This window comes from Ambystoma mexicanum, chromosome 2p (assembly GCF_040938575.1).
Source record: "Ambystoma mexicanum isolate Mex_15411 chromosome 2p, UKY_AmexF1_1, whole genome shotgun sequence".
Taxonomy (NCBI): domain Eukaryota; kingdom Metazoa; phylum Chordata; class Amphibia; order Caudata; family Ambystomatidae; genus Ambystoma; species Ambystoma mexicanum.
Window position 1 is genome coordinate 733,116,916 of NC_090923.1, and position 72,089 is coordinate 733,189,004.

Consider the following 72,089-nt stretch of genomic DNA (forward strand, 5'->3'; position numbering starts at 1 on the left):
GATTTTTTTCAGGAATAGACTCTTAACGTCAGATCAACTCCCTTTTTCCCTGATGTTGGGGAAAGCCTTGCTGGAATTGCAGCACTTTATAACAAAAGAAAATGTCAAAACATTTGGAGAAATAAAAATAGAGTTTTGTCATCTTATTTTGAATGCGAACAACAAATGTATTCAATATATTTGATTGTGTAATGCAGTATGTAACGATATATATGCATAATTGTCTTCTCTTTTTTCTTTGCTGGTTCATTTTTTGTTGTCTTTTTCTTTCTCTTTTATTGAAAAAAAATCAGCAAAAGGTTTGTTAAAAAAATAAATTGTAAAATTCAAAACTCCCCTTTGAATTCAGAATATTTAAACTTTGTTCCCTAAAAGAGAAAGACAACGGGCCTCATTAGAAGTCTGGTGGTATCCCACCAGTAAATCTGGTGGGATACCACCAGACGGCATTACCGTTACGGACACTTGGTCTGCCGGAATTAGCAGCAGCTTTCAAGTGCCCGTAACTACTGGAATGCCCCATTACATGGAGCCCCATAGGACTTCATAGGGGGTGGGTGGGTATTACTGGCACGTTAATAGAACACTGAAAAACATGTAATGAGGGCCAGTCATTCCCATGTTGGATATTGGGTCTAGCCAGGGAGTTGAAAGGGCTCACTGGGAGTACCAACACTTGGATTAGAGGTATCCTCAAGGGGTGATCCTACTTCCATGAAGATGAAGCTCACTGGTGTCAGAGAGTGTGCTTCTCTGATTGTCAAGTACCTTAGTGCAGGAACCCAGTGTGAGTAGTCTGGGAATCCCCTGTAAACCTCCTCTGGGACCAACATCTAGTAGCATGGGGTGGCCCGTGGCCCCTTGGATCCCTCCTCTGTCGGTCTCCACGATTAGGTATCGACTTTGCCTCATAGCCCAACAAATGGTTATGTTGGTATGCCAGAAGTGAGCACCATAAACTAGTGGTTAACAATATCCCAAAGGGTGAATAAATAAGACCACAATGAAATTGCACTGACTGCACCGTTTATGGACAAGAGAACCCGATGTATGCACTAAAAAGCAATTGAAAGGACACATCTTACAACATTTGAGGTATCAAAACAATGACGCTAGCTAGACAATGGCAGCGCATTGTACAAAAGAACAACAGGACCACAAATGTAATTTACTTCAATTCATTTTTTTTTTTATCTCCTAAAGGAGGAGACGAGGTAAAACAATTAAAGCAATCTAATTGCTGCTGGACATGCAAAATGAGAAACTCCTCAGAAGATCTAAATGTGGACTCAAAGAAGAATGGCTTTCAATAAGAGTTGTCATTTGGGGAGGAGCAGGGGCGCTGACCAATCAGGAGGAGCGATACCTAGGTGTAAACAAGCACTGACGCCACATTACTATATGTCTGTTAATAGTCTTCTGTTCATAATGAGCTAAATTTAATTCAATCATAATTGCAAATGTTTGCAATTAATTTTCCTGAATTGCAGTTTGGATCAATTATATACTAGCGATAAGTTAACTTACTAAATACAAACGTGTTGCTTTGAAGGAAAATAGCTGTTCTAGTATTATTTACATTTTATGAATGACAACATAAAAATAAATCCAAAATGGCCCATAGTTTGGGCATGCACCACAGTTGATTTTACATAGTCCTTTCTCTGTCTCCATATCTCTCTCTCACCCTCCCCCCTCTCTCCCTCTCTTCAGTAACTAGCAAGTAGTGCATGCTTACTGTGATGATAGTAGCCATCGATCCAGTTTTTATAACTGCCGCTGAAGTTCTCTGCAATGTTGCATTTTTCTAACAGCAGTTCATATTGGGCTTGAATTAAAAAGCGTTTTTCAATGGGATTTTCCCATTACAAAAACGCTTTTATGAATCAGACCCATACCTGCACGTTGTCTATCATTTAAAGAGCGCCATCTGGTTGAGGGGCCATTTTCTTCAATATGACACACAGCACCTCCATGTCCCTTACCTTATCGCAGCACTTACCTTTTAGAGCTTGTCGCTACAGGAACTCATCTTTTCCTAAGTGTTGTACGTGGACAAAAGGGACACTGCCACTTTAAGAGCAGCTACGAAGAAAGAGCGGGAAGAAAGAGGAAAGGGAGGGGGCTGGAGGGGAGAGCAGCAGTTGGTGTTTGGGAGTGAATAAAGACAGTTCACAGCAGCAGTGGCTCCGTGTCATTCTTGAGGTCTGTGTATGAGCGAATGATCGGAGTACAACACTAAGCATTTTGTCTTTTGGCTCCACCCCCTACACTAGAGATATAACCTCCTATTTACCCATCATCCTCATTTTCTTTACTTATTCTGGTTCAGGAAACACTTACATGGTATCCCAGGATTCCTTCCTGTATGAGTTACGGGGGCAAAAGTTCCGGCCCCTCCCCTACTCTTCTCTCCCTGCAGGGCTCGGTGCAGAAGCAAGCTGGAGGATGCCTGCTATTCCCCTGCAGGGCAAGGGTTCCGGGTAGAAGTTGCACGCAGAGTGGGTGGTTGGAAGATTCTTCCTACTCAGGCCTGCAGATGTTGTCACCATGATGCCAGGCCGCAGGATCCCCAGAAGGGTGGAAGGATCTGGCAATATGGCACGCCCCAGACAGTGGTTAACCTTGTGTTGGTCATCTCTCCCGGTACAGGTTCCTGTACCGGGGAGGCAGTTAAGGAGGAAGGCGTGTCTCTGGGGAACGGGAGGCTGCTCCTCCATTTTTGCAGGCAAGATTGAAGTCCAGGCACAATTTTCCTTGGTATAGGGACTCCGTGCTGGCGTTGATAAAGCATAATAAAAATAAAAAAATAGATGAAGGAACTTTTTAAGTTGCACACCTTCCGGGGAGGGTTGCTAGGCAATCTTCCAGTGGGTAGAAGCACAGCACCATGAGTAAGCAATCCGAGAAGGGGAAGCATCTGAGGTGACTGAAGAATTCTCCTCCAAAGGCAGACCTCACAAGAGAAAAAAGGCCCAGAATACGTAGAAGAGAAAGAGAGTCTCCAAACAGGAATGAAAGGACTTCCTGGTAGAGATACTGGAGGAACAGAGGGCATCCACAACAAAGGGAAGGGGGAAAAGGAAAACGCCCTCTCTCCTTCAACCTCTTCTTCCTCCTCCTCTTGCCCCACTTCTCCATTCTCCTCTTCACCTACTTCTATGTCCTCCCAAGAAGAAGGGGCCACAGGAAGGTATCTGGATAGGAATGATGTGGACCTCGTCTTACAACATATACATGAAATCATGGGCTTCTCACAGCAGCCAAATTCTCCTTTATCGATTGACGGCAAGCTAAGACAGTATTAGCATATCCCAAAGACAGGCCTTCCTATGATTCCAGCCATCTAGAATAAGATTTTAAGAAAATGGAAGGACTTGGAATGTATCGCCATACCCAGGTTCATGGCTACACTGTACCCTCTTAAAGGAGAAGAGGACAAACTACCAGTCAGCATTGAGGTTGATGAGATCCTCGCTAGCCTGGTAGGCAGGTCTGCAATGTCTGCAGAAGTGGCAGCAATCAGAGACTGAGTTGAAAAAAAGGTTGGCGGTGCCCGGAAAGAATCCTACTCAGGACCCAGATCGCCCTAAGGGCAAATACTTCTGGATTTTATGCCGTAGAAACAGTGCTGACGGTATTCTGAGAGCTGAAGAAACCTTTCAACGATGGGTCTGACTGCATCACCATCCTGTCTGCAATGCAGAAACAGGTGCACTTTATGTTGGACCTGTTCTATGATGGTGTGAGGGGTACAGCGATGACCAAAGGCTCCACAGTTTCTGGACATTGTCACATTCATCTGCAAGATTGGGATCCAGAAGGATTCCAAACAGCCATAGCTATGAAGCTACCTTTTGAAGGAGCCAAATGATTTGGGGACTTGCTAGAAGAGAAAGTGCATATCATATTCAAGGCAGACAAGCACATGGACAAATTAAGAAAGAATAGTACCTCAGACAAGACTCGACAGGTTTTCAAGAAGACCCCTGAATCAAGAGGAGTTTATAAGAGACTTAGATTTCAGAGGGCCTTCAGTAAGACGAGGTCTGCTTCTAAGAGTCAGAAGCCGTGACCGTTACAAATGGCCAGTCAGAGGGAGACTGGTTAATTTTCAAGGTGTGGCACCAGTTATTCTCAGACGTCTGGGCCAAGAAGACAATGCAGCTGGGCTATCGGATTGCATTCTTATTCCTTCTCTAGCTCTCACAAATAGTTCAAACCTCAGTATCAAGAGACATAGCAAAGAAAACTGCCATGCGATTGGTAATCAAGGAATTGCTGGCGAAGAAGCCGGTCATCAAAGTCTCGAAGTCACAGAAGGGATGCAGCTCCTGCTCGCAGATGATCCTTCTCCCAAACCCCAATGGCACATATCATCTCACCATAGGGCTGAACGTTCTAAAAGAGTTTGTCAGGTGTAACAAATCCACTTCCGGGGTACCCGTTGTCCATGGGTGAATATTCATTTCTAAACCATCAATCAGCTCCACACCTCTAATAAACCAGAAGGGATCCGAACAGATTGGAATAACACGTAAATCATAAACCTCCTTGTCCAATTTTAGTTATATGGACAGAACGGCAGGCTTATCTTGGAAAGTTTGTGGATCGGTGGTCAGTTACAACACAGCAAAAATACAATTATTACCCATTGATAAAAATGACTGTCCAGCCAAGCTTGTATCAAAAATATCTAGTTTATTCATATCACAACAGACAGTTCTGGCAACACTACAAAATACAACCCACGCTGTAAAGGAATGCAGAGGACAGACAGTTTCAAAGAAAGAAAAGGGATGCACTCTGGATACTGAGAGGAGGGTAGTCAGTATGGTTAATAATCACAACAGTTTATGGTTACTTGGTTTCAGCATTAAGGGAGCAATGGGTCTTAAAATGTCTCTAGGGGCCTTCTGGGAAGTACCAGGGGGACAGAAACACAATGTACCTTGTGCTGTAGGTGTTCTTGGTGCTCGACGGGGTCGAGTCGGCTTCAGGGAACTTTGCAGGCTTTTGTGACAGAGCTCAAGATGGGAGTTAGCTGCGGGCGGCAAGACGATTCGGTGAGCAAAGCTGGAAGAACGGCTGCAGGCTGGCATACACAGTGGCTCGGTTCAGGAATTGTTGTCAGTGATCAGTGGTTCTGAAGCACTGGTCAAGACATCTCAGATGTTTTTAAGTGACTGCTGCTCGACAATGGTCAATGTTGCAGTTGGTTGGAGCTCGAAAAACCCGGCTTGCTCGAAAATGTCCTTTAAGATGTACAGCGGTAGATGCTTTTCAAGGCACTTCTCCCAGGGGGCTTGTGTTCCCATCTTCAATGGGCTTGTATCATCCATTAAGGCGGATGGCCCAAGACTAAGGAGTGTGTTTCAGGCAGCTGCCTTGTCCTTGATTTCGGATTCAGAGACCGTCTGGCACTTCCTACCTCCGGAGCTTGCTTGCAGAGCCTAGCAGGGCAAGCTGTGTGCTGGCTGGGTACCGGTTCCGGAACGTCTAGGGGGGGCCGCTGGATTCAGTATATCCTTCTGTTTCCTGGGAGATATTTTGGGGCGAGATCTTGCTTCCTTCTTTGGAGGTCCTGGCCTTCCTTCACTGGTGGAAGATGTAAGGCAGACTGTACCTTTAGCCAGGATCCAAAGATGAGGTCTTCTTTCTTCTCCTTGCAAAGTCTTCAGATGATTTGCCAAAAGAGGGGTTCAGCCCTCTTTTAAAGCCAAGTGGGCCACAGTGATTGGTGTAGGCTAGCCTACCACAATGAACCTATCCTGGAGTCCCTACCAACAATCTCCTGTATGCATGAGGTCATAACCAGAGTGCTTTGCAACAGGAAAGTAAAGGGGTGAAACCTTGTGATACTAAGTCCCAGTCATCCTCCTGTCTGTTACGGATCAAAGAGTCTCTCTGGTTAATGGATCTCTCTGTGGTTTCTGATTAAAGTGGCAGGTCTCCCTTGAAGCTGCAGCGTGACCAGACTCTTTTGCTCCTGCAACCCACATTTTTGTACCTTTTGAATGGGGTCCCCCTTGACTTTCATCGTTACTGAGGGCAGGAGCTGGCTTCAGGTTGACACAGTTGCATATGAAAAGTTAATGGGGTTTCCTGTCTCCTTTGTTAACCTCTGCATCCAGGCCCCATGTGCGCCTGTTTGAATTACCATCTAATCGGTATGCCATACGCTGCCACAAGCTGCAGCGCCCAACAAAAGAGCAGGGCGGGTCCATGGAGCCTTTGTTAGTTAATCAGGCTGGCCATGGCAGGGCGAAGGTTGAACCTACCCGTTTCTGGAGATGACATAGTGTACTCCTGGCTGTCATATCCCCATTAAATATAACAGGATGGACTGTTCCTGTAGGCTATGTCCACCCAAAGTACATTGGTCTCTGTGTTTGTCGTCGTATGAACATAGGAAAATGTGTGTGGATTAGCCCCACACATTTTCCTGAGGTTGGTCGACCAACATTCAATTTAATTAAACATTTCACAAAAGTCCAGGTGAGCACAAACACACCGCATGGTTGGTTGTATTCCTCACATCAGGGCTCCTGCTTTCAAGATGGAGACATTATACAAAATCATCCTGGCTATTCAGAAAGGGGACTGGAGGACATACCTCTGTCTTCAGAATGTGTATTAACACATTCCAATTCTCAGGATCCACCAGAAATACCCGAGGTTCATGATGGGATTGAACCATTACCCGTTCGGAGTCCTACCATTCAATCAGCCCTCAGGGTCTTTACCAAGCTCTTGGCCACCATAGGAGCCACACACCATCTAGAGGAAAATCCAGGTCTACCCCTATCTAGATGATTGATTGGTCAAAGCACCATTGAGGACATTGATGATTCGACATCTACATAGAGTTCTCTAACCCTGTCCAAATAGGGGTTTCTGATAAAGAAGGACAAATCACACCCAGTCCTGACAAGAGACCTACAAGTTATAGGAGCACAGTTCTGAAGGGAAAGCTTGCCTCCCACGGACAGAGCACTCAGGTTGATTCCCCTTCTCATGGCAGTATTAAAAAGGAACAGTGTATCGGCCAGGATACTGCTGACACTTGAGACAACCTAGTTCACCAGGAAAGTGGACACACCAGGATCTTCACGGTTCCTCCAACGGGAAGGAACTAGTAGTGAGTGGAAGACTCTTAAGGGTCTTCCAAGAGGTTGTGAGAAATTGATCAGTGATAATAATGACAGAAAATTCCATAGCCTTGTCCTACATAAACCATCAGGGGGACAAAAAGGTGAAGAGCTTACATCTCTTAGCTACAAAATATATCTATGAGTAGAAAAAAACCTGATATCACAGGAGGCAGTTCACAGACAGGGTGTGGGAAACGGGACTGCGGACAGACTCAGCAGACAGTTCCCGGGGATGAGTGAAATACCATTGAAGAGTCAGGTCTTTTTAGAGACCTGTAAGAGATTTGGGACCACTTGGTTAGACCTTTACACCTCCCCTCAGAATTCCCAGACACCCACATTTCATTTCACAGTTCCACTTTCCAGGAGCCTGTTGGGTGGATGCAATGTTGTCATATTGACCCGGGAGTTACTCGACTCCTTCCCCTCTATTTCTCTCATAGCAAGAGTGCTCCGGAGGATCAAAGACAGCAAGGCGCCTGTAATCTTGGTATTCCCCTTCTGGCCCAGATGGGGATGGTTTCCGGCCCGATGGAGATGCAATTGTCACCAAGGTATAATCCCCAAATGGCCATCCCCCTTTAGGGATCCCCAGATCCTCAGCAATTGCCATCTAATTCAATGGTGGGTATGGAAGTTGAGAAGAGGGGTCTCCAACATCTAGGCTTATCAGATCAAGTGGCCGGACTCTGCACTGGGCCAGTTGATCTTCCATCCACAAGGCATCCAATCAACACTGGGCATTTTGAGGCCTGTTGCGGGAGGAACATTCTTCCAGCATTGAAGTGCATGCTCCCAGACATCCTCCATTTTCTACAGGAGGGTATTAAATGGGATTGGGCGTCTCTTCCCTGGAGACAGAATGGTCTGCCATTAAGGCATTTAGTGAACATTGGTCCGCAAAGGCTGAGGGAGATATTTTACTATCGAAATTCCTTAAGAGGTTTACCATTTCAAGATCTATGACTTGGGGGATCCTCCTTGGGACCTACCCATGGTACTGGAGAGGCCACGGAAAGTACCCTTTGAACCCCTAAAGTCACTTGATTTACAACTGATTACCCTTATGGTCACCTTCCTAATTGCCATCACTTCAGCCTGATGATTAGGGACAATCAGTACTTTACTCTGCCTTCCTACATTCCTGAGAGTTAGGGAGGACGAGATTGTCCTCAAGTGTGAGCTCATATTTCTCCCCAAGGTGGTGTCCAAATGTATTATATCCTAGGAGGGTGTGCTCCCAGCCTTTTTCCCGAACGCTCCCTCTCAAGAGGAACTAGATTGGCATTGCCTGGATGTCAGTAGGGCTGTCCTACAGTATCTCTGATGCACCGACTGCTTCAGACCGGCTGATAGCTTTCTGGTGACCATTGGGCCTGGTCCTGCTGCCAAAAGGCCTCCAAAGTGACTATTAGAAGGTGCATTAAGGAGGTCATTTTGATGCCTACTGTCTGAAGTGTTCACAGCAAGGGGTCCAATCCAGGGAAGATCTTCTAGGGATGTGGCTTTTTCTTTGACCAGCGCTCTGGGGTCAGCTCTTCAGGAAATCTGTAGAGAAGCCACTTGGGCTAGTCCCAATGCCTTCATTCGACATTACACTCTCAATGTGGATGATTCTGGGTTCACTTTGTTTGGTGTGGGTGTGCTAAATTCATGAACTCACTAATGAAAGGATGGGTTTGCTGGAGTTTTGTTTGAATAAAATTTGGTGAATGGTGCCCTTCAAGCAGACTGTGTCATAGTGGTTTGTTGTGTACCCCTTCCCAATAGATGTTGCTGTTGGAATTCTCAAAAGGAAATACTGTGGCATGGAATAGGCACATGGAGGTAATGGTCGGATTACTTAACAGTAACTTAATTACTCCTAGTCCTCGACACAGTACCGACATCCTTCCCAACCCTCCCAGGTGTTGAAGGTGGTACATCACTCGGATGATACGGATGATTCAGCTATGATGCTGAAAATGATGGGTAAGTAGAAGGTTATACCTCTAGTCTAAGGGCAGAGCCAAAAAGAGAAAAAGCTGAGGAAAAGGAGAGTTCATGAGGAGACAAGCTCTCAAAGATAAGTACTACCACGAGGAAGAGTAAGACTAGGAGTAATGAAGATCACCAGTAAGTAATCCTACCATTACCATTTACAAAATGGTGCCTAGATGAGGCATGCATTACAGTCAGCCTTGCATTCTCTATTCACTCTTTAGTAACAGATCAGTTAGGAAGTAATCTTGATCAAGATGGCAGCTGCTTCCATTAGATGTCTATTGCGGTCACGTGACAGCATGACTTCGCATTCATCATTTCTGTCTACTCAGCTCGGATGTAGTGATAGGATGAGTTGAAACCTCATGATTTCCAGAGCTCATTTGTGTAGAAGAATGATGCGCATGAATGAAAGGAAACCACCCTAAGTATTGCCGGGATCTGATAGCATGCCCGCGTCTCATCTGCTAGAGATGCATACTAAATGACAGGCTATTAGGGCCAGGATATGCTCGAGGAGAGGAGCGGGTAGTGGGGTCGCTGCTGCCGACTGTGCAAAATTATAGTTGAAACTCCGCCACAAATGTATGCTGCACGCTCGGCAACAATGAAGTTTAGAGAACAGACGTTGAACCGCTATGTTAATAAAATATAATACCAGGAGTCGAATGACTTTTGGCAGGTTATCGTGTTAGGCACCCAAATTTCACTGATCATCTCAGTGCTACGCTTCTAGAACAGAGTAATCGCTGTATGGAAATGAAAATAATGAGTAAATGAAATTATATTATTTGAAGGTGTAGACATGCCAACTCTTGCTTTCATTGATTATGATGAAATCTACTTAAGATTGTTTTTTTCTTCTTTATCTTACCTGGAATGAGATACCGCTTTTTTTTTGTCTAAGTCCTAATGCAGTTGGAGAGTATGTTGAATGGATAAGAATGAATGCTTTTCTAATGTATAACAATGTATAATTATGTAAAAATGAAAAGCTTATTTTTTTGTAATTTATTTATTTACAAGCTTGTCGGAGCCCCTCTACTGAAGACGAACATGGTTCAAATAACCTGTTCTATGGAATTTATTCCTCTTAGGAGGGTTTATACCCACATTTTACCTCACTGTAACCTTTACAGAGAAGACATTTACATGTGCATATCTGTTCCTACCCACTTAGGAAGCACTGCACTAAAATGCTGGCCAATTCTCCTCTGAACAAAAGTATCATCACCAGCCCCAGACAGGTGTTTTGGCTTTGTTGGGCCTCCTCAGTGAGGTGAAGCTGAACCTCTCTAAAGCACAGTAAGAAAGGGGTCCTTTCTGGATTACCATTAGTTATTTTGGATGAAACCTCAAGCATTACAAAATTTACAAGAGTGTGGGAGTCCCCCTACTGAGGACGAAGATGGTTCCAATAACCTATGGAATGTCTTCTGCCCAGGACTGTCTGCAACCACGTTTTAGCTCACTGTACACCCTGTAAAGAGGAGAACTACCTATTTGCATATTAGTCTGGTCCCACCCACATGGGGTCGTACAGCAAGATGATGGGGACAAGATGAATAGAATCACTCAGACGCCAATCAGCTCTATGGCTGTCAATGGCAGTAGTCGAAACAGCCTGACCAAATGTAAACACCCCTGTAGGAGTAATCACACTGCCTCCATCACAGGACAAATCACCTGATATGGGTTGTCTAGGACATGTGCCATCAGAGACGATGGCACATCGTCATGTGCACACGTTGGACAGTCATCATAAAGTAGAGGAGTATTGAAGCCATACAACGCCATGCCACTCCCCATCCATGGATTGACCATGTACACAGTCCCCATCAGTGCCTCCTCCCCACCAACATGGGAACAAAGAACACGCACAAGAATAAATGCACACCCACACACACCTTATGCTCTATAATGCAAAAAAAACTTTAATGGTGGACATGAAGAAACAAAGGCAAGATGGGAAATTAAGTGAGGGATTGGTGGTTAGAGACGTGGAGATGAATAACATTTTGAAGAAACCTAACATATTATGCAGATATATGAATGGAACAATATATACAACTAAAATATTTAGACTTGTAGTCAGGGGTCAAAATAAGACATACAAATGTTACCAGCACAAACACAGGGAACAGATGTTTGATGGACGAATTAGGAAACATCAAAACATAATTACAACACACCCTCTGACTCCTCGCCATCATTGTCTCACCCCACGAACACCGCCTTGTTTTCTTCCTTCACCTCAGAAAGTAGGGCCACTTCTTTGACAGGGTTGACGAGGAGGAGAATGAGGCACCCACCATCGTTGCCCGCAGGACCTTCCTGGTGGAAGGGGGAGTCAAAGGGAGCAAGAGTGCAGGGGAAGTGTGAGGTGAAGGGACTGTTGGTGGAATCAACAAATGTTGCTGAATGCCACGAACAGCTGCTTTCATCTGCCACAACTCGCCTTACCCCTGCAATCTCCTCCCTGAGACCCCTCACTCCTCCCTCACAGCCTCAGACTCTCTCTCTCCTGCTTCCCTCACCACCCTTGCAACCTACTTCAAGCCAACCCTGATGGCCTAGTTGGTTGCCCGCAGGAACCACTGCAACTGTTGGTAGAAATCCTGACTGTCACCTCCAGGCGGTGGGACCTGTGCCTGGTGGCATTAGGTTGGTCCCCCGAAGGTGGCGTGACTGCGGTTGCTGGGGTGGGCACGGTTGCCTGCATAGGTGGTTGACCTATGGCTAGTACAGGTGGTCCGGGTGGTGGAATGTGCTGTTATGGCCCCTCTCCTGCAGATTTTTCCAAACCCAAAGTAGGACCCTTGCAGGGCAAGAGATGGGGAACACTCCCTGTGCACCAGTGCTGGCCCAACATCCAGAAGGGAGGCAAGACTTACAAGGGAACAAGGCAGCAATATGGCTCAGGATGGGGAGCTGGCCTCCTGCAACTGGCCAGGGGCGAGGGACACTGGGAGGGAGGCAGGTGGAGCATGTGGAGGCACATGAGCCACAGCAGACAAAGCTACAGCAGTACCTTGGGGCCTTCATGGCCCTGTAGACTGTGCTTGCAGCCGCTCCGGTGCCTCCACATGCTCTACCTGACCCAGCACCCCAGCACCTCCCCCATTCTCTGTCTGAACCTCCTGTGAGCAGTTGCAGGTCTGGCATGCCTTCACGGGTTACACAGGCATCATCTTGGGCCATCGGTTCACTAGGAATGGAGGCCTCAAGAGAGTAGAATGGAACACATCAAGCAATGCACACAGCATGAGACACATCACTGACATTTGACTGACACATGCTGCCTACAGATGCAACAGACACAGCAGACATTTGCAATTTGAGATCCCACGGCAACTCTCTCTGGTGATACAGATGTAGAAATCATGCACGAGGCAAACACATTCAGAGAATGCTGGACATTACCAACAACAAACATCTGTCTGTAAGGAACGACCGTAGGGCGATGCCCGTCATTCCAGGACACACATGTCCCTCCCTCTGAAACCTCGGCCATGTCCATCTATTCTTTGTGCAGGTGTTCATCAGTACCCATCTGAACCGTGTGGAACATCTATGCCGCTCCTCAAGACGATGGCACATCACTATTGACCCAAGATGTGTCAACGCAGCTGAATAAGTGTCGTGTCCTGGGGCCTAGTGGGTCAGGTCTAATGCCATGGTGAATTTATTACGCTGCACCCCAAATGGACAACTCACTGCACATGTCTGATATCATGTGACATGCACTTTCAACACGCCATATGCACACACGGGCATTAATGCTTGTGAGCAGACATGGACACATTCAGCGTATTGGGACGGACGGATATGGGCCACAGTTCAGGGCATGGCAAGCCATTTGTTATGGGCAAGTACGTCTGCAGTGACAGTGGACTGTGCCAGTCACCGTGCACGTATCACTGACATGCCACATTTCCGTGCATGCCAACCCAGACATGTACATGCACCTTGAGTCCACCCAAGCACTGATTGTAGGCCAAGGCATGTCCGCATCTGGCAATGCTGCCAAGATTTACTACCATTCAAATTACCTGTACTCCCTGGACACATGCAGGCCATCTGCTACAGTACCAATGTACCCACTGTCAGTGAAGGGAACCCTGCTCACCAAAATTCTAAGATGTATGCACACATATTGTGAACACACATTACGCCTGTTCACCAGCACCAAACCCTCCCCGTATGATGGGCACAATGCAGTGCCATGCTATGAGCATCAGCTCTATGCTGTCCTGGAGGACTAGCCATAGCAGACTTACTATCCATGGGCTGCAGCCTTCTGGTGTGCATGACCCTCCGGTAGTCCTCCAGGCTGATATTGTGGAGTAACCAGAGTTCTAGAGGGCTAAGGCAGGTCCTCAGCATGGGCTTTGATGGATCTTCTGGCCCCACCTCAAGGAACGTCCTGGTCTTCTTGGCAGTGACCTTCTTCACCTCCTTGGCGTTGCACTGGTAGACCTCAAGCGAGCTGATATGCTTCACTGTCCTGGCCCAGGACTTGGCCCGTGCTGTCACCTAAGTGTGCATCGAGCTGCAGCTGCTGAGGTGCTCATACTTACTGAGCACCTCTGCCCCTAGGAGCTCCATCTCCTGTTGGGTGAATTTGGGATTCTGCAACCCAGGGGATGAAGAGGAGTCATTCCTGGCAGGTGGAAAGTTGCCTTGTGGTGCAGTGGGGGTCGTGGTGGCTGGTGCCATCTGCTCAGTGGGAGAAGGCATTGATGGCAGTGAGGCAGGACCCCCCCTCCTCCCTATGTGGCTTCAGTACCCACATGACTGGAGCTTCCCCTCCTCCCCTTCTTCATCGTCTGGAGTCGGGGCACTTCATGAGCTAGAGGGTTGTGTTATTGTATATGGCTAAAACAAATATCAACCTTCTACAAAAATAAAGTACATTGATTACATGTATATATTAAAACCCTGCCATTAAAATTAAAACAAATTAATTCTATGTTTTCTCGAAATTCAACCTTAAATGTCCACATTATTTCCCACATAATTCATAACACTGCGATTTCAACATTGCAATGGTTAAAGTATAAAAGTTGACTGTGATTAATTCGTCCTTCTGAAAGCTAACACTGAGCTAGGTGTTTAGACAACTCATACCCTGGTCAGCAGCTCTACCCCCCACAATCCAAAATATGAAGACTTTTAAGAAAACCCAGTACAGCCGCAGCTACAGAGGTGGGATACCCTCCCAACAGACGTTGCCACCTATTTTCATTATCAATGAACTCCAAGCTGTAAATCGAAAGTCTAAAATATAAAGTGTGTTTATAGTACAATGCAAGACCAAATAATGTCAAATGTTTCAGACTTTCACTCACGTTCTTACTACAGCAAAAGTGAAAAAACGCAAGAGCCTTAGGAAGCAACCCTCTTCAAGTTTAAATTTCTCTGGTTGGGAAAAGGTTAACCCTAAATCTCATAAACTCTTTGCGTGCACAATTTTTGGGAAAAAGCTTCCAATATGTTGCCAATATGCCCAATTTTGTATGCTCCAATTACTAATGTGCTAATAACTCATATTTATGAAAAGTCTCTATGGTGTAACTGCAGTCGATCCGATAAAGAGCCAACTTGATTTTACAAGGATAAGATATAAAATCTTCTATTGCAAAACCGGAGTCTATCAATATTTTAACACAAAGTTCTACAAACAAGTTCACTGTTCTCCCTTTTTTTTGTTTAACTAAAACCTGAACGTCACAAAGTAGCAACTGCTTAGGCAGTTCCAGAATTTTACGGAAGAGCAATAGATATTTCCATCTAGCTCTGTACACTATAGATTTCAGTCCTAATTCATATCCAATCACTGGCATGGGTCTGCAATTTGGGAGTCTTAATACCCTTCACCAAATCAGCTCCTCAAGATCAATTTGTCTAGAATCCAGGCTGCATAATGTCCATGATTAGTAATCACCCATACCTTTAAGTCCTGACAAAATGGACTAGGATTATACCATGATTTTGACATTAAATCTTTTTAATTTTTATATTCAACGCTCAATAAAACATTGTTACAACAACTTGCTTTAAAACACTTCATGTAACCCAAGATTATGACCCACATGGTGGGTATAACACCAATCTAATGGGAAAAATATACCACAAGACTTTTTTACAACATTAAAAATTCACAAACACATAACAATTAACATCCGCTAGACATTTAAACAATGTGTCGATTATCAACATATCCCGACATGTTTCAGTTCTTCAGGCTTTCAAATGCTAGAACTTTCTTCAGGGGAGAACCTTATTTCATATGTTTTCACCACCATGTGATCCTGAGTCAACAAGAATAATAATCCACGTGAGGAATCACCTAAAAATGACACCCAAACAACAAGCATCAGACAGTGAGCCATAAGATTATCAGTATCAAAAAAGCCCATCTGGACATCACAAGTACTGCCCAAAAAGGCTCACCAGGTAAGGCCAAAAGCTTGGTCTTCCCCTTAAAACTACAAGCTACTGTACCTCTATAAGTGGTGGTCAGTAGCGTTGGGGACACAGTCCCATCAGATAGCAACAAACTTCTTATATCAAGTTTTTCTCAGTCACTGGGCACTTCAAGTAGCCCTTCTGGATATACGACCTGCATTTTGAGTTAAAACAAACATCACACTTAATGACTACCACCGCTGCACCTACTAGTACAACACACCAATAGGAAGAAACCACACCATGTGTTACTACAATGCCACCTCAAGAACTTGTGACACCACATATTTACACCAACTTAATAGAATCACCCATGTGTCTTCCATCACCTTAAGTCATCCACATATATCACCTCTAGTCTGTTAGACTTTACTCCGGGGCCCAGCTCTTAGAGGCACCACACAGGAAACCGCCATTGTGTGCAGTATAGCTTTAGTACTACAAATGGAGGAAAACAAGAAAAAACACAGTCTCCAGTCACACGTTGTCCACATTGGAAAACCTTTGTTGTCCAAATCAGTAATATAGAGTCTAGTGCGTTCAGAAAACACCCCTTACCTGGCAAACAGGCCCTCAGGTCGCTTAATTCCTCGGGTCCTGCTCGTGAGTAATGTGTTGTGTCCAAATCCACATCTAAGTATCACGGCAAGCTCGCTTCACCATCGTAATGCTTCGCGTGACTAATGTCCGTAAACTACGTTACGTTCATGTGCGGAAACGAAGTACAGACACTAAGGTAGGACTCATAGGAGCTCACTTAGAGAGCAAGCGGCACAAAAAAGGGACTAAAACTGTCCACACTATCTCTTGCCCTGGCGAAAGCCTTACAAAACTAAGACAAGAATAGATTTGCAGGGACATAGATATAGGGATGTAACAAAATATATCAGATTAATCGTATATATATACGATTAATCTGATATATTTTGTTACATCCCTATATCTATGTCCCTGCAAGTCTATTCTTGTCTGTCTGCCTGGCAACTAAAGTAGAATGTTCAACTTGCATGTTTTTCAAACTCACAGTAGATTTTGACATCTGAAACTGCCAACTTTATGCTTGACTTTATTTTTTGAGGTACTATATATGAACAGACATGGCCCTCTCTCTTGGGTACATCAGTATTGTTATCCAGTCGTTCGGCAGGATCGCTCCCACATCCCTTTCCTACTTGGACTTCAAACTCACTACTTTAGGTATAGCGAAGGAGTTAATAACATTGTACATCACAGAGGTGATCTTGACATCTATTCGGTCTAATACTAGGTTTCTCGCTATGGGAGTGCAGTCTGCCATGTTACTCAGATCAGGGAGGTGACACTGTAGTGCATGACTTAACTGAGCATGTCGGTACCCCTCTGTATCGGGGAGGTTCAATTTAGCAACTAGGTCATCGAGGGGTACAAGCTTCCCTTCCGTGATCACTTCACCCACTTTTGTTATCCCTGCTGCTATCCAGCTCTGCCATTTTGGTAGCTTATCCAACTCGGATAGGTTCTTGTTTTCCCATAGTGGTTGCGCTGGGGTGATTTTTCCTCCCCAATAAATGTATTTGTGTGTATCTGCCCAGATTATCGTCAGATGGGACGACATAGTTCTGGGGGTATTAGTGTTGGTTTTCTGATATAGGGACTCCAGTGGGGCTGTTTTCGCCCCTCTTATGGTGTCGAGTCTAATGTGGGGCAGCGCTGTATCTTCATGTAGCATGTAATTTATTACTGCCATTTGGCTTGCCCAATAGTATGTCTTCAGGCGTGGTAGCCCAATGCCCCCCTCCCAAATAGGACGCTGAAGGGTTTGGAGTGCTAGCCTCGGGCGTCCATTCCTAAGGATCCTGTCAATCCTGTGAAACTCACGTGTGGGGACGTGTAGTGTGGCATTTTGAAGGATGTACACGAATCGTGGCAAGGTCATCATCTTGAATAGCGCTGCTCTCCCTAGTAGGGTCAACAGTAGGGCAATCCAATGTTTGGCATCTTCTGTAAATTGGTCTATAATTGGATGGATATTTTTAGCCATGTATTTATTCAGGTCTGATGTGATCTGCACCCCCAGGTATCGAAAGTGGCTCCCTTCAACATGAAAAGGGCAGTTTGGCGGAACAGCATCTTTCACTCCTTTAATTGGGAATAATATAGATTTCGACCAGTTTACCCCCAGACCACTGAAAGATTCATATCTTTCCTGCAGGTGCGTTACTACTGGACAGTTGATTGCAGTGTCAGACAGGTATAGGAGCAGGTCATCTGCGTATAACGAGATCTTATCCTCCCAATCATCTGTCCATCGAAATCTGTTCCACGTCTGCATGTCCCTTAATAATATAGCTAGAGGCTGTATTGCCAGTGCAAAGAGCATTGCAGACAGGGGGCAGCCTTGTCTCATCCCTTTGCCTAGTTTAAAGGGTTTAGATGGCCACCCATTCACCCTGGTCTCGGCCTCGGGGGAATTATATAGTAATTGTACCCATCCCATAAATTGTTCCCCAAAGCCCATTCGGTGCATTATTTCCCACAGTGCTTCCCAGTAGACCGAAACGAAAGCTTTTACGCCAACAGGGCTAGGGGACCTTGGAGAGCAGGGATTCTTTCTAGTGCCGAGTGCAGCCTATGTATGTTCATGCGTGTGGATCTTTTGGGCATGAAGCCACATTGATCTGGATGTATCAGTGACATGATGACTTTCTGTAGTCGATTCGCCAGTACCTTTGCTAAAATGTTTGTTTCGCTGTTTATTAGTGAGATTGGTCTATATGAACTACATTTATCTGGGGGTGTGTCGGGTTTAGGTATCGCAAATATGGTGGCTTTCCTCGGGTCTTTTGGTAGTTGGTCTAGTGCCTCCGAATGTGTATATACGCACAGAAGGTGCAGCACGATCTCGCTTGATTCTCTTCTCTTCCATATCTCCACCGGGAAGCCATTTGGTCCTGGTGTTTTCCCGGACTGAAGCTGCGATATGGCCAGCACCAGCTCTTCTTCTGTGATATTCGTTTCAAGCAGGTCTTTTTGTTCAACAGTCAATTTTGGCAGGCTAATCTCTTCTAGCACGTGGGTGTTAGCGGGGGTCTCAGGAGACTTGTAAAGTTCAGCGTAGTAAGCTGTGAAACCTTCCACAATATCTTCGTCGATTAACAAGGGCTTTGCATTACCAGGTTTAATAATTCTAACTTGCCTATGTCCCTCATCTCTGTGTTCCAGCCACGCCAGCATTTTACCTGCCTTGTCGCCAGTCTCATAGACTCTGGCACACATTGCTCTGTGTGCTTGCTTGGCGTTATCTAGGGCTATAGTGTGCATTTTCTTTTGGGCAAGCATTAATGCGCAGTTGGTCTCGGGCAGGTCCAGTGCCAGGTGCACTTGTTCTGCCTGTTCCACTTGCACCTCTGCTTCCTTCACCTTTTCTAAGTGTGTCTTTCTATGTGCTGCTGTCCAGGCAAGGGTCTCTCCTCGCAGCACCGGTTTGTACGCCTCCCATAGTACCCCTGGGTCATCAACTGATCCTGTGTTCAGTTCGAAATAGGTTTTTGTTGTTTATGGATGTGTTCTACAAATTCCAGAAAGCCCAGATAGTAATTGTTAAGTGGCCAAGAGGGCGCAGAAGCGGCCTTGTCATAGTCAATTCCATTAGCAGGGGAGAATGGTCAGAGATTCCGCGTGGGAGAAGGGTCGCACTGGTCGCTCTATGTATATCTGTTGATGGCAAGAAGAAGTAGTCCAACCTTGAGAGGGAGGCGTGAACTCCTGAGTGGAATGAGTATTCTCGAGCCGCAGGATGGAGATCACACCACACATCTCTCAATCCTAATGCCTCGGTGAAGGTAGCTAGTTTTGTGTGAGTATCAGGGTTTCTGCCCCTCAGGTGTGTGCGGTCCATTCCTATGTTCATGACCTCATTGAAATCACCCCCCAGGATCAGTATGTCTGAGGTGAGAATCAAAGGGGTAACATCCTCTATGAATGCAGACATCAATGCAAGTGGTGAGTAGACAGCTAATATTGCTATGGTTTGGTTCCACAGTGTTCCGGTTACATAGACATATCTACCCCCCATGCCCATGAGAGTGTGAAAGAGAGCTTTTTGTGAACCAATAGGAGCACCCCTCTTGAGCCCGTGGTGAAACTAGCATGCAGAGCCGTACTGTAGTTGGTACGCTTAAATAGAGTACAAGTTGTGCCTGCCAGATGGGTCTCAGTAAGTAACACCACATCTGGGGAGTGGCTATTTAGAACTTGGGTGACAAGCCTCTGCTTAATCCCACTACCTAGCCCATTAACGTTCCATGTCAGGAATCGCAGAGTTCGCACATCACTGCCAGATGTCGCCATGAGAAGTGGCTATTATTGAATATCGTGTGTGACGTTTTGGGGAGGTGCTCGTACTGCTGCCTCGGAATGTAATGCATTTGTGTAGAAATATGGGCCTCATTACAAGGTTGGAGGTAGCCATGGCGCTATTAGCGCCATGGCTGCCTCCATACTCGTTCCGACTCCGCCCTGGTGAATGGAGCAATTACCGGTCCATTCCAAGGTTGGCGGGAGCGGTAATTCCCCATTCACCAGGGCCATTCCCCATTTCCATTTGAGCCCCCAGAGGGCTCAATGGGAATGGGGAAGGCGCTAATAACGGTACCGCAAATTGCGGTACCGTTATTAGCTTTAGAGTCCCTTTGCGGGTCCCGTCCTTAACGCCTGAAAAAAACAGGCGTTAAGGAAGGACCCGCAAAGGGAACTCGTAGTAGGGTGGTAAGGGATTACCGGCACCGGTGCCCTTACCGGTGCCTGTAATCCCTTACCGCCCACCTCGTAATGAGGCCCTATGTGTGTTGTGTATCCTCGACCCGTGGAAAACCATAATAGATAACTTCCCCAGCCCCTCCCTATGGTTCACCCAACTTGAGGCATCTGTCGCCCGAACCAGAAAATAAACAGACCATCAAACAACCAAGCTCCTGCTGGTCTCCGCTATATTAACATTCAAACAACCTAACCTACCACAGACAGCTGGCTGCTACTTAGCAAGCTGTCAGATGAACAATTGAGGATGCCCATTTCTGGGCCGCCAGCTTTCGTTATAGCAACATGTTACCTTAGTGCCTCACAGCTTATAAAAACAAGAGCATGTCCTAGCTGTTTCTTGCTGAGTTCAAAGTAACCTTCAGAGCCAGACATTCACAGTTCAATCATTGTCGATCTGAAGTATCTCATCTGGCATCGGATGTGGTTGCACCGGTGGCGCCGTTTCCGGGTGTGGTGCATTTCTGCCATTGTCGTGTTCCCTCTGTGGCCTCCAATCACCTTCCAAGTGTCTTTCCACCCAATTCCACGCTTCTTTGGGATCTGTGAAATGCACAGTTGTGCCATTATCATAGATTTTCAGATGTGCAGAAAATAGGAGTCCATATTTGACGAGCAGGGATTGCAGGCGTCTCTTGAGTGGGTCGAAGGATTGTCTTGATTTCTGTACTTCCCTCGTGAAATCCAGGAAAAATGCAAATTTTGAACCGTTGTATGTCACAGTCCCCTTCGTTCTAGCCATTTGAGGCAGAGCGTTGCGGTCTCTATAATTTAAGAGCTTGACAATGACTGTACGTGCCGGTGCTCAGGGTATCTGTCTGCCAGTTGGCACCAGATGGGCCCGCTCTATTGAAAAGAATGTTGAGAATGTTTTGGGAGCAAGAAGGTCTGAGAGCCAATGCTCTATAATCAGTTCCATACTTGGGACCCTCTGACTTTTCCGGTAGACCGAGGATTTGGATGTTATTGCACCTCCATCTGCCTTCCCCCTCTTCCAAACCGTTCCTCTAATGTTCTGAGGCGCTCTAGTACTCCAGTCATTTGTTGTCCTACATTGCGTAGGCCATCCTCCATCTCTGATATGCAGTTCTCAGCCTCTCCCGTGCGGGAGGTAAGCTTCTGTAGGTCATGTCGCAGAAGGGACACCTCAGTACTTATGGTGTCCAGAGGGGAGATGTTGCAGATGTTGTGTATTGCTCCATCTTGCTCTGCGTAGTGAGTTTCTTCATCTTGTCCTTGCCCATGTTGGCGTACACAATCCCTACAGAATAATTAGTGTCTTTTGTATTGTGGGTGACGTATATATTTCACAGGACTATGATCCTGTTCAACCTCTATGGGTCAGGTCTTGTGCTTAGTGCGTACATTGGGCAGTGCTATGGCACCAATGGGTGTTCCTTCCACTTATCAGAGGGCGCACTGGCCACCCGTGTCTCTTTATTCCCAGAAGCGTCCCAAGATAGGGCTTTTGTGTAAATTTGCGATCATTAGGAGTTGTCACCTGGTCGAGTCTACCCAGGATTTTAGTGGGATGTCTTGAAAAGAGGAGCATTCATGCGCAGACCAGCACCCAATGTCATCCAGAACGGGCCCCCCGGGAGTCTCACACACTTTCCCCTTTGTTGGGTTGTTCCTGGTGACTCTTGGAGAACTGCACAGTTCATATAGTGTGGCTCAGTTAGGGGATTGTTGCATTCAGAGGTCTTCCATGAATGTATTCAGCCTTTTTCATTTGCGGTTATATCGAGGGTCTACTCTATTCCAGGGTCAGAGTAGTGGTGCTATAAGGCCATCCTGAGCATAGCTACCACAAGCTGTTAATACTCACTCCAGCACATGTCTGCCCCAATAAAGATGTATTGCTAGTGCGGGATACTTCGGTATGGATAGGTGCGTGGGCCTGCCGCGATCCCCCACTATATTACAACAGCCTCTTGTTGTTGCCTAGCTTTCTGGAGGTGCTTTTTACTGGCGCTTGAATGGAACTTGGAATCGTAGTTACGCAGTAGTTAATATAACGAGCTGCCAGACAAATACCACACTTTTGGTGCAGTGACAAGTGACCCTTGGGAATTTCAGCTTTTATGTGTTGCAGCCAGCGTAGTAGCTTACCGCTTGTCAGGTTGGGTGTCGGTTCAACATTCCTTGGGCGCGGCGTCGCTGATTATGAGCACTTGCCTGTGAGTATGAATTATCCATTCTTTATCTCCTCGGTTGTGCCCGGATGTTGTCTGGGATTGCAGGTCCGATCGTTCCCACGAGCCTCTACCACTGGAGGCCAAGCACAGCACTGCTTGTTGAGCCAGTCGGAGCAATCCTCCCCTTGACGGACCAGGGGTATCCAGACCGGCTTCCCCATACCTGGGATATGCTTTGGTTTCACTCTCATACAGTGATCGAGGCAGTGTAACCATTGCGCAGTTGTATTTGGAATGTCCGTTTTCCCCTACAGTGCCTGGTTTCCTCTTAGTCTCCCTGCCGCGTCAGTCACCTCGGCGTGTTGCCGCTCGTTGCCTTCCAGTCTTCCCCATGTATCCGAGTTTCTCCCTGGTGTTATAAACATTGGGTGGTTGGATCAGAAAGCATACGCAGCGTCTTCTGTCTCGGCACGCGACCACAGGGTCTCGGCGTGTAGGACTTCTTGAGACTGTGGTACCGATTTTCTTCAGCCTGAAAGGTACCGGGATTGTCCTCCACTCTATCTCGCTGTGCTGGGTAATTACATCAGGTTTGGTCCTTGTTGGCCTCGTGTTGCAGAGGGGCCGTTCCTGCAATCGGGGAATCCATGGACACACACAATCCCCGACACTTTAACCCACTGTGTTCACCGACGCTGTTGGCGCGTAGTGCCTTGTGAGAGTTGTTTCATGCACCGGGCCAGCTCACAGTGTTTTCCTCTGTCCGCTGGCTCCGAAGGCCATTTTGTGGCACGTAGCTGCTATTTCAGCGCTGCGTTGCTGGGCAGATATCTCTTTGAGCTTGCCTCGAAGCGTTTCCACACCTCGTCCGGTTGTTCCAGGCAGGTTCACTTGCATATGTATGCTCTTAATAATTTTTGCGGATGGCAGAATATACAGGATATTGTCAGGATCTGGCTGGAGGCCCGGGAGCACAGGGGATTCACGTCTTCAGCACATGCCACGTCCCCCCTCCCTTTCAATGTTGACTGGAAGTACATCAGGTTTCCCGATTCTAGGAACAATGCACTCTAAAGATTGAGGACAGGCCGAGCCATGGATACCGTTCTGAGCTGTGTTAGTATTTAACTGTTGTAAGAGTGCACATAAATGCAGTTTTACCTCTGTATTGATCTTGTCATACAGAGTTACAAAAGATGATAAAACTTAATTTAGATTCAGCAGGGCTGATTGGTTTGTATCCCTGCTCTGCGTCTGCCTTCATAAAGATGTGAAACCGCATCTCCATATAGACTTGGGTGAGTTATCCAGCAAGCTACCACCACTTTTGCTATCATAATCTGTAAAGAAAGGGGGTATTCAGGTAGCAGTCATTCTCATCACCACGCAACCTATTTCCGCTCAGACCGAGTAGATCCGAGTCAGTCATAGATAACTTCCTTCCAGCACCCAATAGTGGATTTGCTCCTCCTCTTAAGATCTCTCATTCAACCGCCTTATTTTGTTGCAAGTCTCTCAGTATCATGTTAAAAAATGTGGTTATTTTAACTGCTTTTTTCATTTTGTGGGAAGATGTTACATAGCCACCTTGGACACTGGGTCTCGGCGTGTAGGACTTCTCGGAACTGTGGTACAGATTTCCTTCGACCTGAAAGGTACCAGGATTGTCCTCCTCTCTATCTCGCCATGCTGGGCGATTACATCAGATTTGATCATTTTTGGCCTCTTGTTAAAGAGGGGCCGTTCCTGCAATCGGGGAATCCACGGACACACACAATCCCCGACACTTTAACCCAATGTGTTCACCGACGCTGTCGGCGCGTAGTGCCTTGTGAGAGTTGTTTCATGCGCCGGCTCACAGTGTTTTCCTCTGTCCGCAGGCTCTAATGGCCATTTTGTGGTGCGTAGCTGCTATTACGGCGCTGCATTGCTGGGTAGATATCTCTTTGAGCTCGCCTCGAAGCGTTTCCACACCTCATCCGGTTGTTCCAGGAAGGTTCACTTGTATATGTAAGCTCTTAATAATTTTCGACGAGGGCAGAATATACAGGATATTGTCAGGATCCGGCTCGTGGCCCGGAGCACAGGGGATTCACGTCTTCAGCCTGTGCTTGTTGGCCACGCCCCCCCTCTGTTTCATTGTTGCCTGGCAGTACATTAGGTTTCCCGATTCTAGGAACAATGCATTCTAAAGATTGAGGACAGGCCGAGCCATGGATACCGTTCTGAGCTGTGTTACTTTTTAACTGTTGCAAGAGTGCACATAAATGCAGTTTTACCTCTGTATTGATCTTGTCATAGAGAGTTACAAAAGATGATAAAACTTAAATTAGATTCAGCAGGGCTGATTGGTTTGTATCCCTGCTCTGCGTCTGCCTTCATCGCAGTCACAGATAACTTCCTTCCAGCACCCAATAGTGTATTTGCTCCTCCTCTTAAGTCCTCTCATTCAACCGCCTTATTTTCTTGCAAGTCTCTCAGTATCATGTTAAAATATTTGGTTATTTTAACTGTTTTTTTCATTTTGTGGGGAGATGTTACATAGCCACCTTGGACACTGAGGTGAGGCCTGCTTCATGGGCCGCCTACGCCACAGTTTGCCACATGTGGCTCTGCATGATATGCCTGGGAGGCTCCAAGCCCGGGGTGTATTCCTCCCTGATGGATTGACTGCCTCCAAGCTTAGTGGCACTCTGGTAAGTGGTTGGCCTGCAGATAGACTATGGCAGATGAGATGGGGTGCCCTTCACCTGCCCAGCCCTGTCCAGCATGTCAGGTCTCCTCCTATCCATGGTGTGGCTGGTCCTCGACTCTGGTAGTCTGTCTGCCAGTCTCATGTATGCCACAAAGGCTCTGTCCACTCTGGTGACCAGCACAGCGACCACCTGCATTCAGGGTGCCCAGTCTGATGGCCACTGCAATGATCTCACTCAGTATGGAGCATCCTCCTCGGCAGATTCCCTAGATGAATCAGCGATTACCTGGACCACATGCTGCTGCGGCTCCAGGAAGACATTGACCCAGTCTGGTGGTCTCACCCTTGATGGTCACCCAGGGCGAGGTGATAGGAGGTGATAGTTGGCCTACCTTAGGGTTTGGGTTTTGTATTATTTTTTTATTTTTTTTATTTTTACATTTATAAAGCGCTCACACATAGCCCGTGGGCATCGAGGTGCTGTTACAGGAATTGGTTTTTTTTTCTTCTTAGTTGCGTAATTGTTTTGTATTTATAACGCGCTTAAACACCCAGAGGTTTCTAAGCGCGGACCCGGGGATCGAACCTGTGTTGCTTCGTGTTGTCTTGCTTCCAAGACGCACACGCTGCCGCTGAGCTATCTTCCCGGGATGGGTGTCGATGGCAGCAGCAGACCGGCCCGAGGTCCTCAGGCGCTCCACAGGTGCGGCAACCTATTGAGACTGGGCATCCAGGGACATGATGTGCATGGACTCTCCCCTGGTGGTATGTTACCTGCCCTCCACCTGCATGACGGCCATGCTGTCCTCGGCAAGCACCTCTGGGCTTACCTCCTCTACAGGCGGGGCAAATTCGAGGGCCACGCACCAGGATCCAGATGACATATAACCACTAAAGTCATATTGTGTCAGTGAAGCGTCATCTTCCTCCTCCTCCTCCGCCTCGATCTGAATGTTCCAGATAGGCAGGTGTGGCTGATGTTCTTCTCCTTCCACACTGCTCTCAGAGCGTTCTTCTGTGGTTCATTCCTTTATTTCCATGGCTGGGAAGTGTACAGGAAGAGAGACATGTCAGTCCGTTACACGCGATGGATGTGTACACATGTCTCCTGTAAGTGTTCAGACATATTAAAGTATATTGTCAGGCAACTTGCCCTCATACATATTTCCATTCATTCGTCCTGCCACTGTTGCCATCCATGTGCAATTGTCCCTCGTATGCCATATGCGTATTGTTGGGGTGTCCTCCTCTCTGTTGGCTGGTATGGCCTGCTTTGTAGAGGCCATGTCATTTGTGTGGTTCAGTGCACGTGTGCATTGTGAGTGACATGTGGACTTGTAGATGTACATCATCAGGGTGATGCCATTGGTGCTGCTGCCAATGGGATGCATGCCGCACGGCATTTGTGTGGCAGTTTTCTTCAGTGGCTTCTTCTATGATACATATGCTCACCTGGTGTGTGCCTGGGACTTGTCCTGTGCTGTGTCCCTCTAGCACCATGTATGGTGATGCCCTTGTAATGTGGCTGTGTGCTCGTGGCGTGGGCTAACAATGTAAATGGTGATCGGGATCCTCTGTGGCATAGTGGTTTGATTGTTGTGGGGATGGATGTCATTTCATTTGTGCCATTTGCTAGCAGTATGTGTCCCTTTGGACAGAGTGGGAATGTTAGGGTTTGGAAAGTGTTTAATGCATAATGGCATGTAATAGCATGATCTATTGCCATTCTCATTCGATGTTGTGCAATGCTTTGAGCAGGGGATGTAGTGTTGACATGTGCACGGGTGCACGGGCGAGTTATGGCTGCATTTTGTGTTTGTCCTTCACAGTTGCAGGTCACTGTTAGTTCATGTTGTGTTCCCTGTTGCAGCCAGTGTTCTAGGGTGCAATGGCATGTTGGGCATACCCATGTGAGTGCTGATGCAAAGGCGATGTGCGTACCTCAGTAGTCTGAACTTGCTGAGTGCTTCGTATGCCCGTGTGGCCCCTCTTTGCAGTCAGGGACAGGATCACCTCTTCCCTGGGAGTGAGTCCATCTATGGGGCCCTATGGGTTTCCCTTGAGAGCTTGGGCCAGGGAGAATTTGGTGGATATGAGCATCAACTTGCACTTCTCATCACCCTACTTCTTCTTCAGGTCTTCCACAGTGCGTGACTCGGTGCCCATGGCACTGATGTTCTCTGCAAGCCTTTGCCAGAGTGCGTCCTGTTGGCTCTGCGAGTTGCGGTGCCTGGGGGTCTTGATCATGGTGCTCTGTTGCCAGCTGATGAACTCCACCACGATGTCCATCTTAATTCTGTGAAGTCCTGCTTGTGCCAGAACACCTTCTAACCTTCCATGTTGCTGGACACCATGAACCCTGCAGCTACTGGGCCTGCTTGTGTGGTAGCTATTAATGGTTGGTAATGGTGGAGGTGTTTCATGCAGATTGCAATGGATGTGTCTTTCTGGGTTGTTGCAGTCACTGGTGCTGTGTTGGTTACGGGAGTGGCCAGATTTTGGGGCCAACATGTGCTTGGGGCCCTTGTTTATTCACTTCTGTGTGCCTTGTGCGTTGGTCCACATTGTATTGATGAGGCAGCTTGTGGGGTCATGCGGGTTTGTGCTGTGTGGCTATTTGTGGTTTGTATGTGTTGGATGGTGTCTGTTAGTGGGGTGTGAAGGTTATGCGCTGTCGGTGAAATCAGAGGGTGGCCAGGTGACCAGTGCAGTTTCAGTATCAGCCAGGAAGTCAGCAGGGGAGAGGAGGAGAAAAAGCAGAAGTAAAGAGAAAAGTTTTCAGGTGCTTCCGGAACCGGACATGATTCTCCTCAAGTTTCAGGGAGGCGGGAAGGCTGTTCCAAAGGGAGGCCCCAGCCGAAGAAAGCAATCTACCACCAACTCGTTACCTGGAGAAGAGACTGACCCTGAGGGAGTTGGAGGCGGATGAGCAAAGAGCTCGCGAAGGAAGATATTTAGGAATCAAGAGTTGAAGATAATGAGGCCCCAGACTCCAGAAGGCCTCGTGGACAATGCAGAGGGTTTTGAACTTAATCCTCGCAGCCACTGGGAGCCAATGCAGAGATTTCCGTCCTGGAGAGATATGATCCCTGGGCTTGAGGCCAAGGGCAAGTCTTGCAGTCCTGTTCTGGATGAGTTGTAGAGGGCGGAGGGCGGAGAGTAGAAGCAGGCAGATTTAGAAAGAACCAGAGCTCTGGGGACTGAGAGCTTCTGGGGGAAGGAGAGGAAAGGAAGAATAACTCTGAGGAGGTGCAGCTGGTAGTGTGACTTCTTAGAGACGTCAGAGATGTGGGGAGAGAAGGAGCGTGTGGAGTCGATAAGGACCCCGAAGTTTTTAGCCTCACAAGTGGGAGCAAGAAGAGGGCCAAGAGATGCCGGCCAGAGAGTGACAGGAATGGAGGGAGCGGGTGTGCCGATGAGGAGAATCTCTGTCTTACTGGCATTAAGGCAGAGATCATTGACGGCACACCACTCCTGGATGGTGGACAGACAGTCAGAGATGAGAGAGGGAGAAGAGGTGGCTGAGGGTAGCCTGAAAATGAGCTGAGTGTCATCCGCATAGCACTGTAAATTGGGACAGAGCGCGGCAATGCAGTGGGCAAGAAGTGCCAGGTATTGGTTGAACAGCCAGGGAGAGAAGTTAGACCCCTGGGGGACACCACACCTAGAGATAGAGATAGAGGAGAGGAAGGACCCAAGTTGAACCTGGAAGGGTCGATCAGAGAGGAAAGAAGTCAGCCACGCCCGGGCCTGACTGGTGATCCCCAGGTTATCACGGAGAAGGTTGAGCAGGATGGCATAGTTGACTGTGTCAAAGGCAGAAGAGAGATCAAGTAAGATGAGGACACAGGGGGTGTTGGAATCAAGGTTGGAGAGCCGGTCTTCACGGATGTTCAGGAGAGCAGTTTCCATGCTTCTAGCAGCGCTGAAGCCAGACTGATGATCATGGAGGCAACCAACAGAATCAGTGTGGAGATTGAGCTGGGAGATGGCCAGCTTTTCCAAGTGTTTGCCCAGGAAAGGAGTGATGGAGATTGGGCAATAGTTAGGTAGGCAGGACGGGTCGGCAGAGGGTTTCTTAAGAAGAGGGTGGACAAGGGAGTGCTTCAGGGCGGAAGGGAAGACTCCAGTGGTGAAGGAGTGGTTGCAGAAGTCGGCCAGGGCAGGAGCCAGGGAGTCAATGTGATCCTTGATGGTTTTGGAGGAACAGGGATTAACCTGTTTTGACGAGACTTTCATAGATCGGACTTGTCTAGAAACCTTGTCTGGGGAGAACAGGGGAAAGGCATAGAAGGAGGGATGAGCGGTGGCAGAAGAAGGGCCAGAGGAAGAGCAGGGAGTAAAGGGAGGAGGGGGAGAGGAAGCGAGGGAGGACAGGATGTCCTACGTTTTAGAGATGAAATGAGAAGCCAGTGCCATGCAGAGGGCCTGGGAAGGGACAGGAAAGGTAGAGACTGCTGCAGGATTGGCCAGTTCCTTGCAGATTTTAAAGAGTTCAGCCGAGTTGTTAGATGCTGCAGAGAGATGGGCTTGGATGTGAGCTGTCTTCTTGGTGAAGACAGAGAGCAGGTATTGCCTTTGGAGTAGGCGGCAGGCCAGTTTGTCAGAGGATGAACATGAAGCACACCATTTACTCTCAGCCACCCTGCACTTGTGTGTAAAGGTGATGAGGTCAGAAAACATGTTAGCGTATTTACTAAGAGACCGTTTGTCTGGGGAAGGTCTATGTCCAGTGGCATAACTTGCACCATGAGAGTGGTGTTGCAAGATGTGTGAAAGTGTTTGGTTGTGCACGGCGATGATAGGAATGGATGGTGACAGTGTGGGGGTTTATGGGAAAAGGGTTTGCTTGTGCAAAGTGAAAGTGTATGTCTAGTTGGCATGGTTGTTTGATTTCCGCTTTCACTTGTGCTAACATGTTTTCTGACGACTAAGTTAGATCGGATAATTTTGTGGGGTAAGTGCTTTCAATCTGTGAATCAGGGAGACTTATGCTAAAATATTTGCACAATATAAGTTTCGCAAAATTACTGTCTGACTTGGCAACTTCCCTAATTGTGGCGTAACTTACACTTTACTCATGCAAAAACAATTTTCCCGTAACATACACAGAAAAAAGGGTAGTTAGTAAATCGGCCCTATGTACATATGCTCTTATAAGTGCTCCTGTTTATAAATGGGATACCCAACACCCTTATACCAAAGACCAGATATTTGTGATTAGTTAACACAGAATAGATTGACCGCACAATATTTTCATACACACATATTTGCTTTGGCTAATATTGCTTTCAGAAAACCTCAACTGTTATACAATGGTCTGGCATGTTTCAAATATAGACATATTGACGCACATCTAAATGAGTGACATGAGTCCAGTGCGTTTAACCCGTAATTGTTTCAAATCACTTTGTACACAAGGCTGAGGTATCGCGCCAAACACCAAGCCTTCTAGTATTCCACAACTGTGTCACCAAGTACACAATTACTATTGCCAGTCAGTCGTTTTCCTAATTTGGTGAGAATCGCTTAATGTTAGCAATTGACCTGTGTCTGAGAGCCCCCAGCTTTTCCACAGGTGAACTAAGGGTGCCCTTTTGCCCTAATACGACAGAAACAGCACCAACCTCCCAACCCTCCACTAAAGAAGGCTGCAACCCATCAGAGAGCACTCTGCTGCGCACTCTCAAGCTCTACTTCAAAATGCCATTGGCCGGTCAGGTTATCATGACAGCTAATCGATATGAGGTTGGAACTTTCGCTGCAAGACACCATGACACACTCAACACAACTCTGTTTAGTTTATCATCACACACTCCTTATATGAGCATGCAGTCTAGCATTGTCGAGTTATATGTTGGTCTCCAGATTGCACCATTGCTTCAGTAATTCGGTCACTTGGTCCAGATGCCACATGCATAAAGTTCTGTGTGGAGCACATCATGCAATGCCCTGAGTGGGATGAAAAAGGTTGCTTCGCTAAAGCCTTGTGAAAGGGCCATTGGCTGAGAAACGACGGGCACCGCTTCTAAAAATGATTCTGTATTTTCTTAAGCTTCGCGGTATGAGTGGCAACACCCTTGTATACAAATTCAAGGGTTTTGAAACTGTGGCCTGGCCCCCCTCGGGGGCATGGCGAGGGATGTCCAGGGAAGGCATGAGCATTTAAAAAAAAAGGATTATAGTGACTATTTTTAATTGAAAATTTAAGCCGTTGTAGCTTGTGTGGGGGTCCGTCAACAATATTTGTTACTCAAAGGGAGACTCAGCATAAAAAAGTTCAAATACCAGTGGTTTAGGGCTATTAGGGTACACATAGCTACTTCGACTCATTGCATTTAACCAGAGTACTGACTGCAAATCTTTCTCTGTTTAAGTGAGCCTGAAAGTAAATAAGAGAATGCTTAGGTTTCTGTCCGTTTTTTTTTTTTTTTTTTTCAAAATATATATTTATTGGTTTTTGTACAAACATTGCATCGAGTGGTTGCGAGTACATAAAGAGCGCTGCGAGCAGCGACGTTGAGCTTCGAGGTGCAAGTAGTAAAACAACAAGGACCATGTCCTTCATAACAAAACAACAGTAATAACAGGTCAGGGGACAGTTCAAGGGGAAAGGCAAGCGGTTAGTCTAGCCCTAGTGGGCGGTGATAGGTTACAAGAGGGCGAGAAGGGATCCTTGTATGTTCTTTAGGCACTGGGTCATACGTAGGTGGCGGTGAGCGTCAGATTGTCCGGGCCTTGATGCGTTATTCCTGGGTTTAATAGCCGGCAGGACCTTAGGCCAATCTGTACCTCTGCTTCTGCGTTGTCCCCTCTGTATTTATTCAATTTTGTCCATCCATCGTAGGGAGGGGGGTTGTCGTGCCAACCCTGGGAATTTCTGGGTGTAGTCCAAAAAGGGAGCCCATGTTTGGGAGAATTTGTCTCTATTTCCGAACCGGAGGGCAGTTATTTTTTCTGCTGCAATTATGTCCCAGCATTTCGTCCACCACATTTGTACTGCTGGGCCCTCTGGATTTTTCCACAGCCTAGCTATGGAGATTTTTGCGGCCGTCAACAGGTGGGAGCATAGCTCTGCTCTGTGCCCGGAGAGGGGGAATTGGCCCTCCCCGCTTGATCCCAATAGAGCGATGCCCGGGTCCCATGGGATGGTGAGTCCTGTGATTTTCTTGATGTGATCCAGCACTGATTTCCAGAATTGAATAGCCTTGGGACATGACCAAAACAGATGGAAGAGTGTGCCTTTGTCTGGGCATCCTCTCCAGCAGGCCGGGGGAATCGTGGGGTTGCATTTATTGAGTGTCTCTGGGGTCCGATACCACCTGAAGCATGCCTTAAATGCCCCTTCCTTGTTGGAAACACACTTCGAGCTTCTGTTTGCTCTTGTCCAGATATGGTTCCACTCCTCCAAATCGATAGGCCTCCCGATGTCATTTTCCCACTTCAGCATATATGGTTCTTTGCGGGATGGGTCTGTTCTGTCCAAGAGCTTGTAGAGGGTGGAGATTCTGCCCTGTGGCGGGGAGCCCGTGAGGGTGAGTTCCAGGGCTGTAAGGGCCCTGCTTCCGTGACGCCTAATCTCCCTGCTCGAGAGCCAGTGGCGGAGCTGGGTGTATCTGAATCTTTCGCTCTCCGGCACGTCGAATTTTGCCTTGCAGGCCTCGAAGTCTAGGGGGTTTCCTTCCTCATAAAAATCTTGTATCCTCTCCAGTCCTCCATCTTTCCATCTCCTGAAGTTCCTGGGGTTACAGCCCGGGGTGAATTCGGGGTTTCCCCAAACCGGGGTGAGTGGGCCCGTCGTGCCGCGGAGGTTCCATAGTCGCGCCGCTTTCTTCCAGCTCCTTACTGTGTTTTCAGTTGCCGACAGAGGACCCGTGCCCTTGTTTGCGCTGGGTTCCTTCAGGTGTGGCAGTGAGGTTATTGGGCTTGGACTCCAGGCCTCCTCCAGCTCCAGCCAGCGGGGCTTGGAGGAGGCGGGGAGCCAAGCGAACGCCGACGAGAGCTGAGCGGCCAGAACATATCTTGCAACATCGGGTGCTCCCAGACCTCCCGTCTCCCGACCCCGGAGCATGATCCTTCGCGGGATGCGCGGCTGTTTCCCCTCCCAGATATAGCTCATGATGTTCTTTTGTAACTTCTGGATCTCTTGCTTCGGGATTGTGGTGGATATGGCAGCACACTGGTACAGGAGTCTAGGGATGAGGTTCATCTTCAAGGCCGTGATTCTTCCAAACCAGGAAATCTCCTGTTTTTGCCAGCGTGTGAGATCGGCTTTGAGTTCTTTCAGGAGTGCCGGGAAGTTGGCTCTGTATAGTCTGCTTAAAGCGACAGGAAGCTGGACCCCCAGATACGGGAGGTACTTTCTGGCCCAGGGGATCTGATATTCCTTCTCCAGGTCCGATAGTAGCTGGCTAGGAAGGTTGATGCTTAATGCTGTGGACTTGGTAAGGTTAACCTTAAAACCCGAGGCTTCCCCGAATTCTAGCAGTTCCTTCCATAGGGCTTTCATGGATTCCTCTGGCTTGGTTAAGGTGAGGAGGACATCGTCGGCGTACAGGGCGGCTTTATATGTTTGGGACTTGATTGCCAGACCTTGGATCCCTGCATTGTGGCGAACCCTGATCGCGAATGGCTCCATGGAGAGGGCGAATACCAGGGGGGACAGGGGGCACCCCTGTCTAGTGCCTCTTGAGATTTTGATCGGTTCGGACTTAGCTCCATTCATTCTGAGGCTGGTGGAGGGATGTTGGTAATTTGCTAATGTCCATTTTATGAAGTTTGGGCCGAAGCCGAAGTGTGTGAGTGAGTTTCCGATGTAGCCCCAGTCAAGCATGTCAAAAGCTTTGTGTGCGTCCAAAGATAGTACCATCAATGCCTGCCCCCTCCTATTGGCAGATTCGATGACATTGATGGTTCTTCTTATATTATCATGGGTGCAGCGGCCGGGTATGAATCCCGTCTGATCCGGGTGGATAATTGATGGAAGCAATGGGGCCAACCTGTTCGCGAGGGTTTTGGTGAAGATTTTTGCGTCATAGTTCAAAAGGGTGATAGGTCTATAGGAGGCGCACTGGCTCCGATCCTTTCCAGGCTTCGGCAGGAGTACGGTTATTGATTCTTCCATTGAGGGGGTGGTCGTGCCTGAGGAGAGGAATGAGTTGAATAAGGTAGCCAGGTGTGGAGATAGGATATATGAACATTTTTTGTAGAATTGGGCTGTAAGCCCATCTGGGCCAGGGGTTGAATTTTTCAATTTAGATATGGTTTCACTAACTTCTTCTGCCGAGAAGGGGGCCTCCAGGGCCTCAAGTTGTGGGGATGGGGCGGCAATATGTGCTTCTGCCAGATATTTGGCTTGTGCTGTTTCGGCCGTGGGAGCACCCGACATGATCGTTCTGTGATGGGAAGCCATGATTTCAATTTTCTCTTTGATGGAGTAACGAAGAGTCCCTTGCGCATCCGCGAGGCTATGGATGAGGTTTCTTGTTCGTAGCTTTTTTAGTTTGTGGACCAGGAGCCGGTTTGCTTTGTTGCTGTGCACATAGTAAAACTGTTTAGTGTATGTTAGCGCCCTGGCCGCTTTGTCGGCCAGATGCATTTCTAGGGAGCGTTTCGCCCTCCGGAGCATGCGGCTCGCTTTCCTGTTCGGGCCTCGTTTAAGGATGTTTTCCGCTTCTGCCACCTCCGCTTCAAGTGCGTCTTGTTGCAGCTTGCCAAGTCGTCTGAGTCGAGCTGTGCAGTCGTTCGCCGTGCCCCTGATGACAGGTTTCATAGCGTCCCATATCGTGGCCAGCGAGGAGTCTTTGGTGGTGTTTTCCCTGAAATAATTTTTGAGGGCTTCTGCAATTTCTGTTCTGATTGCGATGTCAGATAGAATGTGGTCTTGCAGTTTCCATTGTCGCTGGGGCGGCTCCGGGAGGCCTGATACCCTCAGGTTCAATATGACTGGAGCATGATCCGAGAGGGCTCTGAGCCCGATTTGGATGGATTCGACGCAGGGTATGAGGATGCTTGAGATTAGAAGCAGATCGATCCGTGAGTGACCCAGGTGAACGTGGGAGAAGAAAGTGTAATCCCTTTCTCCCATGTTGGCCAGTCTCCACACATCTATAGTGTCAGTTTCCCTTAGGAATTCCGCCATGGCAAGGGCTTTGCTGAAATCCTCTTTCGATGGAGGGAGCGATTTGTCCAGGTTTGGGTCGGGAGCCAAGTTGAAATCGCCCCCTATGAACACGCGACCTTCTATGAAGGCGGTAAGTATTGGTAGGAGATTCCGGAGGAATGTGCTTTGCCCGGTGTTTGGGCAGTATATAGCGGCGATCGTGATGGGAAGTTCTAACAGGAGGCCTTTTAGCAGGAGATAACGACCCTCGGGGTCCCGCTTGGTGGTGATATTGGATAAGGGTAAGTCCCGGCTTAGCAGAATGGCAACCCCTCTCTTCTTGAGATCCGCAGAGGCGAAGAATCTTTTGGTGTAGCGTTGAAAGGTTATGCGGCGTTCGTCGCTCCTGAGGAGATGAGTCTCCTGCAAGCAAATGATGTCGGGTGCCAGTTGGGTGAGCCTATGCTCCACGGACTTCCTTTTCCTGGGGGAATTCAGACCCTGAACGTTCCAGGTCAGGAGCGAAAGTTCCCTATCCGGCTGAGACATTATTGGGTGGGTTTGATAAAGACTTTACCCTGCGTCTTTTGGATTGCGGAGCTGGGGACCCCTCAGATCCGGCTGGCCCCTTCGCCGCTGCCTTGGAGCTATCAGGCAGAGAAGAGAGCGCATCGTCAGCTTGTATTTTGTCCGTCATTTCCCTCTCGCCACCCGCCCGAGCGCGAGCTCCAGCCCATTTCCCCCTGACCAAGGAGAACCAACAACATAAACTAGAACAGAACCTAAAACAACAAACAGATAAAGGTATCCAGTCCAGCCTTCTACCAACAGGGCTGTCGGCTGGGCCACAGACGCCATCTGTGTCGGAGACCAGGGGGTCTCATGCTGTCGTGGTGAAGATCTTGCAGATCGAGAGATCGCGCCGCCGGCTGCCTCGGCCAACAGGCTTGTTAAGTTAGAGGATCACTCCATAGTGACCCGGATGGGCTAGGTGGTTGTGAGGCTCTAGGTTTAAAGTCTAGGCTCCCAGGGGGCGGTCAGGCGGCTGCTGTATGGCTCTGATGAGGATAAGCTTGGATCTGGGCCGATCGGGTTCTCAGTGAGTATTGGTGTTTTTCCCCCTTGCCAGAGGGCCGCGTATCCTGCGTCGACCAACCACCCGGGACCAGGGGCGGAGAGCCCCTCCCACAGCCCCCTCGGGGGAGCGGGCCGGGCCCTTTGGGACCTCCTCCTCCATGTCCGGCTTCATAAACGCTGCCGCTTCACGTGGAGATGGGATTTGCTGAGGTTTTCCCTCCCAAGTGAAAGAGAGGCCCGAAGGGAAGCTCCAGCGATAGGTGATCTTGCGTTCCCGTAGCCAGTCAGCCATGGGTTTCAGAGCTCTTCGTTTGGCTAGGGTAGATGCGGCTAAATCTTGAAAAAGGGCTATCTCTGAGTCGCGGAAGTGGATCTGACCCATGGCCCTGGCCTCCTGCATAATCTCCTCCTTGAGCTTATAGAAATGGACCCTGACCAGGACATCAGTCGCCCCGCTGGGTCTCTGCCTGGGTCTAGCCCTGTGTACTCTGTCCAGCTCTAGGGGGGAGTCATCTGGGAGGGTGATGATGTGGCGGAGGAGATCGGAAACATAGGATGGGAGATCCTTCTCCGAGACTGCCGACGGGATTCCCCGGATTCTGATGTTGTTCCGCCTCGAGCGGTTTTCGGCATCCTCTTGTCTAGCTTCCAGCACCTCACACCTGCACTCCAGGGCCCTAATCCTGTCCGCCCCCTCTCTGATCTCAAAGTTCTGCTCGCATAATGTAGTCTCAATCTCCTCGGTTCTTGCCTCCACCTCCCCCACTCTCTTGTCCAGCTGGGCAATTTGGGTCTTGACTTCTTCAGTGCCCTTCTGGAATTCCCTGGTGAGGGCCGATAGAAGGTTCTGGAGATCTGCCTTCGTGACCGCCTGTGATGCTTGGTCATCAGGGAGGCCATTCCCCGCCCCAGCCTCAATGCGCTCACCCTTCTTGCTTTTTTCCCCCCCAGTAGGCATGGTTAAAAGTGTAGAAATGTCAGTCTGCTTGGCGGCTTTACCCGATTTGGACATGGCACTCTGGAGCAGCCCCTGCAGCTAGGACAGAGGCGGGGGGGCAACCAGCCAGGCGGCAGAGCGTCCAGATAGGGCGAAATGCGGCAGGTGCCGCCTTACCTTGTGGCAGTGGTTTAGGAAGGCTGCCTCCCCCTCTGGGAGTGAGCCAGAAGCGTGAGGCGAATGGAAGTCCAGGAGCCCGGAGGTGCGGAGCGGAAGCTGATGGGTGCCCCAGAGCGGGTACAACTGCAGGGTTGGAAGCGTGGGGAGTCCTTCGAACAGTGGGACCCCAGGCCGAGTCTCCTGGCTGCGGTTTCAATGCCACGGGGGGTGGAGTGCCAAGGTTGTTGAGGGGTTCAAGGGCTATATTGGAAGATGCGGCCTCCGTGAGCCCCGAGGCTGTTGAGGGGGAGGATCAGGCTGCGGAGCGTCTCCCTCTGGTGACAGGGGCAGGGGGGGTGCAGCCTGAGGGGGTTCGGCGAGGAGTGACCACGATGCAGCCCCTGGGCGGCTGTTAAATCAAGGCCCCTGACCGGGTTCGAAGCTGGAGGCCCGGGGGCTGGGTCCAAGTTGATCCGCCGCGGTCGGCCTTCCTCCGGGCCGGCTCGGTCTGCTAGTGGCTGCAGGAGTCACCCCCACCGAAGACAGGGCGGGCGGGGGCCGCCGCCTGGATTTATCCGGAAGGAGGGAGAGGGGGAGCGAGGAGCCCACCGGTCGCGTCCCGGGCGCGCCGGCCCCGGTGGAGTAGCTGGAGTGCAGGGCTGGGTGGGGCGGGGACTGCCGATTCCGCCGGGCCCCGGAGCAGGGGAGGCGGGGGAGGGGCCCCAGGAGCCGGACCCCTCGTAGAGTGAAGAAGGGCCCCAGAAGGATGCCAGTGAGCCTCAGGGGCGACGCTGGAGCCAAGTCGCTGTCTCCCGCAGACCGAGTCCCGCACCCGGAGTGCCCCGCCTCCAATCTCCAGGCCTCGAGATCAGTGCCGGGCTTGGGAGGAGGCCGCCATCTTGTCCCCCGAACCCTCTCGGAGCGTCGCGGTCGGTGGATCTTTGCGATCCGCATCAGTGGGGCTTCGATATGCATCCCAGGCATGCGGCAGCGACTCAGCTCTCGGTCGCGGTTGGGTAGATCGATTGAATCTGGTCTTCACACGGGCATTTTCGATGGCGACGTGGCACCAGCCGGGAGCTCTCACAGAGCACGTCCGACTGCCATGGCTCCAAGCCACGCCGTTTCTGTCCGTTTTTATAAAGCACTTAGTTCTAAAACTGGTCAATGTTGTGGTGCTCACAATTTTGCCAGGTATGTAGAATGATGCATAGTGAGAGGAGAATATTGGTCTTCTCACAAATTCTCTGGTGCAGGAAAAAAACGGAATCGAACCCAAACTGCGACCTCATAAGGACGCCTGGTACTGACACTGCGCCTTTGCGTATTACAAAAATGCCGACCCCCATTACTGCGACTAAGGGAAGCAGGGGTTGCGGGGGTGTCTCACGCTCCTCTTAGTCATGGCAATGGGGGTCAGGGGTTATGAGGGTCAGGGGTTGCAGGGTTGTCCCCTGCTTCCATTAAATAGAGAGCAGGGGACACGAAAGTGTAAAAAAAAGATTTTTTTAAATGGACCCTGCGGCGCCTCCGCTGACCCGCGTAAGTGGGTGGGAACTGACGCTGCAGGGATCGAGGGAAGTCTGTGGCACACTTCTGTCTGTGCCGCCGTTAAGGTAAGTGGGCAGGGGGGAGTGTGGTGGGGGGATGTGGGCTACAGTGGTCTATCTGATTACTGCGCCGCCCCGTAATGGTCGTCAACATTTTTGTCGGCGGAATTACGGATGGTGCAGTGATCACACAAATCTTTTTGGCAATAATGGAATTACTGCCGTATTTACTGCACCACCAAACTACAAGTTTCATCCTACAGTGGAGGACTTTCCTTCCAGCATCATCCTGGAGGTAAATCTGCCACTTTAAGGTAAACAGTCTGTGGAATTACCACATTGGAATTACTGCTTGTGGAAATTCTGTCAAAATCCACACAGAGTCCTGTGGGCTCCAAAAATGGGTCTTAGCACAGACCTACCACCACTTGTAATCCTATGGTAAACCAATGGGATCTATGTGATCACTGAGACCACACATAATTGCGACGGCCGAAAATGCCGACTTTTAAAAAAAAATTAAACCCTCTTTGCACCACATAGATATGCGGGGGAGACCCCCGCAGCCCCACATACTACTATAATATCCCATACCCCCCACATATATATGTGGTGTAAAGGGGGTTTAAAAATAATCGGCATTTTCGGCCGTCGCAATTCTCTGGTCGACATTTTTGTACTATTCCAACCAATGGGATCAAGTGGCAGTAGCGGTAAACGAGTTTGGTGATAATTCAGCAGATTTATGCCAAATTACCACCAAACCTGCATTGAGGCTCTATGTGCCGAAGTTCACACAATTTTGGTAATGTGGGGAAGCCGGGATTAGTCTACTGGTTCCATATGCTGAATATTCCCCTATAATGTTTCCAGAGTCAACCAAAGAGTGTGTGGGGAAAGGAGGTTTTGCTGGAAGGCCAGCATGAGGCACGTGGGATTTGGGTGAGGGGGCTGTCCGTTGCAGAATAATTAAAAAACAAACTCAATATGAGTATGGCAGAGCAGTAAAAAAGTGTCAGTAACAGAATTGCTGCCCCTTTAACGCTCTGCCATGTTCCGAGTTTGGCCTTGGAGTGGAGGATTTACCTACAGCATCATGCTGGAGGAAAATCCCCCAACTTTCCACCGAAAAATCAGCAAAATCGGCAGAATTACCGTCTGTGGTGATTCTGCTGAAATCCCTGTGGACTCCAAAAAATGGAAACTAACTCAACTTGTAATCCCACGATAAATCTACCGGACCAAGTAGCAGTAACAGGAATTTCCTTTAAGGGAAATCCATCTGACGGTATTCCAGCAGATTTACCGACAAACTCGTAATGAGGGCTGTTTATGGAAGATACCCTCTAGGAGGGAATTCTCTGGCAAACATGACAGAAGCAGACATATTTATGCTGTCACCAAGGCCAACCCTGAGTTTCTGTGGGGAGAAATACATTATTTTTTAAAACGTTTACATCATAAACAGACAGCCTATTACCATACCAGCACTGCTCTTGTCTCAAAATTGAGATCCTGCACGAAACCCATTTTGGAGTGTTTTTTTATAGCTTTGGCAGGTGAGGAACTGGGAGGAACTCATGTCCGAGATGCTCCTGTTATAAGCAATGTCTTCTGTAAACTGCTCTACTACTAGCTAAGTCTGACTGCACTACAACAATCATAACTAATAATAACATTTTATTTTAGTCTGTCTTATTATGGTGTGCCTTCTGACATGTGCATAACATGGTCACTGAAAATGGCTGTCCTGTGCAGCAGTAGCTTCAACATCCATCAAAATTAGGATGGACTTTGTGTAGGCATGGTGCAGGAATTTGCCAGGCACTCTTACAATGGTACTACCTGGCCATAAAATGGCACCAGCTGGAAAGTGGTGAGAGTACCTGGGCACATGATAGCAGCACCTTGCAAATGCCCACTCACAAGCCGAAACTGTTACTTTTGTCAATGCATGTTTTATAACAGGACGTAAGATGCAACGACACACAGACTGCTTCAATTGGCCGGAGGTACAGTTCGATAAGAAATGTTTTTACCATACCAGTAGGACATTTACATATGCAATTTAGCCATTAACTCTCGGAAGACTGCTCTGAAATAACACTGCCAAGCCCTTCACAGAACAAAGTTTGATGTTACTGCTCGCTAGAGTTAGCTCAAAGAAACCCTAGGGGGATGTGTTTTGGGCAGGCAGGTTTAGGCAGTGACAGTGAGTGGGAATGGCCATACAAATCAGCATGAACTGTGGCGGTAAATAAGCAAACAACACCCTCAGCCTGTGTGTCCCTCCTCACATCTCATCCCTCGCCTGGCTTCACTTTCTATAACAGTAGTTTCAGCCCAAGAGCCGCGCTTTCAGCGCCACCTAATAGCCGGAACTCAAAGGGGGCTTTAGTCTCCAGTTCCGGTAGGCCCAGAAATTCACGTCACACCTCTTGTTTTGAAAAGAGACACTTCTTTAGAAGCAGTTTATGTTCTGGGAGCGTCACGACCGAATGAGGCATTTTGATTAGTTGAGAATTGATGAGAAACCAGTGTCATCTGTTTTTTAAGAATAATAACGCATTTGCTTAGAACCTTAGGAAGGCTGGGCATTTTGTAAACAGCAAAATACTGAGTTTACAGCTGAATACGCGGGCAGCGTTCCCACATTTCAAAGGGTGCTTTAATAGGTTCCAATGTGAATATGTTGAGGGTCAAGTCTGAAATGCTAATTAACTGGAATTATTTGCAAAACGGTAAGGTTAGTTAGTACAAAAAGGCCAATTTTCAACTAAAAGCTGAGGATGAACCGCGAAATTCAGAAGATGTAGCAAATCTAGGCCTCACGTCTACCCACATGGGAATTGCTGGTGACCAGTTACTAATGGTTTCTAATGGACCCAGTTGCCGCATGTCAGTATTTGGACATTGCAGTAAATATAGCTAGGAAAAAAAATCCAAACCAACTCATATTCTACTGGTCAAATAAATGTTACCAAAACCAATAGACATCGTTAGACTGTATGTAATCCGTTCCAATTTCCAAACTGCATTCTCTGCAAAGAAGTCCAAAACCTAATTTGCCAGCAACTGGATCCAGGAGAAATCATGTGTGGATGGTAACTAGAATTTCCATCGGGCTACTTTTATTGTAATCGATCTGTTCATTAAGGCAAAATAGATATGTTACACCAGGGTATTTTTTAGCAGCATTAATAGCCGTAGTGATCCAGGCTGCATTCAGTATTTAATGGCCGGCTCTTTCCATAGACAGTGCAAAAACGGAGTGCTCTACCTGTGAGATAATGCCCCGGCAGGATGAGATTCCTCGGGCCATGCCTTGGGCTATGGCTATCCTCAGAGGGCCTCATCTCTTTCTGTAGAAATAGCTTCTCTGCCTCCTTCAGATCAAGACAGTTTGCAAATTCTGCAGAGCAGAAACAGGGCCTGTCATCAGTGCTTCAAGCAAACACCCTGTGGCACTTCCATTTTAGATCATTCTTTTGCTGCCTGTTTTTTTTTTTTTTTGTTTGCTCTAAGTGTCAGGTGACAGGATGAGAAGAGATGACCCTATATCAAAATAAGAAAATAAAATGTACATGCACAACTCACTAAATTAAATAGCATGGCCTAAGTGAGCCACTGTCATGATTGACACCGTAAGTCAGGCCTGGCTTATTGTGTCTGTTGTTGCCTAAACAACAGTAGCACAACAAACTACATGCCCCAGAATGCAGCGCGATGCTGGCTGAGAAAACAGGATTGGCTCAGCTTGTCGCAGTGATATGTGGCCACTTCGCAGCTAAGCATTCATGTCCCGAACATGGACAGCAAGGTACGTGAAGATGTTGTTGTGGAGCACAAGCAGCGCACTGATTTAGAATATAGAAGGATGCCCCGGCGTTGACACTGGAAAGAAAAACAACGGCCAGAAAACATATTGAATAGCAAATCTGAAGCCGGCAAGAAACATTTGTATAGATTTTTCCTTCTGTGCCTTCTCCTCCCTGTTTGAAGTGCATAGAGTACTGGCGCCTCCTCCCCTAGCTCCTTATCACTTTAAATAAAAATCTTACCGAGGGTAACCCCCCCACTGTGGGAACCAGGGGAGCGGGGGAGTTTAATATCTCATGAGTGCACATGAGAGCCGCGTGGAGAGGCCTCTAATGGAACAGCCCCGGGCTCTTATTGAGTGGGGCCGGGAACGCCTGTGCAGGAGCGCTCCTCTGCTCGCTGTTTACACAGCCTGGAGGATCCTTCGGGGGCGGGAAAAGGGATGAGTGCCAGCAGCAGACCAAGAAAAGGAATGTTGCAAATATAGCCCCCGTACACTTGTGTTACGAGTATTTAAAATGTTGAGCAAAGGCTTACTGCACAACAAACAAGATTTGGCAGTGCCAGCAGGCTTGCCATGTATCAACAGAGTTCTGTTTTCTGTAATGGATGTGGAAATGGGAGTTTGCCATGCTAGGGCATCTGTTAGCAGCCTGAAGCGGAATTGCTTGCAGTGTTAGTCCTTCCACGCTGTCTACAAATGACTACAAGGTATGCTGTTGCTTTTTGGAAAGCAAGAGGCTTCTATGGCAAAATGCCATCTTTCTGAGTCAAGCATTCACAGCATTTTCCGTGAGGCTAGAAGAAAGATAAGTGATTTAAATTATGACAAACTTGGGTGAGATGGTGCAGAAAACTCTACACTCATTATTTGGAAAAGATTGCTTTAATCTGACACATCATACAATTCACTGCTCATCTTGCTCAATTTCCTTACAGTCCAACCATTAAATATAAACCCATAACTTGCTTCTTTTCCTAATTCCTCCCACTTTCAACCCTCCTCCATTCGCTGTCTAAATGTTCTGAATGCAACCGCCATTCCCAGAATTTCTGCAGGAATCCCGCTTTCCTATCCCCCCAGTACCCTCAGGTTGGCCTATCTGCAACCAAGTCCTCCTTAACAGTAGACACAGCCCAAAACATTAACAAAGACTAGCTGGAATTCCCATACACCCGGACAGCCCGACCCACATTCCTCCTAACCCTCAACTCGACAAAAATCACCTTCCTTCCGCACCCTGCCAGATACCAAAACCAGGATGACCAGACACAACATCAACACAAAGGAACATCACAAATCACAAATCCTCCTACTACCTAGACCTGTCATGAAAACCCAACTCAAGCCCACCTTTTCCAGGGCCCTACTTTAACAAACCAGAATGCCAGAACCAAAACCCTACCACGCCTCGACCGTACTCTCCATTATTACGGGAAGGCGGAGCAATCTCCCATGTTCCTTAACGTCAAAGATTCCCAAACCATTCACCCCCATCTAAACCCCTACCTCTTTAACAATATATTGACTCAGCAGAAGGCTGAACCACTCACTCTAACCACACTGGGGGGAGATGTGTTCATTGGTTCCCCAGGGACCCCACTTGGGTGAGATGATACAGACTACACCACATACTTCTTAAGTAAAAATATTTGTTTTAATGTGACTGGCCTTAGATTACAATTCACTTCTAACCTGGTTCAATTGCCGTCAAGAGTAACCTACACAGCTCTTAACATAAACCATGAACTTTAACTCTTGGCCCGCCCCCATTTGTTGCCCAAAAATGCTTAATGTGCCCATCATTCCCATAAATCTTTTAGGGATCACGATCCCTATGACTCTTACCACGGTCCCTCCCCCACTTTACATGTGGGCTAACCTGCCTATCTGAACAAAACGAATCAATCCCTCTTTTAAATGCCCGCAAACCCTATCTATGTCCTGTGGTAAGTCAGAATCAGGAGATGGACAACTCATCGTGGTTTAACTTCAATAGTTTTATTTCACTCCCAAAACCCTATTCTAGCCCTATGACTATGGTCCCTATGCTAAGAAAAAGAAAAGAGTTAAAAGGGTGCACGTCAGGATGTCGCAAGAAATACTGTCTGTACTCCATCTACAAACCTAAAGTAGGAAGAGAAAAGCACTCCTGTTGAGCTTCTCGAAGTTGAATTAAATACTCAAACAAAAATGTTCAGATTCCTTTTAGTTTTATTTAAATTATAATTCTGACAAAAATTGGCACATTTACGTCCAAAAGTAAAGAAAATGTTTGTTTAGGCAAAAATAAATTGTTTTGAGAGTATCAAAAAGTTGAAACTTTTAGGACAATGTGAAATCTTGAGTTGTTTTCACTAAGATTTAGTCTTTATCCTTTGAGAAAGTCCTGTGAAATCTTGAGTTGTTTTCACTAAGATTTAGTCTTTATCCTTTGAGAAAGTCCTTAGTTAAATGCACTAGGTCTTGTTTGTAAGTTGAATTAAATCCTTGTTAATTTGGGATCTTGAGACATCTACAAACGAGAAGGAACACTAGAATCCTAACGACCAGATCAGACGGAATCTATTCATTCTATTAAAACTGAAGTGAACCAACACCATCAACCAAATTGACTTGACCATAATTCTACACCCTTTGATATTTCAACTCATATTCCTCCTGAAGAACCACCGCAACCGTGCGGCGGAGAAACACGTGTTGAGGAACTAACATTTTTTCAAGCCAAGAAACGTGGTTTCCACATTATTGGAATCTAAGGGAACACTACAAATTGAAGTACTCACTGCATTGATCTAAACTTCAATAGGACTTTTCAACCTACAAGGACTTTCTTAACCCATGAGACTTAGTGAATTGAACTAAGGACTTCAAACCAATAAAGATCCCAAATTAACAAGGATTTAATTCAACTTACAAACAAGACCTAGTGCATTTAACTAAGGACTTTCTCAAAGGATAAAGACTAAATCTTAGTGAAAACAACTCAAGATTTCACAGGACTTTCTCAAAGGATAAAGATTAAATCTTAGTGAAAACAGCTCAAGATTTCACATTGTCCTAAAAGTTTCAACTTTTGATACTCTCAAAACAATTTATTTTTGCCTAAACAAACATTTTCTTTACTTTTGGACGTAAATGTGCCAATTTTTGTCAGAATTATAATTTAAATAAAACTAAAAGTAATCTGAACATTTTTGTTTGAGTATTTAATTGAACCTCGAGAAGCGCAACAGGAGGGATTTTCTCTTCCAAGTTTGTCCTAGCCCAGGTCAGCCTCTGTGGCATCCCTCTACTGCAGCATCTCTATCATTACCATTCTGTATCTTTGCAATATTCTCCACTTAGAGCGCCAACACTGTTTCAAAGGCTGAACCCTCTTTTCTACAAACCTAAACTAGCCTGATCTCCAGCCCTACCACAAAAAGTAATCAGAACACAAATCACTTAAGAGCCTTTTGCCCAAATGGTACATTCCAGGCTGGTTTCTGACATGCCCTAGATTGTCTCAGGATTAGACAAGGGCTTCTTGCACTAAACAGGATCTCAATGTTATCAAAAGCCAATGTCTCTGGGCCTTTTGCCCTTGCCACGGGGTCTCAGGCTTCACACCCCATCGTGGGGTATTTGGCGTCTAAACCCTGGTTGGGCTATTTGGTCTCTCAGCCCTGCTTGGGCCATTTGGTCTCTCAGCCCCTCTTGGGCTCTTCGCCTTCTCACCTTGCTTGGGTTATAACGGGTCTCACACCATGCTTTGGAACACCTTTGGCTCCTACCCCTTCCTGAGGTCTTGCGTTCGCATTCCCCCTTGAGGTTGATTTGATGACAGCCCTCTCCGGGCACAATGGATTATCTACATGCCCTGGGGCCTCGGGTTTCAACCCCCCTTGTGGGATATCTAGTCTCTCAGCCCCTCTTGAGCCATTTGGTCTCTCAACCCTTCCTGTGCTGTTTGTATACGAGTACATGGAATCTTGCCCGTTTCGGGCTATCTGGCATTGAAGCCACTCTTGTGTTCTTTATCTTCTCACCCCGACTTGGGGTGCATGCATTCTCATCTGAAGTCAGGCGATCTGGTGCAGCAAGCCGTCTTGCACTGTTTAGCTTCTCACTCAGGCTTGAGGTATATCAATTCTTGCCCTGTTTTGGGATGTCTAGTGCCTCAGCCTCTCTTGGGCTCTTTAGCGTCACACCGTGGCTTGGGGTATTATTCAGCCCTGTCCGCTCTCCTCCCGGTTCCATGAACACTCTGCATACCTGGATTGCTATGGTGCCTCAGGAAAGGCGGCAGCACAGTTCCGGCTTCTCTTCTGTCTTCAGTGTCAGTGTGTGAGCTTTGGTGCTTCCTATCGGTTTGTGATAACCACATTTCATGCAGTTGCATTTCTTCTCTTGTTAGCGGGGCAGCGATTCTCCAACCCCAGGGCTGGCTCCAGGTAGCAGCGTTTTGTAGGCTTTCTCGTTCCTTTGCGCTCCATGCCCTCGGTGTGGGTCTGCTTCCTGCCTCTGCCTCGAAGGGGGATGTGCCCTCCTCTGTGTCTCAGCTCTGCAGACTTGTCTACCTCTCTCTTGCTCGCCCCCTCCTGGTTTGTCTCACAGGCACTTTATGTTCTTCCCTGGGAGAAGACAGAACAGTCCATTGGCCCTGCATTGCACACAATGCGGGCAACAGTAAAGGGTCAGAAGCCATACCAATTTCCTCTTTATGAACACTCTGATAGTTGTCTGGCGCAATCCCCACGTAGCCACTGAAAACATTGGGCCTCATTACACGGTAGGCGCTAAAAAATGTGATTTACCGTCATGGCGCTATTAGCGTGTCCGCCATCGTAGGAGACCGCTAATAGCGTTCCATTACGAGTTAGCGGACACGCGCATAGGGCCATGCCGGTAAATGACCCTACCGCCATGGCGCAAAAGCACCTTACCGGCTCCGACCAAAGTGCTGATAGCACCTCCGCCCTCATGCTGCACGCTATTAGCGGTCACTGCTGTTAGCGGTCACTGCTATTAGCGGTCACCGTAAAACACCGGAACCGGAAATAGCGTCATCGCACCGGAACGGGAAAGAGCCCGGCGGCCATCTTTAAAAACACAATCCATTGCCATCCCCTGCACTCAGGACCTGCAGCAACACCACGACTGGCAAAACCACATCCCACAAGAACAAACAATGCCCAAGGCCCTAAAGAAAGCCGATGCGCGCCAGCGCAAAGAACGCTTCTCAAACGAGGAATTGAAAATGCTGGCAGACACCCTGGCTGCAAATGCAGACGTAGTGTTCGCTAGCGACATGCGGCGCCCGGCACTCCTGAGAAAAAAGGAAATCTGGGCTGAGGTGGCGCAGAAAGTCAGTGCGGTGGGCTCCACCCCCCGCACCGTAAAGGACGTGCGCAAGCGGTGGGATGATCTGCGCCTCCGTGTACGCAGCATTTTATCGGCCAACAGGAATCTGGCCATGGGCACAGGAGGCAGAGGTGGATCCCCGATGAAGATGCAGGAGTGGGAGGAGACATGTGCCAGCACCATTGGCATAGAATCCATCGAGGGAGTGGGCCGAATGGAGTGTGGTGTGGCAACAACGTCAGACGGAGGTGAGTGACCACGCAAAACACAGCAATGCCAAGCATGAGTCCCTCCCCCAAATGTGAATTGGGAATCAGCTAATGGATGGGGTCATCACACACACATGTACACAACCCTGCATATATGCCCTGCACATCCCCACACAACCACATGCATGCAGCACCTCACACACATGTCACCCTGACACATGTCCGGATGACCCACCCATCTGCCCAACAACCTGCAGGCCCAAACCAGATGTCCAAATCCAAAGAACTGCAGCAACAACAACATATGCATGATGCACGTTGACCCATCACTGATGTTATCCCTGTCTTGCTCCCCCACAGGGTCACAATATGACAGTGAGGAGCTGGACTCTGCAACGCAGGCCCCACCACCCAAAAAGCAGGCCAAGGGAAAGGATGCAGGCACCAGGCCCAGTACATCGAGGGGCACTGGGATATCTGGAGTGGCCCAGCGTTCAAAAGCCACCCACGCAACGACCACACCAAGGGTCGAAATGCCATCCGACACTGTGGCAGCACCCCCACCACCCACCCCCACCACTCAGGAGCCAGTGCCAGAAGGCACGCCGTCCACAGCCAATAGCTCCGTCGAGGAAGCAGCAGCCACGGCACCTATGAGTGATGTGGATGACCCATGTCCGACACCGGAAGGGCAGCGTACACCCAGCACCCAGCTGTCCCCACTCCACAGCCCATGCAACACATCCAATGTCAGCATCCATGAGGTGCATGCCGGAGATGCAATGGATGGGTCATTCAGTCCCGTGGCAAGCTCACCTGATGTCGGCCACATGCAGCAAGCTGCGCCGAGGAGTAACAGGGGCAGGGCCGCAGACGACACCATGAGCCTGATACGCCAGCGCCAGGAGGAGCTCAATGCCCTGGTTGCCCGGCAAGTGAGCGAGGCTGCCTCGACCAGGGAGGAGATCCGGGTGTTGTCAAGGGACATGAAAGCTGCCATGGACAGCAACACGACGCGCCTATGTGACGAGATGGCCGCTGTGAGGCAGGTCCTAACGCGCATTGCTGAGGCGATGGAGAGCATGCGTCACTCACAGGGAGCAGATCAACCAGCCACCCCCTCGTCTACTAGCTCAGACCAGACAACCATCCTGCGCAGGTCCAGCCGGTCCTTGCGGCGGTCAGACTAACAACCCCCCAATGGTGGTAGTGGAGGAGGGAAGTAGGGCCAGCCTGTCCCTGTTGACACTTGGGAACTAATGCAGCACTGATGTGCACACCATGTTCGGTGGAGTTGTGGGGGGAGGGGGGTGAGGGTGTTCGGTGGAGTTGTGGGGGGAGGGGGGAGGGTGTTCGGTGGAGTTGTGGGGGGAGGGGGGGAGGGTGTTCGGTGGAGTTGTGGGGGGAGGGGGGTGAGGGTGTTCGGTGGAGTTGTGGGGGGAGGGGGGGAGGGTGTTCGGTGGAGTTGTGGGGGGAGGGGGGTGAGGGTTGTTGGGGTGGAGGGTACATGCACGTTTGAATGTCATAATGCTCAATACACACGTAATGGCATGGATAATCACATGAATGGACATTGATCATTGTGTATGTGTGCTTTATTGTTGAAGGGTGCACTGTGTTTATGTCCTCCATACACCCCGTGCCCTGAGCTGAACACCAATTGCACCCTCCTAATCCATGTGCATCAGAAAGAATGGTCTATCAGGTGCTGCCGCACAGCACGTCCCTCATGGGCATCGCCACCTGCATGACCTGCAGCCCCCTCTCCTCCATCCTCATCCCCGTCATCATCCTCAGACGGTGGTCGCAGTTCTATGTCAGGGGGCATTGGCACATTCCGTCTGATACACATATTGTGAAGCATGACACATGCCATGGTGATCTTGGCCACCTTCTCATGCCCGTACAGGAGTGCCCCGCCCGACCTGCTGAGGCACCGGAAGCGTTCCTTCAATAGGCCGAATGTCTGCTCGATCACCACGCGGGTACGGTTGTGTGCATGATTGTAGTCCTCTTCGTGCCTGTTCTGTGGGTTCCGCACAGGGGTAAGGAGCCACCTCTTCAGGGGATAACCTGCATCACCTGCATGGGTGCAACAATGGGTATGTGCAAGTGTCTACATAATGTGGAGCGTGCACATATCACACAAACAAACATTGCATATTCAACGACATCCACTGATCCAAGCACGCATGGCAATCAGGGTAACTGCAATGTGGGAAGGTGAGGTGGTCCTTGCAAGTGGACATGCACCATGCATGCATACAGCAGGGATTGCCATGTCCCGCCAGAGTTTAAGTGATTTGTGTTTCCTGGCCCTGGCAACGTTAGGGCCACACTGCTAGTACACTGCCATTCCTTAGTTGATGTCCCCATGCTGTTTGATGGCAATTCTGTGGTGGGGTACGGGTGTGCCTCACCACAATGGCTACAGGGGATCCATTTGTATGCACTCATGTGCGCGGACCATTTCTGATGTTGTTCAGCGTACATTTCAGTTGTGATTTTGATATGCATGTTGCTGATTTGTGTAATGGGGGAATGGTGTGTTGTGCGGTGTGCATGTTGTTTGGAATGGCCTGTTTGGCATAATGGATTGATATGTTTGCCGTGGCACTCACTTCCAGCATGTGGTTTTGTCTCTGGTCCATTGTGGGCTGCCTCACTGTACAGTGATGCAAATATGTATGTCCATTCTTCTCATGACACCAGTTCACGCCCAGTTGGAGTATGCATCTCCCCCCCCCATTCACGCCCAGTTGGAGTATGCATCTTCCCCCCCCCCCCCATTCACGCCGAGTTGGAGTATGCATCTCCCCCCCACTCAGAATCCACATCACACTGACATGTGGTCGGCCTGCTACTCACCAAGTAGCCACGAACGTTGTCCAGCATGTCGCTCCATGTATCGTGGTATTGTCGAGTTCCGCAGGACCATTGCATCATGGGTTGAACCGGGATATCGGGGACAGCAATGTGTGATGATCTTATTGGAGTCACATACCATTTGGACGTTGATGGAGTGGTATTGCTTTCTGTTACGGTACACTACCTCATTGGCATGTGGGACCACCAGTTCTACATGGGTACAGTCGATGGCCCCGATGCAACTTGGGATGCCTGCCAGTGAATGGAAGCCAACTTTGGTGTTGGAGATCTCCTGGGCAGTCCGTGGCATGTATATGTGTTGACTTGTGTGCTGCAGGAGGGCATCGAGCACCTGGTTCAGTGTGCGTGAGAATACTGGTTGTGATATGCAATGCATCTGACCTACCGTATGCTGGTAGGTGCCTGTGGCCAAGAAGTGGAGCACTGTTACTACCTTCAGTAGAGGGGGGATGGCAGTACGGATGTCAATGAGACTCACAATGTCGTTGTATATCATGTCTACTATGGTGGTGATGGTATCCCAGTCCAGACGGTACAGGGTGTGTATCTGCTCAGGGGTTAGGTTGACTGGACTGGCTCTGATCCTGGGAATTGGTGGCTGCCTCTGTGGTATCACTAGGTGCACTGGTGGTGCTTGCTGCGCCTGTCTTGCCCTCCTCCTCCTCCTCCTGCGTCTCCTCTGTGCTGCCTGTTGTTGTAGCTGCTGCACAGCAATCATGTCCTCTAGCCCATGTAATGCTGCTAGTATTGCATCCATCTTGGTGTGGGAATGGGTGTGGGGAGGGGTGTGGTGTGCTCTTTTGTGCTGCCAGTCTCCATTGCCTCCACCTGTGCTGATTTTGTCCACCTGTGGCAGGTGGGAACTCTGCTGTGCTCTTTTAACGTGTGGTTCGCGATGCCGGTATTAGCGCCTTGCCGGTAAGGGTTCTTTGGGTCTACTACATGCCGGTATTGCCATGTACGCATGGCTCGTGATGCCGTGATATTAGCGCTATGCCGCTATTTCCGGTCTGAGGGGCCGCGCGCTCACGGACTTGCCGCTAATAGTGCCACCGTACTTTGCGGTGCCGCTAATAGCGGTATGTCCGGTTCGTGATTGGGGAGGGGATTTACCGATACCGGTAATCCCTTACCGGTACGGTATGTCCCTACCGCCTACCGTGTAATGAGGCCCATTAGCTTCCTGGGACAAGGGAGGATAACACATATCCCTGTCAAGGGGTATCCTGTCCTTCAAGGGGGCAGTCATCCCATTGGGATCCCGCTTGCCCTGTCCCCCAAGGGGGCTTTCAACCTAGTGGGCTCATCTTCCTAGTGCCAAAGTGGGTGCCTCCCGCTTGTGGAGAGGGGATGAATCCGCCAGATTTGTCATATACCGCTTCCGTTAGTTTGGAGCCCCCTCTTGTGGGTTTGAGACTCAGGTAAATATACTGTCTTGCTTGTTCCATGGTGCTTCTGGGTTTTCCTCTAGAAATTCCTCGCAGGACGACAGAGGGGAGTTTTTTTCCAGGATCTCTTTCTTGGCAACTAGTTGGAGTAAGTCTGGAAAGGTGGGAAAATCTGTCCAATGATTATCTCCTCTTTGAGTCCCGGGACAACGGCTATCTTTAAAGGTCTAGGGTGTCACCTGACCTCTAAGGTAAGGGGAATTTTGTGGTAGACCTCTGAATCCCTATGGATACAGGTTAGCTTCATGGTTTCTTTCAAATCCAGGCTGTTTAGCTACAATACGTCTGAGCGAATCACCGTCTATTTGCTACCTGAGTCAATCAAGGCATTGCCCCAGACTTGATTAACTCGGACTGGCTCCTGGATATGAAAAGGACTTTTAGAACATAGGAAAATGTCAATTTCCTCAGGGGTTTTACACTGCTTCTCCTCCCATATTCTGCCTTGTTCAGACGCCAACCACCCTATCTCCGTTGGTCCCTTGGATTCCTGGAGGCACTGTCTCTTGATCAGCTTCCAAGGACTATAGTTATTTTTAAGCCCCCTTCTCTGCCTTTAAAATACACCTACCCTCAAATTGACACTGCTGCACAAATCCTTTCGACTGAATACCTGTGCCTCTTAACCCATAGCGCCCTTTATTATCAAACGTCTGCAGTCTCTGTGCTTCTCTCACATGGGGGGGGGGTCAGTATTGTTTTTAGTTAGTCTGTGCATTTATTGGTTTTCATTCACGTCTTTATTTTTATAGAACTTTTGTTGGATTTTCTTTTTTGTAAGTCATTGAAAACCTGCCTTTTTTGTTCATATATCTGACACATCTGCTTTTATGTTCAGTCATTCGTAGCGCTGTGACACTGTTACCTCGGAATGTGGAATGTGAATGTGTCTTGAATGTTTATAAATACAAATTCTAATTAAAACAACACATTTTGGTACCACTGTACAAGTGTTTGTGTTACAACTTCATGAGCACACACCGCTCCTGAACACAGAGACTTCCTTCATCCTGAGCTACCAAAATATGTGGAGGAGGCATACCTGTTGGGCTGTTCCTGTTTCACTTTCATGATTGGGATCACTGCTAGTTTTGTAGTAGTGTGGGGCTGCGCAGGCATTCTAGACACTACTCATCTCTGTATTCCTGCAGATCAGTAATCATTTAATCACAGTTTCCACCTCATGTGGTGGGTTGCTGCGAGGTGATGTCGCGTCCTCGTGCGTACGTCAGGTGCAGGGGTCAGAGCAGCCCTGGGACTTCAGTTCATTACTGTGCAGCAGTGGGACTGGTCTCCCCACAGCAGTGGAGGAGGCACTGATGGAAGCTAAGTGTGAGCTGCTCTGAGGCTATGGTTCTTTCTGTGTGGCAGCAGGGGAAACAAGACTGGGCTCAACATGGCATGGGATCTTTTGGGGGTACCACTGGGTGGATAGCTGCCAAGTTTCCCTTTTGCATGCAGAATATTTGAGCTAGTGCGGCTTTTGACCCACACTGCATGCTGGGACTTGCAGGCCCACACTTGCAATGGGTAAAACAAAACTACAAGTTCCAGCATGCAATTGGAAGCAAAAACTAGGACTGGCTCGAGGTGTCATGCATGGAACTGGGAAACCTGGTTGGGATGTGGGTGCTAAGTGTTTAAGGGTGTAGGTGTGCTTGGGTCGGTTATTGCAGGATGGGGGGCCCACGGCCATCAGGGGGGTAAATAGGATGACAGACCATGTATCAACTGTAGGTGGTATATGTGGCTTCCCAGCATTGTTGGGTGGGAGAGACTGCCAGGGTCGTGAAAACAAAAAAGGTGGGCTGAAACCGCGCAGCAATGCACCCTTGGGGCTTCAGAGCAGATAGGTTGTCAGAGCTCTGAGTGGGATTACATTTGGGCAGGGGCGTCTGCTGGCTCAGACTGTTCCTGCATCGCCTGTGACGGGAACTCAGATCCTGGATACAGTTCCATTCTTTGGCTAGGGTTTGGCAGTTGTGCGGGGGCATGGCAGTATCCTTGGGACTGGTAAAGTCAGTGCTTGGGCAGCATGATTGGAAACATACACCTACCTGGAGACATTGAGGGAGGCCCTCTGATTTATTACCGAAGCTGGGCAATCGGAGCTGGAGGTGGTGGTGATAAGTTTGATCATGGGGTGGATGAAAGTGGGGCAGCCAAAAAGAGGTGGATATCTTTGGAAAAGGCTCTTTTGGTGGTGGCAAGGTCAGGCACAGAAAGGGGACTGAGTAAAGAGGAGGTTGTAAGAGTAGGAAAAGGGGCCGGGCTCAAGGGGCAGCAGGCGGTAGAGGAAAGAGGGTGTGAATGGGGGTTGGAGGAATGAAAGGGATGCAGAGTCCTACTCTGGGACTGGGGAGAGGACTTGTACAGGCACCAGCAGCAAGGTACATGAGGTGCCGGGATAAAAATGAGAGGTGAAAGGCACTTGGCGATTGTAGTCTCCTCATGGTTAATGGAGTCAGGAAGCTCCGTCATGAAGGTGAGATCCAATGGGATTGCATGAGATGCGCACATAAGCACTAGAGAGACTACACAGCGGGAAGTTCGCTATGGCAGGGGATAAAGATAGTATCTCCCCATAATGGCGCCTGTGTTTTCTTGCTACGCTGTGGCTCACAATGTGTATAGGCTGCATACACAGTATCCACTAGTGTTCCTCTTTATGAAACCCTTGAAGAAGCAGACAATGTCGACGAGGATAGGATTTCCCTCCCAATGAGGACAGACATTCCCACAATCAGTGCCCCACCAATCTGAGGGAGTGACAGGAGCCAAGCAGTATACCAATTGCCTCTGAGTTTGATGAGATTCACACGCCGCCAAGATGTTGGAAGGTGAGCCAGCAGAGGAAGACGTGAGCAGCAGCATTTCGCTGGCCAGGGACATTTTTATATGGGCGCCTACCAAGCCCTTGGGCCCTGCTGGGAAAGGTGGATAAGAAGGTTTGAGAACTACCTACATGCTCATGATGAAAACGAGCCAGACAAATTCGCCAGGAAGCTGCCAGGCAACCTGGTGGGGGATGAAGTGGAAGATCTCATTCTCACATTGCCGCAGGATGACATTAAAACATACTCAGGCCTCAGAGAAGCACTAAGCACATACTTCAACCCCCAACGCAATGTTGACCATGAAAGACACACTTTCAACATGGCATGCCAGATGGCTGGCGAGTCCATGGATAACTTTGCGACTCGCCTCGCAAGTTCGTGGCGTACTGCGAATTCCACAAGTTCACGAATGAAGAGGCAATTGGGCTAAGAAAAATAGGAGGCTGCTTCTCCTCGGCATTCAGGAAGAAGCTGCTCTGGAAGCCGCTCCCGCTCGCTACCATACTGCAAAGGGCTAGGCCGGAGTCCAGAGCGGATACTCAAGCCTCTACCAATTGAAACCGCCAAGACCCTGGAAGGGAATAAATATGCCAGGTTGCAGCAGCGACTCGAGGACGTCAGGTGAGCGGACATCTACCCAGAGGGGGCCTACATCATTTGGGAGGTGTTACAAAAGTGGCCTCCCTTTTCCTCACATAGAAGGTGTCAGATGTCCTGCATTTGGACAAACGTGCACCAAGTGTGGCAGAGAAAACCACCTAGCAGTCATGTGCAACTCCCTTCCGGGACGATCATCAGGATATGCTCCCCGTTCTCAAACCCGAATCGACCCACTTGGTATCGGTCCAAGAAGAGATGCGGGTGCAAGGCTGAACCTTGCCAGACATGTCAGTCAAGTTACCGGAAAGGTCCTCATCACCGTCAAACCCTCAGATCAACCAGCAAGACTACCTGTACATGATGAAAGGGACCACAACTCAACCGGAGGGCGATATCAGTCTGCGGGTGGGAAATCGCCCAGCCAAGTTTCTCGTCAAAACAGGTGCCACCCTAAACATCATGTGCGTATCCGAGTACCGCAAGATTCCGTCTCCCCCACAACTACGGCCATCTGATCTGAAGGTCTTCCAGTGGGCCGCAAGAGGGCCCGTGCAAAATCGTTGGAAATTCTTGTCAACCCTACAATACAAGGAAAAGTGTGCACAAGTTGAGTTTCACGTACTGCAAGGGGAAGTCCTTGGAAACAATTTACTCGGCCGCATCACTTCCGTTGAAATGGGAATTGCTGAAGCAACCTACACTATGCAACATTGGCTCTCAGTCATGTAAATGTTCCCAACTCTAATTGAGGGAATGGGATGCCTCAAAGGAGACCCCGTGACACTCCATATTGATGAATCTGTACTACCGGTGGCTCAACACCCGAGAAGGATACCAATTCATCTGCACCCACTTGTAGAGAAGGAGTTACAAAGTCTACTGGCCGAAGACATAATAGAACCAGCAGATGGCCCCACTCCACGGGTATCTCCCATAGTGGTGGTGCCGAAAAGAGGGTCACTGAACAAGAGACACATATGTGTGGATATGCGCCAAGCCATCAAGGCCAATGGATACAAAAGACACCCTGGGATGCATCTGGATGACATAATCAGCCTGCTCAATGTAGCGATAGCCTTCTCAAAATCTGATCTGAATAAAGGATATCATCAGATTCAAATAGACAAACAGTGCCGATACATCACTACTTTCGCCACGCCAATTGGTCTCTTTCATTATCAGAGACTTAGCTTTGGCATCTGCTCAACGGCAGAGATATTCCAGGAGAGCGTGAGATGAGTAATCCACCACGTGAATAACTGTTTTAACTACAGCGACGACATTCTGGTCTTTGGGGCGACCACGGCTCAACATGATCAAGCCCTCCAACAGGTGTCCAAGGCACTAGTAGAGGCTGGTTTAACTTTGAATAGCGAGAAATGTGTATTTCACAAGTCTCGCCTCAAGTTTTAGTCACATCTTCTCATATGAGGGCATGAACCCTAACTCCAGCAAAGTTGCTGCCATCTCAGAAATCTCAGCTCCCAAAGACATCAGCGAGATTAGATCATTTTAAGGAATGGCTAGTTACTGTGGCCGGTATCTCTGTGATTTTGCTACCACCAGTGCTTCCCTCAGAGAACTCACTAAGCAGGGTAGAGTGTTTCAATGCTCGCAACAATGTGAAGAAGCATTCATGCAGATAAAATCAGCCATTGCCTCAGCAGAACGCATGGTGTATTTTGATCCGAACATGTTCACAGAAATAACAGTGGATGCCAGCCCCGTTGGCCTAGGGGCAATTCTGGCACACCATCAACCAGGATGAGAATCTCCCAGGGCCATGATAACATATGCCAGCAAGAGCCTGTCTGAGGTGGAGACGAGGTATTCACAGCCTGAGAAGGAAGGGCTCGCTGTTCTATGGGCCTGTGAACACTTTCAGATGTTCCTTCTAGGCAAACCATTTACAATTGTAACAGACCATCAGACCCTGGTGACCATTTATGGGAGTTCCCAATGCAAGATGCCACATTTAATAGAGCGATGGGGTCTGCGCTTACAGGATTTCAACTTTACTATCGTTCATAAAACCAGAAAGGAGTATAATCCTGCAGATTTCATGTCTCAGCACCCCTTACCAGACCAGTCCTCCAATGACTCCATATTGGAGGAGTATGTCAACTTTCTTACCCATCAGTTCCCCCCAAGGGCAATCACAGTAGAGATCATCCTGGAGCACACCAGGCATGATATCATGCTAACGAGAGTGCAAGAACTTGTTAGAGCTGGAAGATGGAAAGACACCAATATTATATGCATCCAGGGGAAGACTACTACATAGCTGAGCTGCAAGTGTTTAAGAACATACGAGAGGAATCAGCAGTATCAGCAGAAGGGCTCATTATGCGAGGACTCTGAATAGTAATTCACACAGATCTGCGACAACAAGTTGTGGATCTAGCCCACAAAGGTCATCGGTGGGGGGTTAGTATCTACGAAGAGACAAGTAAGGGACATCATGTGGTTTCCAGGAATAGACCAGATGGTGGAGTGCACAGTCAGTGCATGCCACCTGTGCCACAGCACCTCCAGACGCAACAATCATGAACCCCTACTAATGTCTTGAATGCCAGAGCGCCCATGGACCCACCTCACAATCGACTTCTTTGGCCCTTTTAGAGACAACAAATACTGGCTCGTCATCATGGATGAACATTCTCGATTCCTATTGGTGCACATGCTCTCTCCAACACAACCAACACTGTGATACCAGTACTAGATAGCATATCCTCAGCATTGGGGATCCCAGAGGTCCTAAAATCGGACAACAGCCCCCCCTTCAGCAGCCTGGAATTTGCATGGTTCATGCAGTACATGGGCATCGACTACAGAAAGGTTGCTCTACTACGGCCCCAGGCCAACGGCATTATGGAGAATTTTATGAGCAGCCTCAAGAGGGTTCTCGAACAAAATAACCACGGCCAATGTCCTCAACCAGGCATTGTGCAACATCCTTATGGACTACAGAAACTTGCTGCATGGCACGACCGGAAAATGTCTCACTGAATTACTGTTTGGCCGATGGATAAGGACCAGACTTCCTCACCTGTCCAGTGGCTCGAGTGAGGACATAGAACAGATTAGAGTTTCAGATGCCCGCAGGAAGCAAGGCATGAAGGTTTACACCGATAACAGGAGGTGAGCCAAGAATTCTGACTTGCAAGTGGGTGACAAGGTAACCATGTGCAGAAGACAAGACAAGAAAGCAGACTCAAAGTTTGATCCAGAGCACTTGACAAATCTCCCAAGTGAATGGGACAATGGTGACTGCTCGCTCTCCCAGAAGTGTGGTCACGTGAAGTGTCTCTCACTTTCAGCTGTAAAGAGAAGAAGACCAGGAACAACTTGAAGAGGATGATGCTGCTGTGCTGACTGGTGAGCCTCTCGGAGAAGAAATGGAGGGAGAGCAAGAAGAGCGAGTGAACCGGCTGACTTGATGCATCAGGAGACCAGTACGCCTAATCGAGGAGATGGAAAGGGGCAGAGCTGTGAATGACTTTTGTTCTTTGGTCCGACGGGGGAGATGTAGTGTCCTGGAGAGGACACGTTTATTGGAGCCAGGAAGCTCTGTCATGAAAGCGAGATCCAATGGGGTTGTGCGAGGTGTGTGCATGCGCACTAGAGAGCCTGCGTGGTGGGCAGTTCGCTATGGCAGGGAATAAAGATAGTATCTCCCCATAATTCTCCAGTGTTTTCTTGCCACGTTGTGGCTCACTATGTGTATAGGCTGCCTACACAGTGTCCACTAGTGTTCCTCTTTATAAAACCCTTGAAGAAGCAAACAGGGATGTTCGCCAAAGAAGAGAAGGCAACAGAACTAACACACATGGGTTAGAGAGTTTGAATCCTTAGCCCAGTGGTATAGGATGAAGGCAAGGGCCTTGGATGGCCCCCCGGATCAGCGACAATGGGAGAGCGATAGAGGGCAGGAGACATCTGCCCAGCAGCATCGGAGAGATTAGATGGTGTGGGATGCTTTCCCTCCCCAGAGACAGAACAGAATGAGAGTTTGGCTGCTGCCTCCAATCAGCCGATGCGCTGCCAGGAACAAGCGCTATTAAAAGGCGGAACTGGTACATTGCACAAGGTGAGGATAAAGTATATTTGGAATAGGAAGAAAGGGGTTTGGAGTAATGTAAAGTGCACAGGGATGTTAACGAGGGGTAAATAGTGGAAGTGAATGAGTGCCTTGAAGGTGGAGGGCGACTATGGAAGGAAGAAGTAGTGTGGCGGTGGTGGGGCACATGGGGAAAGGTAAAGTTAGAAGTCAAGAAAGGTAACATGAGAGAGGTGGGCAGAGGTTATTTATTTATGTATTTGATTGTTTTTTAATAATGTGTTTAATACCAGCGCCTAATACCATTGCCAAGTTCAGTTTCTAAGAGAGGATCCGGGATTCGAACCTCTGTTGTCTGGGTGGTCTTGCTTCCAAGACCAGTGCATTGCCCCTTTGCTATCCTCTGTTGGAGCTGTGCTCATACAGTGGGTGAGATGTTTTTTCTCACAGTAGGAGACCAGTGCAAGCAATGTTATTGTCAAGTTGATTTATACCACACACCGCTGCCATTTTCATGGTCTCCAGGCGCTCACATGGCTCTGTAAGAAAACGTGGGTTGGGTTGGACAGTGAGAGAGCGAGGCATAGGATAGATATTGTACTCATCGGTTGATGCGTATAGAACCAGGAGGCACTGGTGTCTGTGCATGTGAGGTTTCTGGGTGTGCTTTGTTTTGTGCATTGGGTTTGTTGTGTTCGGAAGGGGGTGTTCAGTGTTAGAGTTGTTTGTGGTCAGAGGTTAGTGGGTTTGGAGCTTGGCTAGAGGGTGATATGTGGTTTTCGTTTTTTGGTGGGTTCATTCACTGGCCCTCTGGGTGTGTCCTGTATGTGGGAGGTGTGGGTTGTGTGGAAGAGGGAAGTCGTTAGTGGGATTTCGGTGGTCTCTGGCTATTTGTAGCTATGTTATTGTTTTTCATTCTCTATTTATCCTTTGTTTTCCTTGTTTCCCAGTTTATGGTGTGTTGCAGCTGGCATTGTATGGGTTTGGGTGGTCCGCTCGTGAGAGTGGTTGTTGCATAGTTGGTCTATGTTTATCTCGGCGAGTTGAATAGCAAGGTTTGTAGTAATTTCCTGAAAGTTAGGTGGTCTTTGTCATTCTTATGTACTTCTGGATTGAGTTCTATAGTTTGGCTATCAGATAGGAGAAGGTGGTTCTTACGAATGTTCTTTTCACATAGAGTCTTGTTTCTATTTGGAGGTCGGTGCAAGATCTTAAGTCTCTTCTCGGTTGGTACCAGGTGATTTTCACTTGGATGAATTCAGCTCCTGGTCTGTGTAATGATTTTTGGACAATGCATAGGACTTTGAAGTTGATTTGTTTCTTTACGTGCAGCCAGTTTAGGCTTCTTAGGGCCAGTGTGATGTGGTAGTCTTGCTGCAGTATTTTGCATGTGTTGTAGTTTTCTGGTGTGGTGTTCGGGCATTCCTAGTGTGCAGATGGGCCTTTAATCACCTTAACTCAAACAGTCCCACCACTTAAGAAGTGAGTACCTCTTTTTCACTGTGCACGGAAGACTGGTCCACATCGTGAGGTGCCGCAGCTGAGAGGTGTGGACAGAAGACCCTAAACGTGTCTGGAATACCGGGGGCTTCCACTCTAGCTCACCAAATGTGCAATTGGCCTTTATTAACCTTAACCCAAACAGGCCCACCACTTAAGAAGTTAGTACATGGTTGTACATAAAGCAAGTTTATTGTAAAATGTTCTGGTGAGCAGTTAGATGGTGTTGCAGGACTAAACTAACCCAGGTCTCAAAAAACCACATCAGTTCACATCTTTTATACAGTTTTGAAACAGTTAAAACACTCCCACATACATTATTGCAATTCACCCCCAAACATGATTGGACCAACCATCTTCAAAGAAATCCCATATTTTCCCAATTCATTCATCTTCATTGCCCAGTTTTATTTTAATAATGATCTTCAGATCATATTCATAACACACCTCTTCTTATGATTTGTCCATAGTAGGTCATGACATCAATACATGGTTAAACATTGGTATTGAAACATAATTCATTACTAGCAATAACTGGCCTAATCCGTTTAAATCATAACTCTTGATTTGCACATGGCTCACATGAATATTCACTGTGATATGAGAAAGGCTGGGTGAACGATTTCTCTTTGTTAGTGGTGCTATCTCATTCCCCAGGTCACTGTATCATTGAAACTTTCCAACCTACAAATAAATCCCACTTCATCGCACAATTGAAACTCCTGAATAGCTTTAAGCACACAGGCTTACCCTGCGTTATACTACTGACCAAAATAAATTACGAAATTTCCTATGTCATGCTGTCAGGTAGGAGGAGATTACATCTACTATCTACGAGACTTATCAGATGATAAAAACTCATGGCTATTTTCTACAGCTGTACTGACCGCGAAGGATGAAGTTACTCATTCACCTGCCTTCTGAAGACCTGGCAAGGTTAGTTTAAAAGTTAAAGTACATTTTGCAAAAGGGATCCCAACTACTGTGTTCCTGCATGAATTTCCCATGTAATTATATGATTGTATATTTATGTTTTTACCTTAGGTAGGTTTAACATTTTATCTTTCTGCGTGCATGCAAGCTAATATGTATTAATTTCTAGACCAACTGGAACACTGAAGTAACATATCCCATCCATAATTAACTACACCTTGATACCAATGAAATTGCAACATGGCGCCCAGCTCGCCTCCACCCTCATTTAGTCAACTGTTGGTAGCTGGCAGAGCAGCAACATAGGATCAATTGCCAAGAACACAAAAGAATGAGAGAAAAAGACAAAAATAGGTAACATGATATTTGCAGCAAGGCTCAACCAAGAAGGCACCCACGAGAACAGAGAGTCGATCCATGAGTCGTTGGTGATCCCAGCCTCTGTTTCCATGTTCATTTGCAGTTTATGCAGGGCATCAATAGTTCTGGTAACCATCCTGTTTTCAGTATCATTTGGAGGCACAAATGTGCAATAGGTACTCCCTATTTTCTGGCATACCCCACCTTCCATTGCTGATAGGAGGTCAAGTATATACTGGTTTTGCAGAGTCGTATGTCTGAGTGCCCTTAATTCTTCCCTAATGGCACTGAACACTGACTCAGATGTGCTCATAAAGAGTAGGAGTTCTTAACTGGTCACATGGAGCCATTTGGCATTGGCCACTGCTTGGGTGCCAGGTGCCAGGAGGGAGGCGAAGAAGGTCTTGGGGTGGCTAACAGATGATATTGATCAGGAATGTCTGCTAAAGCCTGTGATGATACTGCTGAAAGGTAGCTTGAACTTCTCCTTTGTTGCAATTGTTTGTGATTAGTAGTCCCTTACCTGTCCATATAAGGTGGTGAAAGAAACACAAGGAGCACAGGGGAAAAAGGGGGCACAGATGAACTTTCGGGCATTGGATGGACCAAAATCAGGTCCTCTTCGGGGATCACGAGGAAGGGCAAATGAAGGGTAGAGAGACTGCACACACCTCACCAGGCTGGAGGCAACTGTCTGTATGCATACAATCCACAGGTGCAGACAGATCTGTGATATGAAGTGTCTGACTGCAGTTACTATTTGTGCCAATGGGCACCGTGCCATCACCATTAAAACACAGAGACAAATGGATAAGTGTCTATATCCTAACAGGTGTTTCTGGCTCCTTGAGCCACGTCAGATACTGCAAATGATTTCTCCATACTGTCCCACACTCTTGATTTATTCATGCTACCCCTTCTTCTGAGAATCCCCTCATTCCTGCAGCTCTGCAACTCTTCACCCCTTGCTCCCATCGATTTCTAGAAAAAAAACAGCTCCTTCAAATCTCAATTGAACTCTTTGAACACACCTAATATATATGTGTTCCGTATGCTCTGCAATTAAGCACTCATCATCACTTGGTATAATTGATTCCTTGTAAACCGCCCTCAAACCCTGCACAGGGCTAGGTGCACTAGGCATAGCACAACTTTTACCTCTACCTCTCTCAGGACAAATACACTAGGAATGCCAGATGCATCTGGGATGAGAGCGCAGATGTAGTAATATCCTACGGATCGCTCTCCCCACCTTCCTCATATGGCTATACCATATGTTATGCACTGCGAAACCATGTGCATTCATTGTAGGATCTAATTCATTATCATCATTACCAAAAAGATTATTATCGACATTTCTTTTCATTCTTAACATTTTCTCATCAGACCTCTTAAAAATAGACAATTTAAACTGGCCCCTTTCCATATTAGTTCTCATCCTCAGAAATGATGACCCAAGGACCAGGAAATTGACAAAAATATTAATTTTTTCGAAATGTTCAATCTTAGACATTCTTTACATTCCGTATACAAAAAAATGTATTTACATTCCAGATCTCTATTCATACCCCCCTTTACCCTGAAACAAACAGTGCATCCTTAGGGCGTATTTAACTTCTATGCCTGCTCCTGTGCAGGTGGCGGGCTGCCTGTATCACTTCGAGTATCCCTTAGGTGGATCCAACTCTTGTTGCTCACCACCTTCACGACAGTCAGAGTCACGTAGATCACCCGATGCGCCCCATGGAAACGCTGCTCGTTCCAGTGATACAAGAAGATGTGGATGTAGATGTGGTCCCACATGAAGGCTCAATGGTGGTTCCTTCCTGGCTGGTTTCATTAAAAAAAAACAGGGCTAGAGGGAGGCATGTATACCATGGGCCTCATTACAACCCAGGCGCTAAACCATGGCGCTATTAGCGCCATGGTTGATGCCGGAATCTGCCATGCTGAATGGCGGAATTACCGCCCCATTCCAAGGTTGGCGGGCGGTAATTCCCCATTCACCATTGGTCTTTCCCCATTCCCATGTTTGCTCCATAAGACTCAATGGGAATGGGGAAGGCGGTAATTACGGTACCGCAAATTGCGGTACCATAATTACCTCCAAGGTAAAACCAGCCGTTAAGGTGGGAACCCGCAAAGCGACCTCGTAATTAGGCGGTAAGGGGTTAACGTTGCCGCCACCTTTTACGGCACCGTTAACCCCTTACCGCCTGGGTCGCAATGAGGTCCCATGATTCGTTTAACTCTGCGCATTTCTTTGCTAAATGAGCCTTAAGGATCCAATTGAGCCTCTCCAAGATCTCATTGGCCTGCGGGTGGTAAAACCAGCCGGTAAGGTTGGAACCTGCAAAGGGACCTCGTAATTAGGCGGTAAGGGGTTAATGGCGCCGCCACCTTTTACCAATGGAGCCTCTCCAAGATCTCGTTGGCCTGCGGATGGTACACCGAGCATAACCAAAGCTTTATTCCTAGCAGAAAAGCAATTTCTGTGAACAAGGTATTAAAGAAGTGGGTTCTGTTGTCAGATTTTTGGACCTCGCAAATTCCCCATCTTGGAAGTACCTTTCTCACCAGAAGTCTTGCTGCCAATTTAGCATCAGGATGTATGCAGGGACCACCCTCAAGCCACCGGGAGAATGAACAAGCTCGACAATTAAATATCTGAAGTTACTGCACCTGGTTATCACATCCACAAAATTGATGTGGAGCACCTTGAATGGACCAGAGGCCTGGACAAGACCCCCCTCACCGACCTCATGGCATTTCTGGAATTGAACTCCTTTCACACTACGCAATTCCCTACGAATCTACTTACCTGTTCTTGTAAGTTAGGGATAAACCAGTCCTCCTGGAACTCTGTGATGTGTTGTCGAGAAGTATGCAATGGATAATGTAGTTGCTCTAGAGCCAAAAGAAGCAGCTCTACGGGCATTGCTGGAGTCAAGGTTAGAGAGCAGATCTTCACAGGTGTTCAGGAGAGCAGTTTCCATGCTTTTGGCTGCTCTGAAGCCAGACTGATGTTCATGGAGGTAGCCAACAGATTCAGTGTGGAGGGTAAACTGGAAGATGGCCAGGTTTTCCAGGAGTTTGCCTAGGAAAGGAGTGATAGAAATAGGGCGATAGTTTGCTGGAGATGTAGGATCGGCAGAAGGCTTTTTTAGGAGAGGATCCACAAGGGAGTGCTTGACGGGAGAGTTGAAAGACTCAGTGGCAAAAGAGTGATTGCAGAAATCGGCCAAGGCTGGAGTGAGGGTGGCAATGTGGTCCTTGATGGTTCTGGAGGAACAAGGGAGCACCTGTTTGGGCGACACTTTCATAGATCCGTCTTGCTAGAGACATCATAAGGTGTTGTCAGAGCAAAGGAGGAAAAAGGAAGAGGAGAGGGAGAAGCGGCCAAAGGCGGCCTGAGAGAGGTAGAGAGAGAGAAAGAAGAAAGCGAGAAAAGGATTCCCTGAGTATTAATAGTGAAATGAAAGGCCAGAGCCATTCAAAGTGCCTGGGAGGGAACAGGAGAGGCGGAGACTGCAGTAGGATTGGCCAGCTCTTTGCATATTGTAAAGAGTTTGGCTGTGTTGTTAGAGGCCGCGGAGATGCAGGCTTGGCTATGGACCCTTTTTTGGAGAAAACAGAGAGTCTGATTTGCCTTTGGAGCACGCGACAGGTCAGTTTGTCAGAGGATGTGCCCAAAGCCCTCCACTTCCTCTCAGCCACCCTGCACTTGTGCATCAGGGTGGCGTGGTCAGAGTAGTACCAAGAGTGGAGGAATGCTTTAGACGGATTCTTATGACAGAGGCAAGGATGTTCAGACTATTGGCGATAGAAAGATGCAGGTTAGAGATGGCAGTGTCAGAGTGCGAGTTAGCCGCAGGATTAGGAGGAGTAGAGAAAGTAGAGGCAAAGGCATCCACTGACACTTCATGGGCCAAATGACCGAGAAGGAGGAAGGCAGTGATGTGGTAGGCTTTGCTTGAGGGGCACGAAGTTTCAGGTGAGAGGGGAGCACAAAATGGTCAGTCCAAGAGAGAGGAGTGGTGAGAGGGTTAGAGAGGGGGATGTCTGAGGAGAAGAGAGCATCCAAGGTGGGTCCAGCAGAGTGTGTCGGACCAGAGGGTAGAATGGAAAGGGAGAGAGAGCTGCATAGGTTGCAGAAAAGCCCAGAGGAGGGATTAGAAGCATTCAGGTGGATTTTGAGGTCACTGACGAGAAGTTGAGAGGTCTGGGCAAGGAGGGAAGAAGAGTGGTCAGCCCATTCTGAGAGGAAGAGAGTGGCCTGGCCAGTTGGCCTGTTGATGGTGGCCACAGTCAGAGAGAGGCCAGGACAGATAGAGAGCGAGCAGATTAAGCATTCAAAAGAGGAGTAGGCCTGTGTAGGAATGACAGAACCGGGGACCCATTCTGGAAAAAACAGGGCCACCCACCTCTGTGCCAGCTGGTTTTGTGCTCAGAGAGGATCTTGTAGCCCACAGGGAGGAGCGTGTCAAAACTTGTGATAGAGCTGGCCGTGAACCATGTCTCGGTGAGAGCGAGGACATCCAGGTCAAGGGCTTCGAGGAGGTGGCAGAGGTCAGTGCAGAGCAGGTTCAGGAATTCAGTGATGTTCCTGTTGGAGTTCTCTGCTGCCAATCTGTCAGTTCAAGATCCTTTTATTGTAGTAGGATTTTTTGGCCTTTTGGATCTCTGATTTGCAGTTTCTGTGGTGGTGAGTGAGTACTGATTTGTTTTGCAGTGTTCTGAAAGCTCAACATTTGTGCTCAGGGGAAGAGTTATGTGTTTTCAGAGTCTTCAGGAAGCAGGTGACCCATTTGGGTGTGGGTCCTTTGTTAGAGGAAGCAGACTTTGAAGGGGTTGGGTAATCAGGGAGTACTTTAGACATGAGTTCTATGGGTAGCAGTCTAGTTGGTCTAGGGAGTGACATGAGGGCACTTAGTAGCGCCTCAGCAAGGTCAGGTAGTAACTTGACCTTTTTTCAGCACTTCCGCAGAGATGTAGGAGTGGAGGATGTCTTGGGGGATGGCGGTAGTATGAGGATGCAGAAAGGAATGGCAGATTGGTCTGTCCAGATGAGAGGTTGGGCTGTGGACGTGGAGACGAGGTCAGAGGAGCTGAAAATGGTGTTGATGGTGTGGCCAGCAATATGTGTTGGTCCTCTGATATGTTTGGTGAGGTTGAGTGCCTCCAGGCTGTCAACCAGTGGTAGAGTCATGGAGTTGTTGGGGAGGATGAACCAGATGTTAAAGTCTCTCAATAGGGTGCTTGCCGGGTGGGTGACTAGAATGGCTGCCAGGGAGTCACATAGGCTGTTGGCAAAGTGTCTGTCATAGCCATGGGTCTGTAAACCAGTAGGAAGCTGTGTGAGAGAGTAGGCAGGAGAGAGAGTTTGACTAGGAGGGATTCACATTTAGCTGTGCTGGGTTGTGTTTCAGTGGCGGTGATAGAGATGTGAGGTTGTGCAGAATGGCTACACCACCTCATCTGGAAGGTCTGTTGTGGGCGATGAGTGAGTAGACAGGTGGGAATGTTTTGTGAGTTATAGGCTTGAGGTTGTCTGGGAACCAGGTTTTGGTGGTGAGGATAAAATTGGGGTTCTCAGAGGTTAGGAGATTAAAGATGCTGGGTTTGTTCTTGGCTGCAGAGCGGGCATTGAAGAGGAGGCCAGTGACTTTGACAGAGGTAGAGGCAGCAGTGTTTTCCAGGGTGACCGGGGTTGGCCAGGCTGGGGTCATTGGAGGAAGGATATTGGTGGTGGGTTGACAGTTGGTGGGAGCACACAGCGAGATAGGATGGGCAGAGGTGGTCAGAGGCAGGGGGTACTGTAGTGATTGCATAAAGGGCTGGAGGTTGCTAGAGATTGCGAAGAGAGGAGGGGCGGTCGCAGGTCCTCCACTCAGTGGTGCCGTGGGATAGGTGGTTTGGGTCTTGGTGAAAGGCTGGCAAGGTTTGGGCGGGATATGAGGGGTGGTGGGTAGCACAGAGGTGTGTGGTTAGGGATTGTAACAGGAAGGTGCATGGGGCCTGGGAAAGGGGGGAGGAAAAGGGAAGAGGGGGAGAGAACGGGGGACACCATCTACACAGAGGGGGATAAGAGGGGGAAGAGAGGGTGGTGGACCGGGAGGTGTAGGGTGGGTGAGGCTTGCCGAGTAGAGGGTGAGGGTCGTCGTCTGAGATTTTTTAGATTGAGTGCTGAGGGAGTGTGCAAGAGGGTGGGAGGTCTGCAGGAAAGGGAGTAAAGGCGATGTTTTGGGAAAGGGAAAGACACGCCATGCTCAGTGAGGTGAAGGGGCTTGCCGTGGTAGGCCACTTTGGGGTGGTCAGTGTGGTAAAGATGCTGTTTGGTGGGTGGGCAGAGCTTACCGCGGGAAGTGTGGTCAGAGTGAGGGGGAGGAGGTAAAGCTGGGCAGGGAAGGGTTTGGCCAAAGCTGTCGCAGCGTCCTGAGATTCCTCTCAGATGGTTGTCCCGAGAGAATGGTGCAGGTTGAGAGTGTGTGTGAGGGAAGGTGTCAGTTTGGAGGCTGCTGGGGGACAGGTTCCCTTTTGTGAGGGATGAGCTAAGGTTGGTGTCTCATGGTCTCTGAGGGGGTCAGGGATAGGGGGTGGGTGAGGGTTGGGCAGGGTGTGTTTCTGAAAGAGGGCGCAAGAGTTGTGCTGGTAGACAGACCGTATTTTTGGGAGCGCCAGAGAACTCCTCTGGTTTGAGAGTTGGATGCTGGGTGGTGGGATTATCTGGGAGGGGGAGCTACTGGTGAGAGAAGTGGAGAGGGGAGGCAGCGGGCAGGGAGGGAGCGGGCTGGGGAGGAAATGACTGGTGGAAGGTTCTGTTTTTTCTGGGTGTGCCAGAGTGCCCATCCGGTCTGGGAGTTGGCGGGTTGGTGCTGCAGGTATGAGGAGGCTGTGGGTTCTCAGTGAAGGACGGTGAGCAAGGGGGTTTCAGTGTTGGGGGAAAGCCATTGCATTGCGGTGGTCTGCAGGGGGTATGCAGTGGATGACTCGGAGTGGTCCAGTTGTGCGGTGAGTGGTGGTGGCAAAGGGTTGGTGGGTGTGTGGTATTAAAAGAGGTAGCGAGGTTGTGTGTAGTGTGAAGTGGCTTCAGGACTGAGGATGAGAGGGTGGAGGATGTAGGTTGTGTGAGATGGGAGTGTGAGAGTTTTAGAGCTCTGTGTGAATGGGAGTGGGATAGTGTACTGTGGTAGGTGGTGTGCGTGTGCATGTTTCCAGGTAGGTGTTGTAATGGTTTTGAGAATGAGGGTGCACAGATAGGTGGTGCACTGCAGGAGAGGTGTGATCTGGGGTGGATGATTCTGGGAGAGTGCAGTGGTGCATTTGGGCATCATGTTGAGAGGGAGGGTGGTGTCAGGTGAATGTGGTGCATTCTGGAGTCTCTGTGAGCCACTCGTATATGCGGTGTGGGGGTGTGAGGCTGGTGGCAGTGTGTGCATCAGTCATTCTGGGTGAGTGTGGTAGTGATGTAGGGGAGTAATGGTGGGGGTCTTGGGAGTGCTTTAGACTGACCTACGAGTATGCTGTTCACCATGGTCGTGTAAGGGTGAGGCTCGGTTGGGTGGGTTGGAGACATTAGGTGGCTATGATTGAGATATCAATGTAGATGACGGAGGCTAGACCTACCTAGACCTGCGAGAGTCTCATCGGTGCATGAGGCACCTAGAGTTGAGGTGATAGGTGCTAGCGCATCTGGAATGGGAGACGGATTTTAAATATGGCAGACCATCAAATGCAGTGACAGCTAGTAATAGTGGATTATCAGGGCAGTATCCCCAAATGCGAGTGAATGCTGGCTGGCTAACACAGTAAGGCTGGGAGAGAGGTATGGTTGAGTAGCACAATCTACCTGGAAGTGAGATATGGCTGATTAACCCAATATGGCAAGAATTGAGATATGGCTAGATAACACAATCTATCTAGATGTCAGATATGGCCGACTAACACAATCTATCAACTAGATGTCAGATATGGCTGACTAACACAATCTATCTAGATGTGAGATATGGCTATCTAACACAATTTATCTAGATGTCAGATGTGGCTGACTAACACAATCTATCTAGATGTCAGATATGACTGACTATCACAATCTATCTACGTCTGAGATATGGCTGACTAACCCAATATGGCAAGAGTTTAGATACGGCTGACTAACACAGTCTATCTAAGTGTGAGATATGCTGCTGAACACAATATGGCAGGAATAGGGATACGGCTGACAAACACAATCTATCTAGATGTGAGATTTTGCTGACTAACACAATACGGCAAGAGTTTAGATACAGCTGACTAACAGTCTATCTAGATGTGAGAAATAGCTCACTAGCACAATATGGCAAAAGTTTAGATACGGCTGACTAACACAATCTATAAAGATGTGAGAAATAGCTAACACAATATGACAAGAGTTTAGATGCCGTTGACTAACACAATCTATCTAGATGTGAGATGTGGCTAACTAACACAATATGGCAAGAACAGGGATATGAAAAATGACTAACTTTCACAATCAGGCTTTCTGACACAGGCTATCTGGCATAATCAGGCTACCTGGCACAGTACAGTTTAATGCGAAATTGGCTAATTTTCACAGTCAGGCTATCTCGCACAATCAGGCTATCTGGCACAATCCAGATTAAGGCAAAACATGGCTAATTTACACAGTCAGGCTATCTGGCACAATCAGGCTAATTGTGAGATTAGGTTAATTTGAAGACTCTTGGCTTTACACATTGGACCCAATGCTATTTGAGAATAGAAAAGGTAGAATTGGGTTGGTCAGTTAAGTGGGGAGCAGTAATGGCTGCACCGCCTGCCCGTAACCATACTCACTCTGTCAGTGGCTGCTGGTTGTCTGCTGCAGGTCCACAGGCTAACAAGGGGAAACAGGCACTGGGGCTGCTCAGTTGGGAACTGCCCTCTGCCTTTGGTCCTCAGACGGCTGCCCAGGGCAGGCTGCCCTAGGAATGTCATAGAAGTGGTCTTCCAGGTCCTGTGGGAGGGTGATGGGCCAATCAGAGG